This window comes from Mauremys mutica, chromosome 2 (assembly GCF_020497125.1).
Source record: "Mauremys mutica isolate MM-2020 ecotype Southern chromosome 2, ASM2049712v1, whole genome shotgun sequence".
Classification (NCBI taxonomy): domain Eukaryota; kingdom Metazoa; phylum Chordata; order Testudines; family Geoemydidae; genus Mauremys; species Mauremys mutica.
The window spans coordinates 21784547-21856635 of NC_059073.1; the positions used below are offsets into that span (position 1 = coordinate 21784547).

Here is a 72089-nt window from a genome sequence, read left to right on the forward strand (position 1 = left end):
AAAATCCACATGAGGATTCCTTTTGTTTTTCATTTCACTGAACCTGAAGGCATAATTGACTCAAATGTACGACTTTTTGTGAGAACCACATGGTTAAACACATCATAGGGAAAATGAAAATGACTGGCTTTGTGATGGTCTTTGCTGCTGCCATTCATCTACTTACGTCTTTGGTATACCACTGGATTTCATTTGTCTGTCATGCTCTTGCCAGGAATTGTCTTACAGGCCATTCAGAAATCAACCTCTCCCTGCCTTTTAGAAACCTTTGACTCAGTTCCCCATCCATGTTGATACATGTTGCCAAAAATGTACATGGAATGTAAACTGTGGTGATCTTGGAACATTTGTGGTTTGAATGTCTCTATTAATCATTTGGCCTCTAAGGCCTAGGCCAAAATTCTCAAATCCAGTTAGCTAAAGTTGGGCTCCTAAAGCCAGATATAGTGCTAAATAATAGCTAAAGCTAAATAAAAGGCCTCATTTGCAAAGGTGCTGAGCTCCTGCTGCTCTCATTGACTTCAGTTGGCTTTGTTGGCATTTCAACACCTCTGAAAATCAGGGTAACTATTTAGGTGCCTAAATCTGGATTTAGGAGCCTAATTTTGGGTCCCAATTTAAATTTTTTTGGCCTTAATGAATTTTAAATTGGAGAGGAAAAAGAGAGAGAGACAGAAAGAGAGAGAGCTGTCAAAAATAAATATTTTGCAGCTTGCCCTATTCTTTCAGTGACTAGCATTTAATATCTTTGATGATGACTTGCTGAAAGTTTGTCATGTTACCTGAGTCCTATGTTATCCCATATACACAAGGTGCACAAATTGTATTTCTCTGCATGGCGGAATACACTTTGAATTTATATCCTCTTTCTTTCTTTCTGAACTCACTAGCATCTGAAGCCGGTGACATCTGTACAAATTAGCACCTGGCCTCTCTTCTTAACTAAGAGGAAATGCACCAGGTGTTCATTTAGTAAATCAATTTCCATGATAAAGTCAAGGATATTAAAAAGAGAAAGAGATTACAGAGAACTGGTCTCTCACAGGAGCAGACAGAATGGCAGCAAGCCATTGTTCCAAAGACGGCATCAGCACTGAGAATCAGATGACTAAGCTCCTGATAATGAATGAAATATTTTTACTAAGCTGAAGAAATTCTGGCACCAACCATAGGAGCTCAGAATACAAAAAGGGAGCAGTCTGAAGGGCGTGTCTGAAGGACACCAACACATAACCTTCTCCTTACAGGAAAGTCCAGTGCCCAGAAGGGAAGAGACTGGTGATGGTGGGGGAATGCAATCTTAGGTTAATATGGACTCAATGAGAGCAAATGAGAGTAGACACTTTCTGCTTGACCAATGTAATAAAACTAACTGTTAATTTGTTAGACTCTCTGCTGGGTGGCGAAAGTCTATTCTAAAGGCCTGAAGATGGAAATGGAGATTAAAGGTTAGTCAAGTCTGCTGAAGCATCCACCAAAAGCATTGTCTTTTCAGGTATTCTCCCACCTTGACTTGCAGAACAAACCAAAGGAGACAAAGAAAAATCAATAGGAAATGCACACCAAGAATGGGGGGAAGGATGCAAGTTCCACGTTCAAGTTTTCTCCAAACTCCATCACTTTTATGTTTAGTTGGGCAGATGTCCACTAGGGCTACCTCCTTGCTTTCACTGTGATCACAGGACATGCAATAAGAAGATGCCAACCAACCCAAAAGAGCTCATTGCCTGGAGCATGGGGGACAAGAGGAGTTCTTGGGCCTGGACTACACTCCGAGTTTATCTCAAATTTAGCAGCATTAAACTGAACTAACCCTGCACCCGTCCACACAACGAAGCCCTTTATTTCGATATAAAGGGCTCTTAATATCGATATCTGTACTCCACCCCGATGAAGGGAGTAGTGCTGAAATTGGTATTGCCTTTTCGAAATAGGGTTAGTGTGTCCGCAATTCGATGGTATTGGCCTCTGGGAGCTATCCCACAGTGCACCGTTGTGATCGCTCTGGACAGCAATCAAAACTCAGATGCACTGGCCAGGTAGACAGGAAAAGCCCCGCGAACTTTTGAATTTCATTTCCTGTTTGTCCAGCGTGGATCTGATCTCTGTATGGGGAGATGAATCTGTTCTATCAGAACTCTGTTCCAATAGACGAAATGCCAAAACATTTGAAAAAATCTCCAAGGCTATGATGGACAGAGGCCACAACAGGGACTCGACACAGTGCTGAAACTTAAGGAGCTGAGACAAGCGTACCAGAAAGCCAAAGAATAAAATGGATGCTCACAGAGGGAGGGTCGACTGACAACTGTAGCTCTCCCACAGTTTCCGCACTCTCCGAAAACCATTTGAATTCAGGCATTGGGAGCTCAGCCAAGAAGGGTAAAAAACATTGTCGTGGGTGGTTCAGGGTTTAAGTTGTCGCCCCCCTGCCCCTCCCTCCGTGAAAGCAAAGGGAAAAAAATCCTCTCTCACCTTTTTTCAGTGTCACTGTATGTCTACTGGATGCTGCTGGCAGACGCGATGCTGCAGCTCTACACAGCAGCATCCCCTTCCTTTCCCTTCCCTTGCGGATGGCAGACGGTACAGTAGGACTGATAGCCGTCATCGTCATCCTGTGAGTGCTCCTGGCTGGCCTCGGTGAGGTTGGGCGGGGGCGCCTGGGCAAAAATGGAAATGACTCCAGGTCATTCTCTTCTTTAAGCTTTGTCTAATGGAAATTCACTCCTGCCTGGAATATCATGGCAGCTGGAGGCTGCCCTCCCCTCCCCCCTTTGATCTCTGCTTGCAGAGGCAATAAAGTCAGTGTTGTTTCTTATTCATGAATTCTTTATTACTTCATCACACAAATGGGGGGATAACTGCCATGATAGCCCAGGAGGGGTGGGGGAGGACGGAAGCAATGGGTGGCGTTGTTGCAGCGGCACCCCCTAGAATGGCATGCAGCTCATCATTTCTGCGAGATGTCTGGGGCTTTGACCCAGAGCGGCCATTTGCCTCTCTGGTTCTTTAGTAGGCTTGCCTGATATTCTAGGCAGAACTGACTCTCCATTAGACAAAACTTAAAGAAGAGAATGACCTGGGGAGTCATTTCCATTTTTGTCCATGCCCCCACAACCAACCTCACCAAGGCCAGCCAGGAGCACCCATGACAGCAGCAAACAGTACAGTATGACTGGTAAGACATCATTACCAACTTGCAAAGCAGCAGACGGTACAGTAGGGCTGGTAACTGTCTTTGCTAACTTGCAAAGACAAGGGGATGCTGCTGTGTAGTGCTGCAGTACCATGTCTGTTAGCAACATCCAGTAGACATATGGTGACAGTGAAAAAAGGCTGAACGAGCTCCATGGTTGCCATGCTATGATGTCTGCCTGGGCAATCCAGGAAAAAGGGCGCAAAATGATTGTCTGCCGTTGCTTTCACAGAGGGAGGATTGACTGACGACATTTACCCATAACCATCCATGACAAATTTTTGGCCCCATCAGGCATTGAGATCTCAACCCAGAATTCCAATGGGCGGGGGAGACTGCAGGAACTATGGGATAGCTACCCACAGTGCAATGCTCTGGAAGTCGACACTAGCCTCGGTACATGGACGCATACTGCCGAATGAATGTGCTTAGTGTGGCCGCGTGCACTCGACTTTATACAATCTGTTTCCAAATATCGGTTTCTGTAAAATCGGAATAATCCCATAGTGTAGACTTACCCTTGGACTGAATTCATGTCTGCTATAACACCAATGAACCCATGCCATGCAACCACACTGGAAGCCTGGGACAGTACAGCTGTTCAATTTCACAAAAAGGGGATGTTGACAAGTATGTGGAAATTCGAACACCTCTGATTAGGAAGCAGTTATTATTGCAAATATTCTGACTCTAGCGGGAAAACTTTAGCAAAGAGGAAGAGCTTGAAACATGACCTGAAGGGCACTAAACTGTAACTAAGGCTTTGTCTACACTACAAAGTTGTGTTGACAAAAGTTATGCCGCTTTAATTAAACTGTTGTTGCATGGCCACACTATTTTCCTTGCGTCAGCAGAGCGCATTGGCACTAGCAGCTCTTGCATCGACACAGAGAGCAGTGCACTGTGGCTAGCTATTCTACTGTGCAACTGGCTGCAGGGTGCTTTGGGAAGGGTTTGCAATGCTTCATAGGGTAGGTACACCACATCACATTCTCAATCAGGTTTCATGGTCATCACTAGATTGCTATCTGCTTTTCAACTGAAGTGTGGGAGAATGGAGGGAGAGTGTGTGACAGGGACGGTGGAGGAGAGAAAGAAAGAGTATGTGTTGGGGAAGTGTGTGTGTTGTGGGAGACCGAGTGTGTCGTCATGCTGTCTCTCTAAGCTCAGATAGCAGCCTGACCAACCAATCCTGAGGCAGCCCCCGGCTCTTCACAGCACAACAGTCTCTCCTCCCATACCTCTCACAGCAACAGCCTGCTCTGCCTGCCTGCCAATTTCACATGAATTGCTCTGTGATTCCATCCGGCGTTCCTGCATGGCCTCCTCAGCTACTGGGGGCAGCATCCTCAGAAGCTCTGTTTGCTTTCCACGCCAAGTTCAAAACAGGGAGCAGAGCAGTCACGGTCGGCATTGTGGGATACTGGGGGAGGCCAGTTCTGGTGATATAACGAACGGCGACATCTGCACTAATGTTTTGTCACTTTAACTTTGCTGCAAAAAGCTTTACACCTCTTGTCAAGATAGTTTTATTTTGTCAGCAAAACAGCAGAGTTTTGCCGCCCAAAGTAGCTTTGTAATGTGTGCACCTCCACTGTTTTGTCGGCAAATGCTGCCTTTTGCTAACAAAACTATGTAAGGTAGACAAGACCTTGGTCTCGTCTCTTCTGGAAGTTGGTTCCACAGCCAGATCTCCTTGATCAAGAATATCTTATCTCCTGTTCTTACATGCTTTTCCCTGGGTTGCGCAATTTACAATGCTAACTTCAGATGGTTGTTTTCTGAATCACGTACTGAGGTGAATAACCTGAAAAGAAAAGCAGGTGCAGAAAGTTGTTTTTGTTTTCAGTAGAACAATCCACGTGGCTAGATTAGGAATCAATCCAGAATCCTGAAGGTGACATAAAAATTAGGAACAAGTGTATCCAAATGATTACATTAAAAAGGGACCTGCATTCTTCTCACAGACCAAACTAGAATCACACTGAACACACTTATATAGGATCTGAGTCCAGCTTTGATCTTGCACTGATCAGCTTTGATCTCTATTAACTTTAGTTTATGTCAGTGTAAACAAGATCAGAATCAGACCCCCAGATGTCAAACTGGTGCCAATTTCCTATTACACCAGTTCTCCCTATCCTGAAGAGCTTTATAAACAGGAAACTCAATGTAAAGTCAGAATTCTCACATTAAATTCCAGAGCCGAAGTCCAAGGCTGCTGTGGAGAAACGGCATCTATAAAACCTTCATTAATTCTTCCATGAAGCTTTGAAGAGCCGCTGTGCAACTATTAGCTGATCTTATTTAACAAACAGTGATGCAGGTGCCGCGTGTTTGTGACTGAGCAGGTGATGATTTTCTCTCTGCTGCCACCAGTCAAGGACTTCCAGCTTTCAGGCTCCACTGACTTTAGGCCCAAGAGGTCAGCGTGTAGGTGTTCTGAGGCCCAGGCTGTAGTAGGGGAAAGGGTAACATTATCTTCATTGATTTCTAGTTCCAAGAGCTATTTTTCGTTCACACTTTGAAAAGGAAAGACTATCAGATTGTCTCGCAGCCAGGTAATGGTGTGGTTTGTTTGATCACATTGTATTTTGTGTCCAGAGAGGCCAACATGATTGTTGTGTTTAACTACAGGAATAGGAAACTAGTCAGGTTTTATTTCCCTCTCTGAGGCCCAGAGCCAAAGCCCATTAACAGGAGCATTTCCAATTACTTCAATGGGCTTTGGATCAGGCCCTTAGGGACAAATTGTGTCCACAGATAATGGGAGTTGTACACATGCGCCTTCTATGTAAAAATAAGTCCAATGAGGGAGTCTAAACACCCCAAAGTTCAGGTACAGTTGGATTTAGGGGTTTGGCTTGTCCAATGATAAGAGAGAGAGGCCACTAGCAAATTTGGATCTGGATCCCAGTTTGGATTTTGAGATGATACCTAAAACGTTCACATAAATGATGTGCCAAAGAAGCGACTTTTGACCTCAGCACTAGTGTGACCTGATCTTGAGCACAGACTTCAAAGTCTGTTGGCCACTCAGACTATAAACAGCCAGCTGAGCTAACTGCTCTTCTCAGAAGCCCCTCACAACTCTTAAATCCATTTCTGTGATGTTTCTGGTCTAATTGGGTTCTTACACTACACTGTCAGATTTCAGCTCTGATCCTCTGTTCTGTTAAGGGCCACAGGACTGAAGCAAGGGCAGAGCTTCAGGGACCTGGCAGCCTCTTCTTCCTCCAGCATTCTTGGTTGAACATAAGGTGACCAGACAGCAAGTGAGAAAAATCAGATGGGGGTGGGAGGTAATAGGAGCCTATAGAAGAAAAAGACCCCAAAATCAGAACTGTCCCTATAAAATCGGGACATCTGGTCACCCTAGTTGAACATGACACTACTTCAGATCACACATACTTCAGGATCATTGAGTTTTGGATCACTAAGGCCTGGTCTACACTACGGGGGGAGGGTCGAACTAAGGTACCCGTCCAGACGCAGTGGGGTCGAACTCCGCGGCTCCAAGGTCGACTCCGCCACCGCCATTCGCGGTGGTGGAGTTCCGGAGTCGACCGGCGCGCGTGGGGAGTTCGAACTATCGCATCTTGATTAGACGCGATAGTTCGAACTCCGAAAAGTCGAACTCACCGCGTCGACCTGCGCGGTAAGTATGGACCTACCCTAAAGCTACTCTGTTTAGTAGCCAAAATGGTAAAGCCGAACAGAGATAGTAGGGAAGTAATTAGTAGCAGTAAATGACCGTATATTTGCAAATGGCTGTGACGACATTCTCTCTCGTACTCCTCCCCACCCACCGCCAACAAAAAAGCTGAGGGACAAATTCTCTAAATGAACATCTCATTAACATAAATAGGGTTGCTCAAGGTGTAAATCAGAACAGAATTGGGCTTTAAGAGCCTTATGCTGCACACACTGCCTATATGGAATTCCCATTGACTTAATTGGGAGCTGTGGGTACTCAGATACTCTGAAAAGCAGGCCACTGTTGCATGAACCTAAATATGGATATTGGCAACTATGTTAAGTGCCTTAATTTCTCAGTCTCTGCTTCCTCATCTGTAAAATGGGGATTAAAAATACCTTCCTGAAATACCTCAGCGGGGGCGGGGGAGATGCATAACTGGTTAATGTTTGTGTAACATTTACAAGAAGTTAAATTAATTATCATGATTCAGATCCCATACCTGGAATAATTTAAAGCAGCAAGAGATTCACAGTGACTTCCCATATGTATGCTGCGATCCCTAAGGAACTGGGATGAGTGAACTTGATTTTGTGTCATATTGAGTACTCAGACTTCATGGTTTGGAATCCTTGATTCAGATGCTTTTGATTTTGTGTTCTGTTTAGGAGCAACTGTAACAGGAGCAGAAAGCCTTATTTGAGGAGAGCTCAGAGGAAAATGCTTACCTTTCAATAGAAATTTTCCAACCAGCTTTAGTGACGAGCATCTTAAAAGAACTGAGATAGAGTAGACAGAGAGAAGCATTCTGATAAATACAATCCATCTACTGCCCAAAAGCCATCCACTTGTCACCAGTCTTTCTTATATGGGGGTTTCTATCTCCAGTGCACTGTACAACCTTCACTTTCAATAGAAAGACATTTGTTTAGCTGAATTAGCTTTGCTAGTATGTCATTTAAATCCTTTGCCCCCTTTGCAGCACTTAAAACATTGTAAAACATTAAATAATAAGGGAATAATTAATTATGCAAAAGCAGTTGAAAAACTTTCAGCTACGGAGGGGAAATTTTAAAAAACAGTTCTAGGGGCAGATCCTCTGCTAGTGTAAAATCATCACAGTGCAACCCACTGGTCAGTGTGTATTATGTCCCCTGCCTCTGTGCCTGGTCTGCAAAGGCGAGGTGTCTATTACAACTCCAGCAAGGGAGCTCTAGCTCAAACTGTAGCAGCTCCTGCTTTTAGCTCCGGAGGTCCCTAGTGCAGTCCCTGATGCATTGGCCAAGATGGCAGCCATTACAAAAGCTGTGTTGACTTTAATTTACACCAGTTACACATCTGCCCTCCACAGAACTCACTCAGTCCAACATGAAGTCTACAGGGCTGTGGATTATCATCCCCTGCCAAAGCTAGCTCCAGAGCATGGAACGATCAGAATGATCTCCATATAAAGGAAGCCTAGGATACACATTCACACAGGGGAGCTGTTTGGAAAGAGACCAGTCACATTTTCCAAATGCCATGTAAACCATCCCCCAGCCTTGCAAAACATATTTAGTGAAAGGGGCACCAGCTAAACTAATCTCACACGCCCCTGGGCGGCACAGGTAGATAAGATAAGGACATTGTTTTTTATTGTCACTGGCTCTCTGAAGCAGTGACAACCTATCAGAACTTGCTTGTCCTCTTGTTAAACATGAGATAAATGTGCGGAGAAAGAAAACCCAGCACATCGCTATTATTAACTTTGGTAGGAGCAAAAACACCCCCATCCCAAAATTAGAAAAATATACTTGCATTTTGCCCTGCTGTCTGCTGCTTGACAGCTGATTCCAAAGATTGTGATCATTACAACCGGGGAAGAAATAATAAGTCTAGAAAGGGAGGGAGATATAGAAGTTATCCTCCGGGCACAACTATCAATGGAGCATCGGTGGGGGAAGGGATGTGTGCCCCTCAAATTTTTCTAATCTGCATCAAGACCAACCATCATGCGTCTGACAAAGTGGGTATTCACCCACGAAAGCTCATGCTCCAATACTTCTGTCAGTCTATAAGGTGCCACAGGACTCTTTGTCGCTTTTCATCTAGTTAGACTAAACCTCTGGTGGTGTACTTTTTAAATAGGAAGAGTACTTCTTCAGTTCAGCCATCAGACCAATAGGCTACCTTTTCCCATTTTGCCTTTACTGAATAAAATAATTCCAAGATGCAAGGATCTGCCATATTCAGGGCAGAGACCATCTGCTACTGTGTGTTTGTACAGTGCAGCATTCCTGGGTGGTCCTCAGGCACTGCTGTAAAAAACATGACAAACAATCATTGCATTTACTCATAAAACCAGGAATGTGGCTGAGGCTGTGGCTGCTACTTCCCGTGCTCAGAAGATCACAGCTTATCGGTGGGAAAAGGCAATGGAACGAAAAGGGAAAGAATAAGAAGCAAGGGAAAACAGAGGAGCAAAAAAAGAATACAAAGTCAGACTGATGTGAGAAGGAACCAGGGATGTAGGCAGACACGTGTGTTTCAAAGCTAGGGTGAATTATGGAGCAGGGTGGTATGTGTCACCTTCCCACCAGTAAATTCTTTAAATGGCAGCTTGCAAGAACTTACATGACCAACCTCTGTGTGGCAGGGAGCTTTAGCCAACACTGTCCTTGGACTACCGGAGTGGGATAATATTGATACTGGGATGCCCGGCTCTAGATTAGACAGTGTAACAAAGCAGCTTATCTTCTGACCACCAAGTGTGGCTGCTGCCTCAGTTTCCCCCTTGCTAGCAAATTCCCTCAGCTAAAAGCAAAAACTCTTCCCCTTCTAGGGTGTGCCTTCACTGCAGAGTCACTCCGGCTGACTGCCACCCAGGTTAGCCCAGCCCTGGTGCGAGCAGATACACTGCAAATATTCTGGTGCTGCACTCCCCTCTGTGTGTCACTAAGACTTCTGGGGGCCTGACCCATGGTCCTTTGTGCTGCAATAAGATGAGCTGCTCTAGTATTCTTTCCCAGTGAATTGTGGGGAAACCTGTCTGTGTTTCTGGCACACAGTGAGAAGGCATTGGAGGACTATCAGCACTCGAGCGATATAGCCCGTGCCCTCACTGAAAAGTGCATGGGTTACCAGCATGAGTGAAATTGGAACCTAGATTTTAGCTCCTACCCCCAGCCATGCTAGCTAACCTGGCCTGAAAGCACCACTAAACTTGTATGAAGTTTTCATGTGTGGACAGAAGTGGAGTTAGGGACAACCCTTGTGTCAGAGCCTGAGCTAACTCTACAGTGAAGACATACCCTAACACAGTCCAGTGCAGCCAAACAAATTCTGCCTTTAGTATTCCCTGGGTCACACGTGCCCTGAGGGTGTCTGCATGAACTCTCACTTTGATGCGGTAAGGTGAAGTTGAGCTTCAGCCAACTCTGTGGAAAGCACATGTCTCCAGTTCAGGTCTGAAGCCAACTGGGCTTCTTTGCCCAAAACCACTTCTTTCAATTATTCTCAAAGCGCTGTGTCACCTCAAAAAGTCAAACAACTTCCCAGTATTACCAACCTCAAATGGTCAAAAATCATGAGTCAGACCCTCCCAAAACCCATGAGATATTTTTAAAAGGTTTAAATCATGTTTTCCTTGGTTCGTCTTCTGCTTTTCAAACTCCCCCCGACCCATCCCAAACATGTGTGACTACAATGTTGCCAACTCTTGCAAATGTATTGGAAATAATGAGATTTTGGCACCTGCTGCCAGAGCTCTCTCTCGGGGACCCAGCCAAAATCAGATTAAGGCCCTATTGTTCTAGGCATCAGGGCCAGCCTTAGGGAAAATGGCCCTCTTTTTGGTGCCCTTTAAGTACTGCTTCCCATACAGCGGGCCGCTCAGCATGCAGAGCAGCAGCAGGTGGAGAAGCGGTGGCGCTGCCGGTGTCGTGCTGCTGGGAGGGTGAAGAGGGGACCTGTGTGAGTGCCTGGCTCCCACCCACAGCCCTCTTTATCCCCTTCCCCTGCTTCCTGCGTGGGCACAGCCTTTCTGCAGACTCTTGACCATGACACACACACCCCAACCACTGCGCCCTGGGCAGTCACCCATGTCACCAACTGTAAGGCCATCCCTGCTAGGCACTGAACAAATGCACAGTAAGAGACTGTCCCTGCCCTGAAGAGGCTACTGGAAAGCCCACTGGTGAGCTTGTGACATGGGATTCAAAACTGGGGCTCCCCAAACTCCTCTGCTATAGGGCTACCAAACATCCATTAGATGGGAATCCCAGCTGAGCTGGGCAGAATGCCAAGTGGTGACCTACAGGTCAGAGGCTCTAGGATACATTAGCTACATTCTGATCCATCCAGTCCCGCCTGTGCACTTACGTTACACCTTGGAGAATGAGGCTTGCTTTCTGGTAAGACAAGTTTATTAACTCTAGTTCTGACCTATCCAGAGCTTACACAGATCCCCCACAGGCAAATTCTCCAACATATTTCACTCTAATCTTAACGGGGACAGCTCCCATTAGCCAAAATGCAACAGCAAAACAAATATTAGCATCACATCCACTTCTAAATTCAACATTTTGTACTATAGAATCATTCCCACAATTACTCCAGGGTCCTTACACTGTGAGCTCAATCCTTGAGGGGACCATTTAGGGATCTGGAGCAAAAATCTGTCTGGGGATTGGTCCTGCTTTGAGCAGGGGGTTGGACTAGATGACCTCCTGAGGTCCCTTCCAACCCTGATATTCTATGATTCTATATATTTCTTTACCCTCACAAGGTCCATCTTTGGGCCCACAACCTTCAGAGCCACAATACAGATAGCTTTCATTTCATCTATGAAAGTAACTGGAGGGGGGGGGAAAGAAAGCAAGCAGTTATTCTCAACTTGGCCAGTCCATAAAGAGAAACAACACACACATTGAAAGTACATTACACTAGTATTTGTGAGACAGCAGTGAAATGCTGGACACCAGTATTCTCGATTTCTCTTCTGGACTCTGGGGACAGACCAGTCTAGTGACTACAGACAGCATAGCCAGACTAACACTTTCTCTGTTTATGTCTTCTGTGGAGAATAAACTCTGGATAAGAAAGCATGAGGCTGTATCATAGGTCCTGATTCTCAAAGGTATTTAGGCCCCTAACTTCTAAGCATTCGAGGCTTAAATACTTTTGAGTATTTGAGCCCAATCTCATAGCACAGATGCAGTAGCAGATTTATAAACACCTATCGTGGCTTAGATGCTAAAGGGTGACAGAGCTACATTATGTTAGGGGTTTATAAATCTGCTACTTAAAGCTTGCCATCAAGACCAAAATGCTAGTGTACCAAGCTTGTGTCCTCAGCACTCTCATGTATGGTGGGGAAACATGGACAACTTATGCTCATCAGGAGAAAAGGTTGAACGATTTCCACCTACGTTGTTTACACCACATACTCAACACCAAATGTCAAGATAAAATCACCAATATAGAGGTTCTTCAAAGGGAAAATTTACCAACTGTGACAGCCCTGCTCAAGCCAAGATGACTGCACTGGCTGGGCAATCTGAGTAGGTTGGAAGATGGATGCATACTCAAGGATATGCTATATGCGGAGCTATAAGCGGGAACAAGAACAGGGCATCCCAAGCTTCACTATAAAGACATGGCGAACCGCAGCCACTGGGCGCTTTGGGCATCCGTGCCTGAGGCCGGTCAATGTAAACAAATTGTCTTGCGGCCTGCCAGCAGATTACTTTGACAGGCCACAGGTTGTCCACCACTGACCCTGACCAGTTGGAAATTTTGGCAAGTGATCGTAACAAGTGGTGCCATCGTCTCCATCAGGGTTCAAACTCCATGACAGGAGCCGGTTCCTACAGCTTGAGGAGAAAAGAGCCCAGAGGAAGCAAGCAGCTTCCAAGCAAGTTACAGACATTTGCAATAACTGCAAAAGATCATGCAAATCTCGGATTAGCCTATTCAGTCACATGAGACATTGCAAACCATCTACATCACAGGACGCAATTCCCACTGTCTTTTGCAGATGAAAGGATACCAACACACTGCATTTGTGCTAAGAGATTGGGCCCAGATACTCAAATTTGCATGCAATTTGGCACACTCCTTCTGCAAGGTTGTACAGCAAAGATGAGCAGTGGCTTTGTGATATTAGAGACCTAGGTTTTATTCCGGTTCTTCTTCCTGAAGCATTACCCTGGCCAAGCCCTCAGTTATCTGTGAATGAGAATTTCCCACCAAGGCAGCAGCATGAGATCTTGATTCATAGTAAGGCTTGTGACATATTAACAGTAACCAGTGAAAGAGCTGGAACTAGAACTCTCTGTGTCTAGCCTGTACATCACTGCAACTTCCCCAAAGCTGCAGGGAACTGCACCGGAGTATCACTCCCACATTACGCTTCCCCAAAATCAGGTGAAGGCTGGTGTTTTACCTGAAGCAGGCATCCAAAATCCCATTAACTCATGAGACATTCACAAGAGTTGACAACATTGGCATCACCTCCCAAGTTTCTTCTTGAGCCTCCCAGCTCTTTCAACAGCCACGGCCCAGCTTCCTGCGCACACTCGGCCTAGAGAGACTCACCCCTTGCTGCTCCAGCAGCTGGAGAGATCCACAGCTTGTTCCATCTCTCCTCTCTCTATATTTCAGAAGGGGAGTTTATACACAGCTTGCCCTCTTCATAGCAGTCCTCGCCTGCCTCTAACTCCCTTGGTCCCTCTGTACTACAAGTTCCAGAATTCCCTTGTTCTGGGGAGAACTGGGAGAGCTGTGCAAACACCGCGGTGGCCTGCCTTACAGGACACGCACCGTATGACAGGAAGCTACAAATAGATGAATGAAGTTTTTTTCAGGTTATCTTTACCTTAATGCACACTGACAACTGTTGGAGATTTAGACTCAGGCCTGTTCTACATTACAGAGTTAGATCGACGCAAGGCAGCTTACATCGACCTAACTACGGAATTGTCTACATTTACATTTCGTTCCTGCTGATGTAACTGCCCTGCTATGCCAACTTAATAACTCCACCTCTCCGAGTGGCATAGAGTCAAGGTCCATGTAGTGTCAGTGTAGACACTGCGTTGTTTACATCAACTGTCCCACAATGCCCCACCCTGATGGCACAATCAATACAAGTGCTCCTGGTGAGGACATGCATGCCAACATAAAGAGCAAAATGCATGCACAAGAGATGCAATTACTGCAGCAGCTGTATGCCGACGCAAATTAGGTCAACTTAATTTTGTAGCGTAGACATGGCCTCATCTAATGAAACAAACAGGAGTTTTGCTGGGGATGGAAGTTGGAGGTTAGTTTGAACACACACACACACCAGTACGAACACCGGCATAGCCTTCCTGGGGAGCTCTAGAAAGACACAAACACGACAGCAGGGTCCAAATGTAATGGAGAAAGTGGAGAAGAGGAGAAGGTGCCAAAGAAAGAAGCTACGTTTGCTAGAAAAATTGCTGTTATCTCTCATCTTGACCAGGGAAACCACCTCCTCTTTGGCCTTGCAGACATACAGCATGCCCTTCTTATACCCAGGCAGAATTTTGCGGCTAAAATCATTCTTTTGGCCCATCATTCCCCTCCACTAGCTCTCCCTTCTCCATCACACACAAGGAACTCAGACGGACGAATGCTAACGTGAATATCACTCTGTCTTCACTTTTTCCCTCCCCATGTTTAACTTTTTCTTGCCTTCACTCCCACAGCTATGCCCTCCATTGCTGCTCCTGACACAGCCTAGTGCCTGAATCATCCCCGAGCTTATAAAATCCAGGCTGGAGGAATGCTAGCTGCTATATTGTGTAATGCTGACAAATGCCTGCTCTGTAAACCTACTTACACATCCAGCAGTACGAGTCACTAAGGTAATTTGATCCAAGCCTCATCAGCGACAGTATTGTACCATCCCCTACTGTATCCTTCTCCCTCCCCACCGCTCCAAAGTGCACGGAGCATAGGGACATCTGCCAGCCAAATACAATAATATTCAGAAATGTGCATTACTAGGATCACATCCTTTAGCCTATATGCTCTGGTCCTAAGCTTTTCTTGTTTATCCTTTTACATTTCTTCAGCTTCTTCTCCCATTCCCACCCTCCACCCGTTTTTGCTATTTCCATCTTTGAGGGATGTCAGGCATCCTCAATTTCCCTCCCCCACTTCATGGCCACCCTCCCATTCCCATTTTTTCTCCTCTATCACATTGAGTTTGAGAAAATCTCCAGACACTGTCTAGGAGCTGTTCTAACTTATTTGACTAGGGGACCAGTGCCAGCTAAGAATTGGCAGGACTCCACCACACCACCTTCCTCCTTGACCCTGCCATCACTGCTGGAGGGTGTATGTGCGGGGTGGGGGGGAGCGCAGGAGGAAGGAGCTGTTTGCATAAGATCCAGGTCTGTCCATTTGACATCATCTTCCCCACCAAGGGAAATTCTCAGCTTGGGTCCTGCATCCAGATGACAGGGGATTGGTCCAGGGGAGAGAGTTTGCCCTTGATATTTACACTTTATTTTCCTTCATCTGAAATAAAAGTCAGCTATGCTAATAACGATATATTAAGTTGTGTACAAGGAAACCATTACATTCTCCCATCTCCCCTCCACCCTTCCCCTTCTCCTTATGTTATCTCTAGGGCCCTACCAAATTCACGGCCATGAAAAACGTGTCATGGACCGAGAAATCTGGTCTTTTGTGTGTTTTTACCCTGTACTGTACAGATTTCACAGGGGAGACCGGAGTTTCTCAAATTGGGGGTCCTGACCCAAAAGGGAGTTGCAGGGAGTCACAAGGTTATTTTAGGGGGGATTGTGGTATTGCCCCCTTTACTTCTGCGCTGCCGTCAGAGCTGGGTGGCCAGAGAGTGGTGGCTCTTGGCTGGGTGCCCAGCTCTGAAGGCAATGCCCCACCAGCAACAGCGCAGAAGTAAGGGCAGCAGTACCACAACCCCACCCACAATAACCTTGAGACCCCCTGTAGCAGGGTGCTGGTGCTGCCCAGTCAGCTCCAATCAGGGGAAACAGATTGGGGCTGATGGAAAAGCCAGTCCTCAGGCTATAAAGGCTGGGAGGAAGGCAGGGGGCAGCCAGCGAGAAGTCAGGCAGGGAGGGAACTGGAGGCCTCCTAGCTGAAGGCTGACTGCCTGTAAAGGAGGTGACTAATCCTGTAAAGCTTGTATATAGATGGACACTGGTGGTGGGACAACCTTAAGTGAATAAAGACACGGGTGTTGCACAACCCTGAAGCCTCTCTGAGCCTTATTGGGGGCAACAAACCGGCTCCAGGAAGAGGGGCGGGTCGTGGACCTTGGTACCCCCCCCACACACACACACCTCCTTTTTGGGTCATGACCCCTACAATTACAACACAGTGAAAATTTCAGATTTAAATAGCTGAAATCATGAAATTTACTATTTTAAAAATCTCTGACTGTGAATTTGGTTCTCTCTCCTGTTCTCCTCCTCCTCCTTTGTCTTTGTGGTAGTGATCCCACATTAGCAATATTACCCAGATACTCTTCCTTCTGCTTCCCACCCACCCCCTTTCGATTCCCTGGATCCCCATCTTGAGATCGGTGCCCAAGTATGTCTCTGACAGCGCTATTATCAGCCAACACTCTTGTCTCTGTTGGTTGATTCGGTTTTGTCGTGGCAAGTTTTTCCATAGCTGAGGCTATTGAGCCATGAAGCCTGTTTGCCAAGTGCAGAGATCGTTCTTTCCCTGAACTTACTGTCAATAAAATATGGTCGCATCAGACGCGTTAGCACAATTGTATTCATGAGCAAGGAAATTGAAATTTTACCTTTCAAAGAGAAATGAAGCTTTGCTCTGAGATAAAAGGGCAGCGGGTTGAAGAATGTAAACAAAGTTTGCATTTTCTCATAGCTAAAGAAAAAAATTATGCCAAAACTATTTCAAACAGAGGCCCTATATAAGGAAGTCTGCAAAACCACTTCCCATTTCATAGGACAGGATATACCAAAGTAATGATACAGCTTGGCACGAATAACAAAGATAACTTCCACTCTATTTAAATACTACAAGAACATTTAAAGACATCTTGGGTATAAATCCCATTTTGATTACATTCTTCAGCCTTACTTTAATGTTCATCTTTTTCTGGGCAGGAGGGGCGGAGGGCAGGATAGTCATAACTTGTGGCTTGTGAAGATTATAAGCATGTAGTAGGCAGGACTGGAAATTTAACTCTGGCATTTCTTCCCCAAATGGGTATGGTGCAGGGACCCTGCATGTAATCCTCTTCCCGTTGTTTTACTAGGAACCTTTTACAACTTATGGCTGACCTGGAAGATGAAAGGTAATTTAAGCTCTAATTTTCTCAATAAGGGGTGAGCAAAGAAAACAAAATTATATTAAAACAAAGAGACCAAAGCCACTGAATCAATCTCTGCCAGACTCATCACCCTGGGGCAGTGGTTTCCAAACTGGGGTTCCTAAACCACGGGGGGTTCGTGAAATGTTACAGGGGGTTCTCAGGGAAAAAAATCCCTAATGGCAAACACAGCACAGGGCCAGCAGCCCAGAGGCCCTGGACTTCCAAGAGCTAAGCAGATCATAGCAAGCATCCCTATCACACTGAGGAGATTTAATCTTCAAGACTCCTTATAAGAAATGGAAAGGGAGGTGGATATTTTTTGCTGTTCTGGGCACCAGAGCAGTGTGATTTTGAGGAGGAATTTCAGCATTTTGGGAGAAAGAATGGAATATTTCTCTAGTGAGTGTTTTGTATTTCTTAAGGACAGCTGTTGGAAACTGCTCAGAGGTTTGGAATGTTAGCAGGGAGATGGAGCGGTGGGCAGTGGGAAGGGAAAATGGCCCAAAGTGCATGATAAATTGTAGTCCTGAGATACATTTTATTTATCACATGGCTCTGCAAAGCATCACAGGGATGTCATCACCACATAAGTGGTGTATATGGTGGCTGCATCCCCTGTACATCCTCCTGTACTGGGATTAATCATACTCCTAGAATGAATGACCTCTGTGGGTATCTATGTCAAGTGAAAGAGAGGAAGAATTGAGAGAGATACTGAAGGAAAGAGAACCCATTATACCCCCAATCCCTAGTTCCTTTGTGTTCTCATTTCAGTAGCCTGATCCTCACACTCCCTATTCATGCAGATACCTACGCTCTGGACAGAGTAGTTGATGACAGTTGGGGAGGCCATGTGCCTTCCCCAATCATACTGTCATTTCCCCAGACCACAGGACCATCTAGTGCTCAGTGTTGGTGAGCTGACATTTCAATTGCTTTGGGCTTTTAAAAATATATTCCATTACTCTTTCTTTGTGCATATTCATACTTCTGCTGCAGAAGCCATAAGAGAAGGCTGGACAGAGTACGATCCTCACATTCTTCAGAGATAATTCTACTTCATGAGCAGCACATGCAATACACTCCCTGGTCATCCTTTTTGTACAATCCAGTACACAGATAGGAACACGGGACATAAAACTGGAAGGGACCATCCCAGTTCCCTGTCATACAGTCCCATCAATGCAATCCCAATGAATGCAATACAGCCCCTCCCCCCCCCGATTACACACACACACTTTTCACCTACCAAGTTCCAGAAAATGAATGACAGGAAATATATCACCATGTTCTGTCTATTGCTGAGGCTCAGAGTGTTAAGCATAGATCAGTAATGCCCATATCTAGAAGGTTCATTCTAGAATAACATAGAGGAAGCTCTGGGTCCATCAGCACCATGGGAAAAGATGAGATCTGGCATTCTTCTAATGCTCATTTGCTGCTTCCTTCTTCCCACCAGGCCACCTTTGTGTCCCTTCCTCCAAATGCATGCTGGAGCTTAGGACCCAAAGTCACCTTCAAAGTCAGCGGAACGTAGACTCCTAATTGCCTAACTCACTTGTGAAAATGGGTCTTAGGTATTTTTGAAAATTTGACCCCAAACTAATATGCACAAAAATATAGAAATAATTGTAAACTATTTTGCATTTCCTAAAATATTTTATATATATCAGTAAGGCACTGGCTGCAGCAGCAGCCAGTACCGAGGTGCATTGTGTTAGCCGTCTCTCCCTTAGGCAGGTTCTATGACCACCCAGTATGCAGGGATAGCAAGGCTGCTTCCCCCAGGTGTATGCTTCACCAACGACCTGGCCAGCTTCAGCAGTGCCAGACTTGCATGGTCTAGATGAGATTTTCAGAACTGCAAACTGTGGGATTATGACAAACTATGCCCAAGGGGAGGAAGAGTCCCCCAAAACTCTTCACTAACCTTGCGTAGTGCTGGGCCCAATCAGCCCATAAATTAACTAAGGAAAGGGGGCTTGCTCTGAGGGGAATGTTTTCAGGACGTATTTAACAAGTGGACCGGGAGGTCACTGTAGGGCATCAGAGCTGTGTTTGTCATTATGTTTTTCACTAAACAAGCTTAAAATAGTATGGGTTTCATATACGTAATAACTCTGTCAATTAATGGAGAAAACTAAGAAGGTTACCAGTGCACTGATACCTTACAATGTGAGGGATCTTATTGCGCTTGAGCAATAGCATCACAGCTCCTTATGATGCCAGACAGTTAATGGAACAACTGCCAAAGCTAAGTCCTGTCTTTCCTAGGCAAGGACATACCTGCTCTGTGTAGAAACAGGCAGGCTGGGGGAGTCTGAAAAGTGAAAGGAAGAGAGACTGAAGATCAAAACAAGCTTGTTTTGTTCTCACCACTGGGTGTGTCCTCATTCCGAGTGAGGAAGTAATGTGGTCTAACATCCTGATCAGCTGAGAAGTCTCATTTCTCAGCATTGCTACAACAGAAGTGCGATTTTCATATCCCCTTCTCCTTCACATCAAACGCTGCCACCGTTTCACCTGGGACCATCGGTCTCAGCCCAGAGCTGGGCAGCCTAATTAAGTGATGTTCAAAGGCTTGTTCCCAATTAAACCAAAAAACCAATCAGTTGTGAAGAGGCCGCTCCAGAGTTTTCAAGGTTTGCCCTTCACCTGCCCCGCTCCACCCCCGAACCCATAAACACTGCATAATGACATACTTGAACCCAAATCCAGAGCTTTTGGGGTGGAAGAGGTGGGACAGGTACAAAGGTACATCTGGGAAACAAGTCAGGGAGGCAGATTGTTATTAGGGGTAAAAACATGGCCTGTTTGGGCAGGGGTGGCTCTAGGAATTTCGCCGCCCCAAGCACGGCGGCACGCCGCAGGGGGTGCTCTGGCGGTCGCCGGGCCCGCGGCTCCGGTGGAGCATCCGCAGGGATGCCTGCGGGAGGTCCACCGGAGCCGCCTGCCACCCTCCCGGCGACAGGCAGAGCGCCCCCCCGCGGCATGCCGCCCCAAGCACGCGCTTGGCGCGCTGGGATCTGGAGCCGGCCCTGTGTTTGGGACAGGTGCACTTTTAACAGGGAGGAGGGGGAAGTAAGTGTGCTGGGGAATGGCTTCCTTTGCCTTGCCTAAGAAAGAGGCTAGCAAGGTCATCAATTTTTTGAGGACGAGTTGAAGTGCCCAGCTGTTACACCCAGCAGTTCTCTAAGTGTGTAGACATCACTGCAGCTGGGAGGGTGCTTCCCAGCACGGGTAGACAGACATGTGCTAGCTCTGCTGGAGCTAGCGAGCCAGAATTAACAGCGTGGCTGTGATGGCACAGGCAGCGGCTTGGCTAGCTGCCCAAGCACAAGCTCACTCAGTCCCTTGGGCATAGTCTTGGGTGGCTAACCCGAGCCACTACCGCAGCCACACACACTGCTATTTTTAGCACACTAGCTTGAGCAGAGCTAGCGGCTATCTGTCTATCAGTGCTGAGTGACACACTCCCAGCTACTGTGTAGCCATACCCTAAGGAGCTAAGTGGCCACAATCCAACAATGTAAGGGCATTGGCCAGGCCTCTGTTCCCCAGCCCTGTGCACCAGCAGCCATGCTGCCATTTTATGAAGTAGCAGGAAGGGGTGCTGCAGCACATTGTCTCCCTGCCCTGAGCCATCCTGCCCCATGCACACGGAGCTTCACTGCATCCACCCCCGTTTCCCACTTTTAAAACCAGAAGTGATTTTGCCCTAGCAATATCAAATTGGGATTAAGAGACTTTCAGGTTAAGGAGTGAAGGGAAATGCATGAAGTGGCATTGGCCAGAGACCTCTGATACACCTCTACCCCGATATAACGCAACCCGATATAACACGAATTTGGATATAACACGGTAAAGCAGCGCTCCAGGGGGGTGGGGCTGCACACTCCAGCGGATCAAAGCAAGTTCGATATAACGTGGTTTCACCTTTAACACGGTAAGATTTTTTGGCTCCTGAGGACAGCGTTATATTGAGGTAGAGGTGTATATACCATTGCACTAGGCTGCTGCCAGACCTCTGTTACCCTCAGTGGACTACCTTCTGTGGTAGCAAATTTCACCCACACCCTTGTTCCTGGGCTCACCTGAGCAAAACTATTTGTTTTAATTCCTTATGGGAAATGTCTTCATAATCTTCAAAAGAACAAGCACTCTGGCTGCATGCTTAACTGCAGGCATGTCGATATCCCCTGTATCAGAGGGAACTGCCTGTTTGTAACTTGAATGAAAGAAAGAAATTAGCCACTTGGAACTGATAGGAGAATCTGTCCTTCCCGACTGAGCTGGGCACATGGTGCTGTGATTGTGACCTTTGTTGTGTCGTATAAAGGAAGGACCTAGTATTTGAACCAGGCCCTGTGGTGAGAGAGCGAGATCAGCTTAAATTAGGTTTTCCACAGGAACCTTTTGATGTACCTGCACATGTGGTAACAAAGGATTTCATTATTGGTTATGCTGTTGTCTCTATGACTATGGTCTGCCTGAGTGCATGTGTGTGCTGGCTGTAAGCCAGTGGAGCGTATATTTTCTCTTCATGGATAGAACACTGGACTAGGACTCAGTAGACTTGGGCTCTATTCCTGATTCTGCCATTGGTATGGTGCAGGGATCAGCAACGTTTGGCACACGGCCCATCAGGGTAGGCCCCCTGGCAGGCTGGGCCAGTTTGTTTACTTACCGCATCTGCAGGTTCGGCCGATCGCGGCTCCCACTGGCTGCAGTTCGCCGTCCCAGGCCAATGGGGGCTGCGGGAAGTGGCACGGGCGAGGGATGTGCTGGCTGTGGCTTCCCGCAACCCCCATTGTCCTGGAGCGGTGAACCGCAGCCAGTGGGAGCCGCGATCAGCCAAACCTACGGATGCAGCAGGTAAACAAACCAGCCCGGCCCGCCATGGGGCTTACCCTGGCAGGCCGCATGCCAAACGTTGCCGATCCCTGGGTCTGGTAGGTGACCTTGGCCAAGTCACTACGTCACTCTGTGCCTCTGTAAAATGGGGAGAATAAAACCATTATGAAGTACTTTGAGATCTACTGATGAAAAGTGCTATCCAAGAGCTAGGTATTATTAAATCTTCTTCCTTGCTTCTTAGTTGCTAGATGTATGGGGCATATTTTTTTTACCTCTGTCCACAGCTTCAGAGACCTTTGTTTGACTCCCTTTTCTAAGGACTTCTCTACACAGTTATTCCAGAATAGGCAGTCCTGATTAACTCCCCGTGTGGATGCCCTTATTCTGGAGTAATTGTGACCTGTTCCAAATGAGCTTAATCCAGAATAAGAATAAGATACTGTTATTTCTCCATTCTTAGGGCTTTTCTATACAGGGAAATTAGTGCAGGTTAGGGTAGGGTGTGAATCTAGGGGTATGTCTACACTTACCATTTAAAACACAAAAAGTCTCTTTTTTGCCCTAAAACCGCAGGAGTGTCTGCACTTGTTAATGACTTTTTGTGGTGAAACTTCCTTCACGAGAGGCGTACAGCTCTTACCGCTGTTCTTTTTGCACTGCTGTGAAAGTGAAGACACGCTCCACAAGTGTAAACACCCTTTGGCCTCTGAAGGGTATCCCACAGTTCCAAAAGCGACCACTCTGGCCAGCATCTCCGCTGCTCTGACGCAGGACGTCCGCCCCTCCCCCTGTAAGCCCCGGGAAGTTTGCAGCTCCCTTTCCCTTGGTTTGGAGATGTGGCGGGGAAAGCAGCCAGACAGCAGGAGGTTCTTAAAAAAATGCCACAGAAGAAACGAGGAAGTAACGGGGCTCCCGAGACAAGAAGCAGGGCAGCATGGGGCACTGAGCAGGGACCCAGAATGCCTTCCGCTCACCCCCCACTTCCCACAAGATCTATTGAGAGAGCTGCACTGTGGGATAGCTGCCCTACAGCGCTGCTCTCATCGGCGATGGAAGTGCTGGTAGTGCAAACACTCTCTGACACCTGAGGAACTGAGTGAGTACATAAACCAGTGCTTTACTTTCACCGGTTCTCTATCTCTATCACCAGTGAAACTTACAGCGCAAAAACTCTGTATGTGTAGACATACCCTCGAGAACAATAGCTATTCCTAATCAACCCCCCGAGTGGATGTTCTTATTCCAGAATAAGGCTTGGTCTACACTACACAGCTTTTAGCGACATGGCTGCGTAGCCGCTGTTTGTCGGCTCTCCTGCTGACAAAATACTTCCACCCCACAACGACCGGCATTTACGTTGTCGGCAGGGCAGTGCTCCTGCCAACAAAGTGCTGTTCAAACTGGCACTTGTCTTTCGGGGGGAGAGGCCGGGGTTAACATCTCTGAAAGACAAAAATGTTGTCATTCAATTGCCAGTGTAGACATAGCCGAAGTCACAGCATTGAGATAGAAGCGGGGGTTCTCAGACTTCATTGCACCGCGACCCCCTTGTGACAACAAAAATTACTGCATGACCCCAGGAAGGGGACAGAAGCTCGAGCCCCACTGCCCTGGGCCAGGGGGCCAAGGCCGAAGCCCTGCTGTCCTGGGGCGGGGGGGGGTGAAGCCAAAGCTTGAGGGCTTCAGCCCTTGGGGGCGGGGGAGGGGTTGTAACCTGAGCGCCGCTGCCCAGGGCTGAAGTCGAACCCCTGAACCCCATTGCCCAGGGCTTCGGCTTCAGCCCTGGGCAGTGGGTCTTGGACTTTGGATTCAGCCCCAGACCCCAGCAAGTCTAATGCCAGCCCTGGCAACCCCATTAAAAGAGGGTTGCAACCCACTTTGGAGTCTCATCCCACAGTTTGAAAACCACTGGAATATACGATACCATATGTTCTATGGTCCGCTGCTGGACAGCGGCAGCCGGAAGTGGGATTCCTAAAAGTGGCAACCTAACATCAGGAAGCTAAATGTACTGCAGCAGGGGCGGTTGCCAAACAGCACCCTCCGAAGCTTGGCAAATCGAAATGTAGATCAGGCGGTAACAGAGTATGAATGGCTTTAGGCTGACTCACTACTCTGAGCATTTGGTAAGTGTCCCCACATGGGGCAAATTAGGGAGATGGTTATACGGAATGATTAACCAGTTAACAAAGTAGCTCAGCTCATCGGCTGAGGACAGCGAAGAGGGAGACAGGAAGAGGAAAAGGGATAGACTGGAAAGAAGGACCAGAGAAGCCCAGCATCTCAGGGAGGTGAGTTCTCTCACCCTGTGCTTGGGGACAATGTAAGAACCCTGAGCTGTGGGGAACTTGTTCTGTTATATTCACACTGTAAACAGAGCACTTGGTGTTGAATTCGCCATGAGTTCTCTGCAAGAAATGTTTGAGGAGAGGAATTCAGAGTGAGGGAAACCTGCCCTGTAACACAGAGGTGTAGAGGTTCCCCTACAGCACCTCCTCAGCCCGCTTACCAGGCTCTGCTTACTGTTGTCTTTTTCACAGTCCTCTTCAAAGATTTAACTACCAGTGATATCATAATGACCAAACAAAGGAAAAGTGCAGATGACAATAATAGGTTAATCAGGCTACTAAAAAAATAAAATCACTTAGTTTGCGCAGGTGCTCTCTCTTCAAACAGGATGTGGGGTTAGCTCCTATCACCAGCAGAGAAGGTTCGCTGTTTGGATGTCACCAAGACTGTAACCTTCTTAGCGACCCAGCTCTTTAATTTGTGTGGTTTCCTGAAGAACTCTGTTCTGTGACTTCTCAGAATAGCATACATGTTACAAGACAGGTTTCTTGATGAATATGAAATCGTTCTGTTTACACCAGACAAATGATCGTGGCTCAAACTCATCAAAGCAGAGTCCTTTCTTTGCTGCTTCCAGCAATATCTAATTCATTTTTTAGATACCAGTGCTTGATCTGTGGGGAAGAGTCCGCCCCTGCTCCCAGCTACCTTCTCCCTCATTTTCACAACTGTAATTTCCTTTTCTGCACTGTTAATTGGGTATACAGCTTAACTCCATATAACCTGCTATTTCATACACACATGCCCCAAATTCAGACACTGGTGTACACAGCAAAGGGCATCAGGACTCATACAAAATAATGAAGGCGGCCTTTATGTTCACATTTAACTGATGTAGACTGAGGCTGAAGGAATTGGGCATTGAATGGTACAGGGTTTGTGTCCTTCTCATTACTAGTCTATGTTGATTACAGTATTTAGCACTTGTTCAGTAACTTCTGGCATAAGTGTGTAAACCACCGAGGGCTTGATGGGCTCCAGTGACTATTGAATGAGGCCAAACACACCAGCTCTGAGCTCTCTACTTGTCTGTCCATAGACTGGGCTCCATGGGGGCAGAGACTGTCCTGTCTTGAGCATCTGAAGCATCATAGCTGTGACCAGAAACAAATAAATCCATAATAATATATAGACAATGTAAATTTTATGAAGAATTGATTAACAAGTGGCTGCTTGGATTTGTGTTCTCAAACTTGAAGTGATAATAGAATTAAAGATGAAAGCTCATTGCTTCCCAGGGTATTCTTTTCCTTGCTTACCGGTTCATTTTGCTTATTAGGCATATTCACTAGTGTTCTTTACCCAGAAGATATAACTTAGATGCTCCATGCCTCAAACGTTTATAGAGATGAAGAGTCTGGCCAACTCCCTATTTGTAGAGGCCGAACATGACTGTTTCATTGCATGTGCAAATATTGCTAACACACATGCCATCCCACTTACACGGTATGTTAAATTATTTCGTTTTTATGTTAGCTAAGAGGCTGATTCTGGAAGGTGCCAGTTGCCTCCAATGAAGTGCAGAATAACTTCAACTCCCATTAAACTCACAGGAGGCACTCAAAACTTGATGATACTGCAAGGTGTTAAGAATGTAGCTGCTTATCCATCAGAGATCTACTGCGGACAATGGGAGCTGTGGGGCGTTGGGGGCTGCCTGTGGGCAGGGGCAGAGCACGGAGACCCTCTGGCCCCTCTCTTGCCTAGGAGCTGCTGCCAGAGGGATGTGCTGGTCGCTTTTGGGAGCTGCCTGAGGTAAGCGCCGCCTGGCCAGAGCCCACAACCCACACCCCAACCCCCTGCCCCAGCCCAAATCCTGCACCCCACACCCAAACTCCCTCCCAGAGCCCACACCCTGCACCCCCTCTTGTACCCAAATTCCCTCTCAGAGCCCAGAAGCTGCACCCCACACCCAAACTCCCACCCAGAGCCTGCACCCAAACTCCTGCCCAGAGCCTGCACCCCCACCTGCATCCTCTCCCACACCCCAACCCCCTGCCCCAACCTGGTGAAAGTGAGTGAGGGTGGGGGAAAGCAAGCAATGGCAGGGGGGTGGAGTGAGTGTGCACAGGGCCTTGGCGAAGGGGCAGGGCAGGGGCTGAGCAGGGAGGCTTGGGGGTCCCTGAAAAAAGTTACATCAAAATGGGGGTCCTCTGGTTTGAGAAACAGCTGATCTACTCTAATCCTGTATGCCCACAGTGTAATAGTTCTGAGAATAATCAACTAGCACAATAAACACCTTACATAGCAGAGGGAGCTGGGAGTCTCTCATGTCTTAACAGTTTCATATCTTCCACGTATTAGCTAAAAATGGTGCTGAAAGGCAAGCAATTTTCTGCTGAACCAGTCAAAAGGGTGAGGAACCCTGTTGCTCCGCAGCCATCTGTGCAGGAACAATTTATGTATCATTTCTGCCCATCACAGCTCTATATTATTACTGAATAATAATATCTGTAAGATGTAAGCATCTCCACCAGATGGACCAGATAACAGCACTGGTCGTGCTGTTTGCCTTGAGGCAAAAATTACTAATTACTCTGTACCATATTAATACATTGACACAACATTTTTCATCCCAATGCACTTTACAAGTTATGAACCAGTTGTAGGACCTGGTGTGCTACATCCCAGTCTAACGCCAATGCTGTACAGCACAACCAAAATCTTGCGGGGGCAGAAGTAGCCATCAGCAGCAACTGAGAAGGTTTTTAGAGCAGCCAAACCCCATGCCTTGCTCAGAGGCAGAGTCTGTGACTGCATTCCTCCTCACCAGTGGTTCTCCAAGACAGAGTGGTATTGCCAAAAAATACCACAGGACCCTTACCAACCACAAGTGGATTGGAGTTAGATCTTGGTCTTATGTCTCACCAAAAATATGGCATCTCCAACAATATAGTGCCTTTCTGCACCACACGGCAACATCAGTTCTGAGGAAGAGTGCCATGTACTAAACCATCAGCATCCCTTCCAGCACGACCTTGACCTTCCATTCCTAATTCCCATCCAGAACTGACCCAAGCCCACCTTTATTTAGCTTATCTAATGGGACCAACGTCCCAGGTGGTGACTCTGAACGGTGTACCAGTCCTTGAATACAACCGTCTCAGTCATGGGTGAAGCATGTTAGGGCCTGATCCAAAGGCCACTGAAGTCAATGGAAAGACTCCCATTGATTTCAGTGGGATTTGGATTGGGCCCTTAGTGAAGAACCCCCTTTCAGATTCTACATTTTTATTCATTCTTATTGGCAAATGCCACTTCTTAATAAATGGCAGCAGCTGTCATCACTTGATTGTTTAAATAGCTCTTGTATTAACAACTCTTTTTTCCCAATGTGCTGAAGTAATTAATGTATAAATAAACCAAGTCTTTTAAAGCTGGAGACATATGCTATGGAATGTTTGCAAACACAATATCTTCCATGAAATGCAGGGCACATCTATTTCTTCATCTTCTCAGGCAGCATGTCACTAAGACAGGTAATTAGCAAGTTTCCGAAATCTCCAGTTGTGCTCCATATGGCAAAACTGAAGAGCTATCAAAGTCATCAGTGTCACCCTCCTAACTAGTGACATTGTAAAGGTTTGCATGCACACAATCTAAGAGGTGAATGAGATCCACAGCAGGTGTAAATTGGCACAGTGCAGTTGACAGCGATGGACCTGCGTTAATTTACAACAGCTAAGGATCCAACTCTTCATTTTTATTCTCCCACTCACACCAGATTCACATTGGTGTAACTCCGCTTACTTCAGTGGACTTACTCTTGATTAGTACCATTGTAGCTAAGAGGAGAATTGGTCTCAGAGACATACTGGACAAACGCAGGTCTCGGTTATATTACTGTAGTCAATTTCTGAAACTCGATCCATTACAAGACTCCTTGTTGTACTTCTGCATAATAAAATAATAATTAATTCTAATACATAGTACTCAGATGGTCAGATTCTGGTCCTCACTGGTGGCACAAGGGGTACAGAAGGTGTCTGTAACCTTCTCTCACTAGCCAGAGTTCTAATAATTGTGCTTCTTGGTCCTCATACAAAACCCACTGAAGTCAATGGAAAAACAGTCATTGACTTCATTGGGCTCTGGACCAAGTCTCTTGAGGACAAGGAACAATACAGAAGAGTAAAGAAATGTCAAAGATGGGACTGGGCTGAGAGCTGCTCCAGAGTGTACTTTCCCTAGCAAACCCAGTTGCCTCACCACCCTACAGGCACAATGCCTCCAACATCTCTGTCTCTTCGGTGTTTTACCTGTGACTCCCGCCCATCCCCATAGCACAACCTTGCCTCTAAATGCCACAGTAGAACCTATAACACCTTGTGGTTTCGAAAGCATTAGACCAGCCTTTGCTGATTTATAAGCCACAGTCATGCTACACAATTGACAGTGATTTAAAGAGAATTACAGTCTGCAGGTGAAGGCATCCAGAATCCTAATGGGTATGTCTACTCTGCAGCTGGAAGTCAGCCTCCCAGCCCCAGTGCCTGTAGACAGACTCTCACTAGCTCACCTCAAGCTAGCATGCTAAAAAGAGCAGCGTGGATGCTGCGGCACCAGCAGAGACTCGGGCTAGCTACCCAAGCTCAGACCCAGGGGATCAGGTGAGCTTGAGAGCCCAAGTTGTCACCTGAGCAGCAATGTACACACTGTTTATCCTTAGTGCGCTAACTTGAGCTGAGCTAGCACAAATCTGTCTACAGACACTAGGAAGCTCACTTCCAGGTGCAGTGCAGGCATACCCAATGAGCCCACATAACAATGAGAAACATTGGGCCTTCTTCCCCAGTGCCTTATACCTTATTCAGTCATTTGCATCAGTGTAATATGTAGATCCCCACTCTGCCCTGGTCGTGTTTTCCACCCAGTTTGCACAGGAGTGAGTGACAGAATGAGCCAGGTGCATGGCACTACAAAGTAGATCCTTTTGGAATTGCACAAATAGTCCCTTGCAATAGAGCTGTGCGCACTGGTGCATTCTTTGACCTGTGGCGATAGATATACCACCCAGGATGTACAAAGCAGCAATACATTTGTCTTCTCAACTTGTCTCTTTCAAAGTAATAGCCTAAAAGGAGAGCTTTTGTAAAAATGGGAATTGCAAACAAAGAGTCACAATTAGTGCTTCTTTTTGCATTAGAGAGCTTAAAGAATGAAAATCATTCAGACTATGGTTGTGTATTTTATGTACGTGCATATCTGCTGAAAAGCATCCAAAATGAGGTTTGCAATTTTTACAGATGTTACACTGTCTGCTCACAATTAGACCTGCCATATCCCTGATCAATGTATCTGGATCCAAAAGAAAGACAAAATGGTGACTTAGTTTCCATTCCACAGCACTTATGCATCTCTGACTCACTGACATGATAATCTGAAAGGTCTCCCAAGTGCAAATAAAAATGAAGTTCTACAAACTGATTAACTAGGTTTAACTAGAATTAACCCACATTAACAATCCTCAAGAGTCTCAAGCCAAGAGTTCTCAGGCTAAGCATGTTAAGATACTGGTTTCCCCCATGTGCTGGATGGACACAAGGATTTGTGGTCCATACTACAGTTCTGTCTGACTGGAAGGTTAATCTACTGTACATCCTGTGCAGATACTCTTCTTTCAACACTAATTCTGTGTGCTGTAGATGAAATATAAAATGTTATGTTCTACAAGTGGCTGCTTACAAAGGTTAATAGAAGTGGGTAGATTTGAGCTCCATTCAAGCACCTCGTATCAGCTCCTGGGAAGGATATACGTGTCTTGATTACCTTGTTATGGGCTTGCTACAAAGCCCATTGAAGTCAATGGAATGACACCTATTGAGTTCCATGGATTTTGGATCAGGCCTTATGTTCTTAACCCCAACCACGAGGATGTGACAGACAGTGTCAGACATGTCAGCTTGCTGATATTATAAATTCATTTCAGGAAAAGAACATTATCACAGCATGGCCAGCCAGCTGGTGAAATGAGAGTCACATGAATGTCAGGTGTATGTAGCGTCCCCTCTCCACCCGGTTACCTCCTTTAGCATCAATCTTCTTATGGGTTTTGATGGACAGGCCTGGGTTCTTCAGAATCCCGCCATCCACTCAGCAGGGTGGAACTTCTTTTTCTTTCCATATGAATTTATTTGATGGTGCCTCCACCAGCCTTCTTCCTTCCTGCCAGAGTCAGTAGGGCAGCTTGGGAGGAAAATTCTAATCACAGGGTAACCCTCACTTATTGCTGGAGGCTTCCGAGAAATAACACAAACACACCCAGTAATTATATTAAACTGGAGATAAATACAACATAGGGTAAAACACTGTTCTCAAGGTCACCGGTGGGTTTGTGTGCTGAGACAGTTGGCAAACCTAAACACCCTTCCCTCACCCCTTTCCTGCCCCTTCTCTGAGACTCCGCCCCACTAACGCCATTCTCCCTCCCTCCGTCACTCGCTCTCCCCCACCCTCACTCACTTTCTCCAGGCTGGGGCAGGCGGTTGGGGTGCAGGAGGGGGTGTGGGTCTGGGAGAGAGTTTCGGTGCAGGAGGGGGCAAAGGTGTGGGAGGGGGTGAGGGATGCAGGCTCTGGCTGGGCAGCACTTACCTCAGGCGGCTCCTGGGCAGTGGTGCAGCGAGGCTAAAGCAGGCTCCCTGCCCGCCCTAGCCTCGTGCCACTCCCAGAAGCAGCGGCATGTCCCGAGGAGGGCAGGGGTCTCAGTGTGCTGCCCACGCCCTGAGCGCCGACTCTGCAGCTCCCACTGGCTGCTGTACCACCAAACTTATAGCGCCTAAAATTTCATGGTTTGGTTTCAGTAGCCTCCAGAAGATCAAGCCCAATTCCAGGAGACTCCCAGCGAAACCGGGAGGGTTGGCAACCCTAGTCACCAGTGCCCATGCTGATAATACTCATGAATTTCCCCAGTTACTGCTTATTCTCTTGTGAGTTAGATACACTTTGGCTCTGAGCAGGTCTGTGTGCCTGCTTTGCTCATCCACCCTTAGTGCCATGGCCTCTATGGCACTTGATCTGGAACATGAAGTATGAACAGCTACAAAACTTGGGAGGGTTTGGATTTAGATCTGACCCCTGAGCTCAACTTCAGCTGTTACCAGTGTGCATATAGAGAGTCCCACCATTTTCCAGAAATCTCTCCGATCTGGCCATGTGTAATGAGGTACCTGGATAACAGGCCTGATTTTTCAATGTGCTTAGTATTCACAGCTCCCACTGACTTCAATTGGACCTACAGATGGAGGTGAGGGGCAGGAGAATAAAATAAGACCACTTCTATTTAAGTGCCTAAATATTAGATGCTTAATGTCAGCTCCCCAAGTCTGAAAATTTTGGCTTTAATCTCTGTGGGTCTCATTTTCTCCATCAATCAACTGGGAATAATAGCAGATAATTCACAGGAGAGTTGCAGCCTCACTTACCCAGCATGTTGAGATCCGTGGAAGAAAGATGTTACATAAGGTCAAAGAATAAATGGTTACATTCTTTGTCTTCTTACCTCTCAGTCAGGACGCTTCAACATTAAGCATCGCTCCTAAAAGGGATAGAGCGGGAATCTCTGTACAGCTCTAAGTAAAATCACAGTTGATCTCTACTAACAGACTAATGGAAAAGAAATCCAAAAGAACATATTTCCTGTGTTATCAGTGGCTGAGAAAGGATTTGTGTATGCTTTCCCACTCAGCCTCCAAACCCTATTGTTGTTGGAACGTGTAGCCCTGGTATATAGCAGAATGATCTTTTTAGCTCCTTAACTATCAAACACTGGTAGCTGAAGTCCTCACAGGCAATACCCATATAGTGCATCTCAACTGCTTTTTGAAGATTCTAGTAGACACACTTATAGTCATCTTAGGGTATGTCTTCTTCACTGCAGAGTTAGCCTAGGCGATTGCTACATGTTAGCCTAGTCTGGGTATGGCAGCCACAAAGCCCTACCCAAGTTACTGGTAGTGTGCTTCCCTGGCTGTGTGACTAGGACTTGAAGGGGGCATATCCCATGGCTCTTTGTGCAGCACCAGGCTGAGCCAATCTATGGTTCTTTCCCAGTGACTCGTGGGAGAATATGCCATTCCTTCTGGGCACATGGCGAGAATTGTGGGATGGCACTGAAGGACTATCACCGTTCAAGGGATTTAGCCTGCAAGGGGGGCAGGTTACTAGCCTGAGAGAAAGCAGAACCTGCACTCCTCTCTCACCCACACCCCCAGGCTATCTGGGTTGAAAGCACTACTAAACTCAGATGAGAGGTTTGTGTGTGTGGACAAGGGGAGGAGGGGAAACACCCAGGTAAAAGCTGCCCAGGCTAACTCTGCAGTGAAGACTATTCTTAGATAAGATGCCAAGCTCACACAGAAAAATGCTACAGCTATGTGTGTAATTACTCTTGGAGAAAACTTCAGGACAATAATTTTTTTACTCATAGATGGCTGAGAGCTTTGAAGTGTTGTGTACTTCATAAAACTGTGATTTTGGGTATGTCGACATGGCAAAAACAAAAAAACCCACTTGCAGCAGCAAGTCTCAGAGCCCACATTATGGCGCTAAAAGTAGCTATGTAGATGTTCTGGCTCAGGAGCCCAAGAAGTGTGGTGGGAATCAGAGCCCAAGCCAGAACATCTACATGTCTATTTTTAGCACCGCAGCATGAGCCCAAGTTTGTAGACCCAGGCTCTGAGATGTGCAGTCACGGGCTTGGGGGTGGGGGGGCGTTGGCTGTGTTAACATACCCTTAGGTCCCAATTCAGCACACCCTTACCCACACAGGATGTTCTTAGTATGCAAGTGACCCATTGCTTCCTACATTGAACTTATGTCTACACTGCATACTAAGCCCAGGCTCTGACTCAGGTTTAAGTCCAAGCTTCCCTTCAGTCCACACACAAATCAGTCTGACTCGGGTCAGCAAGCACTCAAGACCTCGGTCATAGGATCCTGCTAGAGGGTAGGTCAGAGCTAGAGTCCTTCTGCGACTCGGGTCCAAGCCCTGTCATTTTGCAGTGTGGACACAGGTCAAGCCACAGACCCAAGTCAGAAGGTCTGCATAGTGCAGTATGGACACGTAAGCGCAGCTGAAAGACACGGGTCCAGCAATTGTAAACCTGAGTTTACAATGCAGTGTGGATGCTCAAGCACAGGCTTGGAAACAGCAAGTCCACAAGCCCAGGTCCCACAGACCAGGGCTTAGCGTGCAATGCAGACATACCCAGAAACTCAAAGTCAGCTGTGTTCAAGAAGCCCAATGGGTGGTGAATCTTCAGACCAACTTCAGTAATTAATTGCCTTATGTGGGGGTGCTAAAGTGGCTCAGCTCTTTGTCACCTGATGGAATGATCTAGTAAGGAACCATGTTCCCCGCTATGCAGTGCGCATTGCCCAAAGCAAATGAAAACTATCCCCCGCCTCCTGCAATATTTACAAGGCCATTTCCTGACAACTTCTCTCAGGGTCTACATGGCCACTGTTCATAGCGTAAAGACTGAGTAAGCACATCAAAATGTGTCGCATATACATCGCCATGGTCGTAAGCGTGCTATTCCAGCCCATAATAGTGCAATTGTTGTTGTACCCTCACCCTCTTTGTAAATTATCCCCTAGGCTGAGTTTCCCCTGGATAAAGGCTTCCAGAACTTAATTCCGTCTTTTTTTTTATAAGCTCACAAATGTTTAAAAGAGAAGTCACATATTTTATGATCACTAAAAGTGTCATTACCCTTTGAGGTCTATAGCTGAGACAGCAAATTTCTGGTCATCTATTTATTTTACAAGTTTCAGCTTTCCAATGATTCCCCTTCTCCTCCACTTTAGTGTTAACATTTTTTTCTACCTGCTAAAATCAATAGCTGCAGTCTCGGTGAAGCAGCCGCAGAGAGAAAGAATATGCTAGAGGTCACATTGGACTAGGTAGCACAGACAGGGCCTGAGTCTATGAGCCAGATTCTCAGCTGGTGTAAATCAGCATAGCTCCACTGGCTGAGTAACTGCTATTATATCTTTTTCATGTGGCTAAGCTTGCATCCAAGCAGAGATGCCCTAAATACCCTGGCCCATATCTGGAGATATTTTTCACAACATCAGAAGGTGTCTGCATTACTGTCAAATTCTGAAATGTTTCATTGAATTGCATCCGCCTAGATTGCCCAATTGCTTCAATTACATATGGTATTCTTCATTTCTCATCCCTACACTGCTGTGTAGACTTCTTGGCTCTGCTGTGTTCTACCCCAAACTTGGCTGCATTTTAGCAATGGGTAAGGAGCACATGTGTAGGACTAGGAAGAGCTCCACAGCTTGCAAACAGCATTATTTAAATTGATCTAGAGTGGATACCCATAAGTAGCTAATATCTGGCAATAATTACTATACAGTTTCCACAGTTGTTTTAGTCTCTAAGCACAGGGGGATGTGAGGTATTTCAGATGCCACTATGGAAAATGTTGGTTTTTTAAATGGTGAGTAGAATTATTTGTATTGTGGTAGCACGCCCTGTTCATGGACCAGAACCCCATCATGCTAGGCACTGTGCTAACAGAACAAAGAGACGAATCTATTCTATATAGTTCTTATATCATGCTCACCACAGTAGTGTCTGAGAGCTTTCCACTGAGCAATGTGATTAGATCTGTTCATGGTCCCTTCCCTAAAGAGCTTATCCAAGTATGAGACAAGAGACAAGTAGATAACAGACAGGCAGGGGAGCACAAGAATTTCAAGAGTGACTAATGATTTTGGATGCCCAACTTGAGACACTTTAAAGGAGGGTGGTTTTCCAAGTGTGGGTACTCTGCCCTTAAAGAAAATCAGGCTCCTTGAAAGTGTCACATGTTTAGCACCAAAAAATCACTTTAAAAAACTTGGCAACTACACACAATAGTTTCACGAACACAATACAATCTCTTTAAGAGTTTCCCAGACCCCTTCACTATAGGACCACAATATATTCTAGTTTTCCTTCCAATTGCTCACAGACATTTCCAACCAGTATCACAACACTGTTTTTCCAGTGCTGCTCTCCAGGAGGTACACGGAACTGGAGTCATCCTTGTGCAGTGCTCTGCAAACACCTGATTTTAGACTGAGCTGCCCTCTCTTAGAGGAAAAGCCAGATCTCCTCCTCCTGTGGTGCAAGTGGGGTGGTGCTGCCATGTGGCAGTGCAGGACACACCGAGAACATATTCAGATTTAACACCTCCTGCATGTCGGGGAGGGCAGGATGAGCCAGGGTAGGCTGAGGCCGTACTCAGTGAATCCATGAGGTTGCAGGTCCAACAGCTATTCCTTTGTGACTGCTGGTGAGGAAAAGAGATGGACAACAGCTGTTACGGCTACTGCATCCCACAACCTCCTGTAGTGGCTCCAGTGAGTATTTCAAACCCACAGTCTAACAGGATCTGACTCTGATCCAAAGCCCACTGAAGTCTATGGAAAGGCAGCTATCCAATTAACTTCAATGGGCCCTGGATAGGGCTCTTAGAGGAGTTCAAGAGTTGCTTCTGAAAGTAACCACTTCTCTCCCTTGGACATGGGACAAGTTGAGCTACTGGGAATTGCTTTTCCTGGTTGTCTCCAGGGGAGGAATGGCCATTAACTGTATGGTTCATAGGAGGCAGATAAGTTTAAAAGATCTGCTCTCATATTTTCAGAATGAAATATTGCCACTATTACAACTCAAATAGCTAAGACAACCTAGCTTCTATTTTAAAACAGGCTGCGAACAGCAGTTCTGCTGTGCACCGCATTAAGCTCATTGCATTTTCTACTAAGTAGCTTTCTCTTGGGGCTCATTGGTACTTCCTTGGCTCCATGCATCAGTGACTGATGTTTAAGAATATCTGGCACTGTCTGTAGTTCTTTAGCTGAAGGGGCAGTTGCACTTGGCTCAGACTATCATGTCAGCCTCAGTTCCCTTCACCTCTGGAGCTGAACTTGTGTTATAAAAATACCATAGTAGCAGCTACCATCAGGCAAATCTTCACCTTCTGTGTCAATCAGATCATTCTGCAGGCTGCCTCTGCATTTTTATTTCCAGTGCAGGTTGGGGAAAGGAAATAACTAGCTCAGCTGTTTTTGTCTGTAGGCATTTACGCTGGTAAGACTCAGCTGTACAAATCTGCCAAGTGTAAGAATCTCAGTATTTTTACTCCCATGATAAAACCTTCCACTCTGACTTTGTTTCAGTGGTTTGTTATATTTAAAACCTTTCTTTGCATCTGGGGAACTGCTTGATATCAACTGCCAAAGAAATGGGAAATCAATACAAAAAATTCCAAGTTTACAGGATTAGCTTTAACCCAAACCTGAATCTACAAATCAGGATGGATAGATGAAGATTTGAATGCGTGGGAGGGGTTCTCCATTGGGAGATCAACATTGAAGAGTAAAATGCAGCTGTCCCCAACAGGCTGTGTTGCTAAGAGCTGGCATTTCCACTCTTCAAGAGGGAGGGAAGTGTTGACGCGTCCCCTTATAGTAGCCTTTGCTGATTAATCAATGCAATGACATTGAAGCTGGCTCCAGCGGGAAATAATTGCTGTCCCTCTCAGACACAATATAGAAATAAGATGCCATGACAACAGTTTTGAAAGGCGGGTGAGAGAATCCAGATCAAAGATCAACATCTGATAGGTAAAACACTCACTCAAAGAAGGGTTCGAGCAGCGAGGTTCCCCTAGGAAAAGACAGAGAATGAGATAAAAGGGAGGAAACACCTTTTTACGAAAGATCAGATCTGGAAAGGAGGAAATGTTTAAACTACAGCTGGGCTCAAATCAGAGTTTGGACCTGATTTTGAATTTCTCCAAAGTTTTGAGGGGGTGGGGGACGTAAGAGGATAAGATACTCATGAGAGGAAGGGTGGTTATGGGGTTAAGGCTCTGTCCTGGAACTCAGAAGCCCTGGGTCCAAGCCCTGGCTCTGCTAGCCACTTTCTGTGTGTGACCTCGCACAAATCACGTAGAGCTTGTCTACATGGTATCAGCAAACCGCACTAGAGGGCCGTGATTTGCAGAGTGCTCTAACTGCTTTGGGTAGACCCTGCTGGTGTGCTCTAAAGGCTACTTCGGTTGCATTAACATAGTCCTGTTTCAAACCCAACACATAGTATGGACCTCCCCTTCTTTGCCCTCCCCAGTACTCAGGATGGGCTATAAAGCTCATTGTGGGCTAATTTATATGCTTAAACACCATGCTGGAAGTTGTGCTCAACAGAGCAGGTGAAAATAGTGTGTGGCAGGTTGCAGGGGGGTGGGGTGCAAGGGGGGTGTCGCCTACCCATAGATGGAAAGTAGGCAGGGATGTGGGGACACAGCCAAGGTTTGTCTTGCACTGATAAGTGAGAATGTCCCGAGTTTCTAAGAAAAAAGAAACCAGCACTGCTCTTAAGGGAAATATACTGTCAGCCTTAACTACCTTAATTATGTTTCTTGTCTGGGAATAAATACAGGGGTTTGAACAGTATGCAAAGCTATCAACATGCCAGAAGCAACTGCAGTCCCTAACAAACAGTTTCCCCTGACTCATATTTCCAGCAGGCAAATGAAAGCAGACCAAAGCAAATCACTGTGATCATGAAAATATATGGCACAGAGATCAGGGAACTGAACGGCACAGTTTACATGGGAAAGTGAATCTGATTTCCATCAGCATAATGAGAATTGGTTCTCATGCTGTACTAATAATGCAGACATTAGCCAGAAAGATAAATATGCTCATACCTGGGGATAAATTCAATTGTTTTACATTGCCACTGTCCTTATGTCACCCAGAAATTTGACTTTTTATCTGCCTGTTTGGGACCAGGACTAGAATGGACCATTGAGCTACTCTAGATCAGCTGTACCTCTCAGGACCCCATGGACAGAAGGCAAAACAAAGGTATCTTCTGAGAAAGAACCAATGTTAAGGCCCCTACTATGCATCACTTGGTAAAATCTGAAGGAAGGGAGCCAAAGGACTCAGGAAATAGTGGAAGCATCCTCTGGATGAGTTTTCATCCAGATACCCCCACAGTGGTATCTGTGAAGGGGAGAGAAGGGGAGTCAGGGGAATCCAGGTGTGGCCGCTAATAGACAGGATCACCTGGGCACCATAGATAAAGAAAGCTCACACCCCACGCAAATGGCTGAGAGTCTAATATAGACAGGGCTATTTCCCCTTTTCTATATAAGGATTGGATCCGAAAGGTAGTATGGTCCAGTGGTTAGTTCACTGCACAGGGCCTGAGCAGAATGGTTCAGTTCCTGGGGCCGCGTGACCTTAGATGAGTCCCTTCACCTCTCTGTTTCCCATCCTACCTTTTGTCTTGTCTATTTAGACTCTAAGCTCTTTGTGGCAGGGGTTTCTGTCACTGTTTGTATACACAGTGCCTAGCACAAAGGAGCTCTGGACTCAGCTGGGGCCTCTCGGGATACCCCTACACAGCACTTTGGAGCAAGTCTCCTAGCTCAGGTCAACAGACTTGGCCTAGTGGGGCTCACGCGTGCACTCTAAAAACAGCTCTCTCGACAGTGCTTTGAAGTTGGAGCTGGAGCTCTGGCTCTGAAGCCCATCGCTCTCCTTAGACTTCAGAGCCTGAGCTGCAACTTCAAATCGCCGTCTTCAGAACAGCTGGGCTGGGAGGCTCATTCCTGCTCAGTCCAAAATGCTGTGTAGCTCTACCCTAAGTGCCACTGTCATACAAAAGACACACAGACCAAGTGACTTGCCCAAGGTCTCAGAGGAAATCCATGGCAGAGCTGGGAACTGAACCCATCTCTCCCACATCCTAGGGTAAGTCCCAAATCACCAGCTCATCCTGTCAGAGACACCAGCTAGCTCCCTCACCTCTAGCTTTGAATAGTGCACTCCTCGCCACAGTAAACCTGATGCATCTCACATGTCAATTTAAGCCAACTCCTGAGTTGATTCGGTTTTCACTCAGTTTCCTATGTGACTTAAGAGCCCAAATTCCATTTTCAAAAGAGATTTAGCCACTTAGGAGTTTGTGAGACTTAGGTGCTCATAAAATTTACCCTTAGTTTTTATTGGAGATTTGAGTAAAAACCTCAGGATTTAGCCCGTTTGATAGCTGGGATTCCTTGTTAATTGTTGGGGGGTTGGTTCATTTTCTCCATGAAAGATTGCATCTTTTAGATCAAGATATGCTGATTGATCTCAGGAAAGTTTGTTAGGTGTGAGGAGCAGCAGCAGTTGTGGAGATAAAAATTCCTAAACCTTTGAGCAATTGATCCAGAGTGGAATGAACAAAATGGCATTTCTCCAGCCTTTTAATATATATTTACGCACTTAACTCAGTCTTTTGGGATATTGGAATGTCTGTGCTGAAGTTCGCCTGAAGTTTAGAGCACTAAAATACCATTTCAGGCATAGAAGCACTTGTTTTTTTAAAGAATCTGTGAACATACGTAACTCTTTCTTGTTCAGCATTCAAATAGTTGAAAAGTTTATATACATCTCAGTCCTGCAAGGAACCACGTGCTCTCTACCCCTATTGAAGAGTACTCTCCACCTGGCACAACTGAGTCTACACTGCAGTGGATTAGGGATAATACTACTTAGCTTTCTCTGCATTTGCATCACCAGCTGAGGTCAAGGGGAGATGTGAGTAAGCCAGGGACCTGTATCTTTAGAGAGCTAGACAAATCTTGGGAGAGACTATCATTCAGATCAACCCCAATATGGCTGCCACAGACCCAGATGTAAGGCCAGGCCTCAGTTTCCCCTTTTTGTCATATAAACCAGTCTAAATGAAGGCTTTGCCTCTATTGATCCCTTGTTCAGGGGAGACTTTATTGATCAACAACCACTAAATCTACATAAAGACATAGTCCAAAGCTTCTGTTTTTTCCTTACCAGGGTCTCCTGCCTCTTCCTACCCGTCAATTGTTAGCAGCCCCTCTTGCCTCTCAGACTCAGCTGCTCTGGTCCACATCCACATTGAGGTTCAGTCTGTGGTTCAATTATGCCTCTTCAGAAAGCTAACTCCTCAGTTCTCTCTTCTCTCGGGGATCTCTTTCTCTTTACCGCCTTCCTAGTCCCTTCCACAAAGCTAGATTCAGACAATTGGACTCTCTGCTCTAGGGGCAGATTCCAGCCCCCCTTTGGGAATTTAGTGCTTAGACTAACCTTCCTTCAGGGCTTAGGCCCACCACAGAGGCCTTCCCCCACAAGCAGTTTCCTCCAGCCCGCATCAACCACCGAGCTTACCTAGAGAGAGCTCCCTTTCCCTAGGGCAACTCCCTCTTTATAGTATCCTAGCAGTCTCCTAATTAAACTGCTTCAATTCTTATTAGTTAAAGGATGTCCAAAGGGCCATCAGGGGCCAGTTAGGCCTGAATTCTCTGAAGGGCCATTGGCCCCATGACAATGACCCTTACATCGCCCTGCTCACAAACCCTGGTACAGGGCCGTGGCAGTGGCAGTAGGGGCCATCCCTGCAGTGAAAGCTGGCATGGAGATTCTGGGCAGCTCTGGACTGTGAAGCCGCCCATAGGCAGCCTCAGGAGACTGCAGTAAGTTAGAGCAGCACCTGGTTGCTCTAATTTCTGCCTGAGATTGTTTCAGTCCCTGGAACACCCCAGAATATAGTGGACAGAGAAGTAGTTTAAGGCTATCGTTGCTTACACATTCTGTGCTACACCTTCAGAAGCTGCAGCACAGAATCTCAAGCATTAATTAATCGATCACCACAACAGGAGGTCAGCAAGCATTATTGGCCACCTTTTACCAATGGGTAAAGCAAGGCACTGATGCTACGTGACCATGCAAGAATCAGAAGTAGTACTCACCACTGCCTGGCTGTTAGTCTTGTATTTAAGCGAACAGGCCAACATCTGCCTGTAGCATCAAGGATTTATCCACATGGCTCTGATTGTCATGTTCAAGGTAAAGATGTGCTGCAAAAGGAAAAATGATTACCTTAACACTGGAAATCTGATTAGTGCAAGATGAGCCATGCTGACTCCATATTTGCTCGCGATGATCTTATTTAAACTCATTAGGCCTCCCTGCATTGTTCAGTGGGCTGATCATTCCAGACAGGAGACATGCAAAGAGCCCCAATCAATATGTTTGTTTTGATAGTGGATGTACCTATAATTTTGCCATTGTATTGGACTCATATGCTAATGTCTAGGTTCGGTTTCAGATTTTCTTTAGCTTCACAGAGGTCAGCAGAAATGGGGGCTCCTAGCTCAAATAGTAAAAGGTGGGGAAAGATTTCTATTATCCGGTGGATGCACCAAATATTATATGGTAAATTACAGTCTATCCAATTGCACCATTAATAGTTAACTGAGCCCGTGTACCTAAAAGGTTGCAGCCGCATTGTTTACCCGCATCTGTTCAAGCAGCACAATAACATCTGAATTCTGAATGGGAAAATGTTGACCTCTTTCAGTGGTGACGCTGTGTCACGCTGCAGCTCTTTTCCAGTTGAACTAATGTTCTGGGTGCTGGCATGGAGAGCACGTGCCTGCGGGTGAAATTTTCCAAGCCACGAGCCATTTCTTAGCATGCTTTCCCTCTCTCTCCCCAATCAAAATGTAATCCTTCCATTGAATGCAGAAACCCTTACAGCTATCATGCTTTTCATTACGTCTCTGTGATATTAGAGTCATTGAGTTTAAGGCCAGAAGGGACTACCAGCTAGATCATCTAGTCTGACCTTCTGTGTCTCACAGGCCACCAACATCATCCAGCACCTACACACTAAATCCAACAACTGAAATTAGACCAAAGTATTACAGCCCAGTATTGTCTAGGAACTGTGCAATCCGCCTGCTAGCACCTGTCAAGTTGTTTTATTTGCTTTGGAGTTTTGTTTAGGGTGAGATTTGGGTTTTTACTACTGATCAATATGGCAGAGAAAGGAAGAGCAAAGCTTTACAGTTGGTAAATGTAAAAAGTAATCCTGACCAATGAATTGGCAGAAAAGACCTGAATTAATGAGTGAGCTAGACAAGGGCATGATGAGAGCCAGGAGTCAGGGAAACATGGAGACATTCTGCAAATCTAATGAACACAAATAACAGTTTAGCATTGCTAAACTGTCTTCTGTGTGACCTAAAGGATAGTTACACAAAGCCTTTGGTTAATAGGCAGGCATATAAACACACGTCTTCCTCATCATTCATTATGTTGGCAGGTTGAAATAGTCCAGCGGTCTCATGATCAGTGACTGATGTCAATGGATGTCTCATACATACAGTTCTCTATCATTTGTTTCTTATTTAACGTACATAGGTGTGAGCCTATGTAAAAAGCTCCAGAATAAGGTTATCATACATCAAGCAGATTCAGGAAGAATGCAGACAGATCCCTATTTGTTAGGATTTACTACACTACACACTTTTGTCAACAAAACAGTGGAGGTGTACACACTACAATGCTCCTCCCGCCATCAAAACTCTCCTGCTTTGCCGACAAAATAAGACCACCTCGATGAGAGGCTTAGAGCTTTTTGCAGCAAAGTTAGATCGATAAAGCGTGAGTGCACACACTTCGTTTGTTACGTTGCTGTAACTGGCCTCCAGGAGGTATCCCACAAGGCCCACCGTGACCGCTCTGCTCACTGTTTTGAATTCTGCTGCCCTGCATCCAGCTACACAGGCATGAAGCCCCTCCCCTTTCAAAGCCCCGGGAAGTTTTGAAACTGCTCAGCATGGACAGCTTACATAGCTACTGCCCAACTGAGTATGCCGGCTCCCTCCAGCAAATGCACTCCTGCCTGTACTACAGGGGAGGGGTGGATCTCCTTGCTCTGTGGGAGAACTCAGAGGGAATCACAGAAGCCAAACATTAACATGGAATCCTGCTCTCCACAGCAGTAGGACCACAGCGGCAGGCGGGCAGGTCAGACTGCTGCTGGGCAGGGTGGCGGCAGGGAAGAAAGAGATTCCTGCTATGCTGTGCTGTGCTGTGCAGAGCCAGGGAGGGAACTGGTGTACCGCTCTCCACTGTGAGGGGGCAGAGGAACAGGGGGACACCTGCAGTCTGTGCACCAGCTAGGGTGACCAGATGTCCCGATTTTATAGGGACAGTCCAGATTTTTGGGTCTTTTTCTTATATAGGCTCCTATTACCCCCCACCCCCTGTCCCGATTTTTCATATTTGCTGTCTGGTCACACTAGCACCAGCTCAGGCCAGGTTGCTTTCAGCTGCTATCTGAACTTAAAGAGACAGTGTGCCTACACACTCACTCTCCCCCAACACACACACACTCTCTCTCTCTCACACACACACACTCTTCTGTGGGCTTCTTGTGTTAGCATTCGGCAATGTCAGTTTGGTCATATCACTGAGTGCTGCTTTAAAAAGTGATTTAAAATATGTTGCTTTTAGGGCACACACAGCAATCATTACAAGGTTCATAGCACGGTGCTGACAAGCAATGCCAGGCTTAGCACATTACAGTAACACACATCACTGTGGCTCAGTGTTAATATGCTACTTCAAGGCATCCCCCAGCCGAATAGCCCCACATGGGTCTCCTCTTATAGCCTTGTGTTCATAACACACAGCACAATACTGAACAGCAGTGCAGGATCCATGCTTTATGACAGAGATGGCTGGGTTGCAGGTTACCAGGACAGTTGAAAAGCAGCTGACAATCTAATAGGATACCCATGTGGATAGCTACCCACAGTGCACTACTCTCTGTGTCGATGCAAGAGCTGCTGGTGTGGATGTGATCCGCCAACATAAGGAACACAGTGTGGTCATGCAACAGCTGTTTAATTATGGCAGTGGCTGTACGTCAGCGTAACTTGCGTAGACAAAACTCTTGAGTGTCAACAAGGCCCTCGTAGATAAAAGGCCATATCCAGAGACAATGCAAATGGTGGTGTACGTTACATGTTGTTAAACTGGGGTGAGTAAGTGTGAATGTACCTTAAAGACTGAAAGGGGCAGAAGGGTTGGGGGTTAGGAGTTATACTAGGCAAAGCTACTAACCAGAGCGGGTAAGATAAAGCAGGAGACCAATAGAGTTTGGGAGTTGGGGGATGTTTCTCTTACAGTTGTTTACACCTTCTTTTGCTCTCCTAGTAACATTTATTGCTAAATCTCCACTGCCCTTTCTTTTCCTGGTCCCCATTAAAATAAATGATTAAACTCTCATTGACTTCAGCGGCAATAGGAGATGACCCATTCTCCCTGAGTGCAGCCCATTTGACTGCCTAAGCATTGACATTCCATCCAGCATCATGATTTACAGCATAATTAGTCCGCTCCTGAACTTCGTCCAATACTAAGTGAAAGTCAAATGGTTCAGACATTTGGTTTGAGAAAAGCTACAAAATTTTGGATATATATTCAGAGTTTCAGAATGGAATAAATCTCCAGAAGCCATTAGATGAATCTAGAGTCTTATCACCTTTAGGAAACAGGACAAGCCTTTCTATTGGATCAAGCTTTTCCACCATAAACAAACAACATTCTGAATATTATTCTTTTTACTCACTCGCTCCCACAAAAAAAGACACCAAATCACATTTCTTACCCCCCAGTAGGGGAGAAAGACCAGGAACTAAAAGAAATCCAGTGGCCAATCTATTTCATGTAGAAGGTTGTCAGATGCGACAGTGATGGCCAGCAATGCAAAACCACTACAGAGGTAGATACCAGTGGTCTGTATTTCAGCTGCTGGCCTAGATCTGAAAGACTCCATATATCAAACTGCCAATCCCTTGAGTCATCCTTTGACATATTAAACTGTCATTTTGAAAATTAATTCATTTTTCATCTTATCTTTTTTAACACAGCTGAAGTGATGTTGCAATTCTGGAATCTTCAGTCTGCTTTGCAGTCACAACTAAGATATGCTGGAGACAATAACTCATTAAGCATCTCCTATAAAAATTCAGTTCTGGAGAAGATATGGGAGATATTCTCTCTAGAAGATGGTAGACTAACACAATACTGTCTTAGCACAGTACAGAGAAAGACATATGCACCAGCACAACGGCTACAGCCCTCATTTTTAGTCATCCCAGGACAGTGATGGGCACTTCCGTAAACAAATAGATTAGGTAGATAATCTGGCAAAGGAACAAAACAGAGGCTCTACAGATTTTAGTCCCAAATGCACCAATATTCAGTGAAAGTATTTCCAGTTGAAAACGGTATGCCTGACGCGGAGCAAGGATGGTTTTGCAACTGAAGTGCTGGCCTGGACACCTGAGATCAGTTCAGACTCAGTCACAGGCTGCCTTTATAGCAAATCACGTAATCCCTCCGTGCCTCAGATCATCATCATCTCCTTTTTCCAATAGCATAATTGTGTAGGGTCAAGGATATGAGCAGATTCCAGCCATGTCTGCTTTGAGCCACCATTTGAGCCTGTTAGGGGTTGTGTGGATGGTTTTATATACTGTATTACACCACTGTCTCTTTGCTGTCCACAGCCTCTCTCCCCATGCACTCTTGCATAGAGAACAATTGTTCGCAGTCAATATGGGGCCATTCTAGTGACATTGTCAAATATTGTAGTTTATGCCTTTTATCCTTCATATTGGACCCCCAAAATCACCCAACTATTTCCATATTGCATTTTTGGAGACCCCTAGTAAGACAAAATTGGGGGGGGGGGGGAAACATGGGATGCACTTAAAAAACTATGAACATGTTAAAACTTTTCTACACTCAGAAGCACTCTACACAGTACTTGTGTTGGGGGTCTGACTGTGACAGTGGCAGACCAGGTGCCAGCTCATGCCAAGGTCCCCATGACTCAGTTGAATACTGACAATACATAGCTGGAATCAGTCTGGCTCACCCATGTTTTAATACTATTTAAATGGGTAGATAGAATTATAAGAATGTGTTTAGACTTTATGGAATGCTTGTAACTTATAACATTTGTATCCCATATTATAATACAGGGATTGGCAACCTTTGGCCCGTGGCCTGCCAGGGTAAGCACCCTGGCGGGCTGGGCCGGTTTGTTTACCTGCTCCGTCTGAAGGTTCGGCCGATTGCGGCTCCCATTGGCCACGGTTCGCCAAGCCAGGCCAACTGGCTGCGGGAAGTGCCGCGGGCCGAGGGATGTGCTGGCCACTGCTTCCCGCCTCCCCCATTGGCCTGAAGTGGTGAACCGCAGCCAGTGGGAGCCACGATTGGCCGAACTTTTGGACGCAGCAGGTAAACAAACCGGCCCAGCCCGCCCCAGGGTGTGCTTACTCTGGTGGGCCGCAGGCCAAAGGTTGCTGTTCCCTGTAATAATATTTGGGTGTTTGTATTGTAAGCTTCTGTAACTGTGTAGGTCACCAGACAGGAGAGAGACATTAACTAATGTGAAATGCTGGTCTCCAAAAGAAGGTAGTACATCCTACCCAACAGGGAAGACCCATCAGCACCAGATGAACTATCGTGGAATGTTAGAGGACAAAATACTTTGTTGATTACTCTCCCCCTCCATGAAGACGAGTCATGCAAATGAAGTCCTCCCATCAGCTGAGTTTGCAGCTCAGAGTGCAAGTGAGGAAGGGAATAAAAGACCCCTAACAAGAAGGAACTGTATCTCTGTGATGCTTGTACTCTGAAGCCTGGTCTACACTACGTGTTTAAACCGGTTTAAGGAGCGTAAAACCGATTTAACGCCACACCCGTCCACACTAAGAGGCCCTTTATATCGATATAAAGGGCTCTTTAAACCAGTTTCTGTACTCCTCCCTAACGAGAGGAGTAGCGCTAGTATCGGTATTACCATATCGGATTAGGGTTAGTGTGGCCACAGATCGACGGTATTGGCCTCCGGGTGGTATCCCACAGTGCACCACTGACCGCTCTGGACAGCAATCTGAACTCGGATGCAGTGGCCAGGTAGACAGGAAAAGCCCCGCGAACTTTTGAATATTTCCTGTTTGCCCAGCGTGGAGCTCCGATCAGCACGTGTGGCGATGCAGTTAAAAATCAAAATAAAGAAAGAGCTCCAGCATAGACCATGCGGATGTGATTGCTGTAAGGGCAGGCAAATCTGTTCTATCAGCGCTCCGTTACAGAAGACGAAATTCAAAATCATTTTTAAAAAATCTCCAGACAGACGCCATAGCAGGGACTCAGCGCACTGCTGCGTGACAAGCGTAACGGAAAGCCAAAGAATCAAATGGACGCTCATGGACTGGAGGACTCAAGCTATCCCACAGTTCCTGCAGTCTCCGAAAAGCATTTGCATTCTTGGCTGAGCTCCAAATGCTTCTAGGGTCAAACACATTGTCCGCGGTGGGTCAGGGCATAGCTCGGCAATTTACGCACCCCCCCCACCGACCCCCAGAAGTGAAAGGGAAAACAATCCTGTCTTGACTCTTTTACATGTCACCCTATCTTTACTGAATGCTGCAGATAGACACGATGCTGCAGCACTCAACTCCCACATCCTTGCTCCCCCCCCCCCTGCCATGGGTGGCTGATGGTGCAGTAAGACTGACATCCACTGTCATCATCAGCCTATTGGCACATGGGGCAGTGCAAAAGGACTGGTAACCATGCCGACTAGCATCCATGAGGTCAATCAAGGGCGCCTGGCCCTAATTTTTCCTGGTAGATGGTGCAGTATGGCTGGTAACCGTCTTCATCATAGCAACAGGGGGCTGAGCTCCATCAGCCCCCACCCTTCATGTGTAAAGAAAAGATTCAATTGCCCCTGGACTAGCAGGGGGATGCTGGGCTCCTCTCCTCCACACTGCTTAATGTCCTGTCTGGACTATCATAGCAGCTGGAGGCTGCCTTCCACTCATTTCTCACTAACAAGTCACTGTGTCTTATTCCTGCATTCTTTATTACTTCATCACACAAGTGGGGGGACAATGCTACGGTAGCCCAGGAAGACTGGGGGAAGAACGGAATCAACAGGTGGGGTTGTTGCAGGAGCACCCCCTGTGAATAGCATACAGCTCATAATTTCTGCGGAATCTGACACAGAGCAGCTGTGCTCTCTGGTTCTCTAGTACACTTGCCCATATTCTAGGCAGGACTGATTCTATTTTTAGATACCAAAAAGGAGGGATTGACTCAGGGAGTCATTCCCAATTTTGGCTTTTGCGCCCCTGGCTAAGAGCAGCCAGGGGCACTTATGACAGCAGCAAATGGTGCAGTGCAAAAGGACTGGTAACCATGCCCATCTTATTACCAATTTATGGTATGGTAGATGGTACAGTATGGCTGGTAACCATCTCTGCTGTCATGCAAAAGCAAAAGCATGCTGCTGTGTAGCGCTGCTGAATCGCCTCTGTGAGCGGCATCTAGTACACATACGGTGACAGTCACAAAAGGCAAAACAGGCTCCATGATTGCCATACTATGGCATCTGCCAGGGCAATCCAGGGAAAAAAGGCACGAAATGCTTGTCTGCCGTTGCTTTCCCAGAGGAAGGAGTGACTGACGACATTTACCCAGAACCACCCGCGACAATGATTTTTGCCCCATCAGGCACTGGGATCTCAACCCGGAAATTCCAAGGGGCGGGGGAGGCTGCGGGAACTATGGGATAGCTATGGAATAGCTACCCACAGTGCAACGCTCCAGAAATCGACGCTAGCCTCGGACCGTGGACGCACACCACCGATTTAATGTGTTTAGTGTGGCCACGCGCACTCGATTTTATACAATCTGTTTTGCTAAACCGGTTTATGTAAATTCGGAATAATCCCGTAGTGTAGACGTACCCTGAGGGGCAAGGTTTCTAGGCATAAGCATGGGATCCTCAGTGGCTTAGCCTGGATATAGAGCTTGCTTATTGTAGAAACTTCTATTAACCTTTGACGCTTAAGATTGTAACTCATTTGTGTGCATGTTTACCTACTTCAACCTTGTAAATAACTGTCTGGTTTCCTTTTACAATTAACAAATCTGTACATAGTTTATTATAGGATTGGCTAGAATTGTCTTTGGTGAGAGATCTAAGGTGCAATTGACTTGGGGTAAGTAACTGGTTCTTTAGCACTAGGAATAACCTAAATATTGCTGTGATTCATGGTGGAAGGGGGGACCCTCTACCACAAAGGGATGCTCATCTGGGTGGCAAAGCAGATCGGAATACCCCAGGGAACTGCCTATGACTCCATGTTAAGGCTGTTATAGAGCCTGAGGAGTTTACACTTGACAATTGGCTGGTGAAATCCAAGTATAGAACTCACAACCAATTTGGGGTTTGCGTCCTGGTTCATAATAGTCTGCCCTGAAGTTGGTACTCACACTCGTGGACCATTGCAGGGCAGCTTGATGCTGACCCCATGATCAAACACATTTTTTAAAAGCTACACATTATACAAGTGTTGAGGTCTAAGTGACCCCATGTTTAGACAATGAAAATAGATAGCAACAGCAAAAGCACAAACACAACAAAGTGGCAGTAAATGACCCGCTACTTTGAACAAATGCCACAAGCAGGTGACATATGTTGTGAACATACAAAGGTTTTACATGTCACACATTTGTATGTGTATTTCTGTCTCATTCTCTGGAACAGTTTCGTAGGCTCTGGATCAGTATCCAGCACACTAGATGCTGCTTCCCGAGAAGCTTGAGGCAAGGTTGCAATGATCCTTTCTTGCACCAGTGGTTTCACCATTTCTATATCCAGGTCCATGAGAAATATCCATCTCTTACTTACTGATTTATTATGCCATGTGCGATTCAACAAAATCCAAACAATATATGCATTCAGACCTGCAATGGGCACATGCAATGCAACAGTGAGGCCAGGTCTACACTGTAAAATCACACTGGTATAACTCCATCACTGAGGGGTGTGAAAAATCCACTCCTCTGAGAGACACAGTTATACCGACCTAACGCCCAATGTAGACAGCACTATGTCAACAGCAGGGCTTCTCCTGCCGACATAGCTACTGCCTCTTCAGAGGTGGATTAACTATGCCTATGGGGAAACTCTCCCATCTGCGTAGTAACAGCTTCACTGCAGCATTTTAAGTGTAGACCTACCCTGAGTCTTTGCCCCAGCAATTCTTTGCCTCAGCAACAGAGTCTTTGCCCCCGCAACAGAATCTGTCAAGTGTGGGCTTGCCAGAAAATGTATCTGACAATTCTGGCTTCCCCAGAAACCCTTGCTATCAAGTGTAAGCTTCCCAGAAGATCAGTTTGACAGTGTTATCTTCAAATAAATTCAATTTGTTGGACAATTGTGATGATACACGTGGTAAATGTTATCTGGGGTCTTACAGACCCCCAAGAGCCTTTTGGTGCATTTTCTGAAAAACAAAAACCACTGAAACTATGATGATAAAAACAATGTGGAAAGAGTCATATTATCATAACTGTTGCATCAAAATAAAGACAACCGGATGCTGAAATACCTGCATAATTATTTGGGAGTCTAACTGACCCCAATACCTTTTTGAGTGTCTTTTTCTCCACATTAAATCCACAAGTCTGCAGACTAAAGCAATGATAACAGGCTGTCCTCATCATGGGTTGAGAATACTTAAAGAAAGAAGAGGTAGCGGTTTGCCTATCGTGTTTGGTGTCCAAGAGACCCCAAAGACTTTGGCAGCGTAGTACTTTCTTTTTCCCCATTGACTAACATTGAGGGGGTCTAATTGACTCCGTTACCTTTTCAGTGACTTTTTTTTTTCATACCCAAAAAGCTCAACAGGTAGAATGATAAAACCGATGTGGAAAGATTGACCTCATCCTAGTCTGAGACTATTTATGTACGAAGAGGCACGGAAATTTGTATTTACATTGTTGTGCGCTTAGGGTACGTCCATACTACCCGCCCGGGTCAGCGGGTAGCGATCGACAACTCGGTGTTCGATATATCGCGTCTCATCTAGACGCGATATATCGAACTCCGAACGCGCTCCCGTTGACTCCGGAACTCCACCACCGCGAACGGCGGTGGCGGAGTCGACGGGGGAGCCGCGGACTTCGATCCTGCGCCGTCGGGACGGGTAAGTAGTTCGAACTAAGGTAGTTCGAGTTCAGCTACACTATTCGCGTAGCTGAACTTGCGTACCTTAGTTCGAAACCCCCCCCGCAGTGTAGACCAGGCCTTAGAGTCAGATAGACCCCAAAACGACTATTAACAACTGCAGTCACGCACTGCGCTTTCAGCCTTCTATGGATGTTCTCATTTCTTAGGCTGTCTAGTTTTGTCACGCCGGGGACACAGTGCAGGCGTCTCGTTTCAAACATTTACAGCTTTTGCTTTAGACGCTTTGTCAGTACCCATATTTTGCAAAATATGAGCACAATGAGCGGCTTTGTGCTTCAGACCCCCTTCTCTAAAATGGGGGTAACCAAATTTCCTTTGTCTTCCTTGATTCCTAGAGCCCAAACTCTCTGGGGAAAGGACTACAGCACTATGCATAGGTTCTAGCACGGTGATAATAATCTGTGAGAATATGTGATTTAACTTCTCAGCACACAGAAAGAGGAAGATGACCTCCGTTCACAGACTTTCATCTTTGTTTCATCAGTCGAACAGGAAAACTAGGCTAATTTGTAGGGAAAAAAAGAGAAGTTACTATTAATACTTAGATATACCATACTTTAGAACAAAATTAAACAAAAGCCACAGTTGACAAGAGAAGTATTGTCTATATTAATCCACGCCCTTGTGATCTACATATGTTTTAAAAATCTACAAACTCAGAGATGCATTTCTTAAAAGCTTGCAGGGTTTCCAATAGATGGCTTTTTATTTATGGATTACTGTAGGCCAGATTTTCTAAAACGATCCTCCATTTCTCTGCCCCAAAATTGCTAGTGTTAAAATACTACTGTCATTGTATGCTTAAGGGCCAGATTCTCTGGTTTGGCTGAGCTGCTCTCATCACACGAACAGGCAAAATTGCCTTAAACCACTTTTATCTCCTCCTTGATCCTGGAGCCAGCCAGATACCAGTCCGGTTTCTTGCATAAATTAGATCAACCTCAGGGATTCTCTAACTTCTGCCTGACTGCCCACAGCCACAAAGGGCCATTCTGGCACCTGCATATTGCTGAAGCATCAGGATAACCTCCAGCCATGACAGTTAGAACTTTCCCCCTACACCTCGGGCTGAAAACAGGGTGGTGTAGGTGCTGAGATACTGGCCCTGTGCCACCCAGGGATTTCATTTATAAAAGGAGAATCCTTACAGGGCTGGATCTACCAGATTTATGTCCCCTTTGCATTGGATGCCTGGGGCAGAGGGGCTGAAGCATGACTGAGGATCTATCTCCTTGGTGCCTAAAAATATAGGATGAAATCCTGGCCCAATCGAAGCGAATGAGAATTTTTGCCATTGACTTCAATGGGGCCAGGATTTCACCCAGAGTATGTTACAATCAAGTAGCTGATTTGTGGTACAATCTACTGCTTACATGTCCAAGGGACCTGAATGTTGCTAACACTGCCGCTGTAAAATTGCACCCATAATTCTGCAGGTTTAAAAATTAGCATTTGGGTTAAAGCCAGGCTAAAAATGTAGCCTGTTATCTGTATAACATGTGTGTACAGATAGGAGATATAAATTCTGACTGGTTTGCAGAGCAGCAGCAGTAAAATATTGCCAGAGGAATAGAGCGAAGCTACTAAGCCAGTGATATAATCAGTTTCAGACATTATTTCATGACCAAGGTAACTTTTCTGTCCCTCTGGCAATATTTTACACAAATATTGCTAAAGAAAACTGTCCCTGTTTGTTTCATTGCATTTCTCTATTTTGGTATAAATCTTCATTGGAGAGCCTTATGAAAGGGAATGTCAGGTTTCTATCGGGCATTTTGTTTTATGGTGCACCTCGGCATGTGCTCTGATCTATCACCTGAATTTCTATGCAAAGGCAATTATACCTAGTCATGTGAGGATCTTCCAACCAAAGAAAATCAAGAAGAGTAGGAAGTTATTGCATGTTTGCCAATGCACATGCTCACAGAGTACAGCTGAATTACCTTGTGCTTCCCCATTTGTATCAACCTGTTGTCTTCTGTCTTATACTTGGATTGTAACCTCTTTGGGGGCTGGGACCATCTTTTTGTTCTGTGTTTCCACAGCATCTAGCACTGGTCCATGACTGGGATTCCTCTGTGCTACCACAAAACAATAAATACATATTACATATACAAAAACAACATTCAAACAACATTATTAAGGTTGCAAAGTCAAGCACTGAAACATTAAGAAATGCCAATATTAATGTTGTCTTAATTCAGCCCGGGGCGGCTCCAGGCCCCAGCACGCCAAGCGCGTGCTTGGGGTGGCATGCCGCAGGGGGCGCTCTGACGGTCGCTGGGAGGGCGGCAGGCAGGCCGCCTTCGGCGGCATGCCTGCGGAGGGTCCGCTGGTCCCGCGGCTTCGGTGGACCTCCCGCAGGCGTGCCTGCGGAGGATCCACCGGAGCCGCGGGACCAGAGGACCCTTCGCAGGCACGCCTGCGGGAGGTCCACCGGAGCCGCGGGACCGGCAACCGGCAGAGCACCCCCTGCAGCATGACGCCGTGCTTGGGGCGGCGAAATGTCTAGAGCCGCCCCTGATTCAGCCCCTTTGTGCATATGCTTTATAATGCAGTCTTTAATTACACTATATTATTTTTTCCACAGGACTCCTGCCACTTGAGGTAATGGAGAAGCTGACAGCAGCAGTAGTAGGTAGTCATCCTCTATGTGGGCCAGCACTAGAGGGGAATGGGACACTTTGCCAGTTACATAATTGCTAACAACCGAGGAACAATGAGTGTGACAGGGCAATTTCCTGCAATATCCTTGAAGAACACTAGTGAATTAAGTTTAATTATCTTTGGACTCCATTGTATTAAATGCAAAAGTTAGGTATTATTGTGGGCCTGGATGATCAAAGGACTATATTGAACAACATGGGAGACAAAAACGGCCTTTTGGGGATAATATGTGCAAAGTGGATTTCCTGGGGAATCTCCAGCAGGTGGTAAATGCAAATTCTCCATCCCCTGCTTATGCAAAAACCCTGCCAGAGCTCCTGCTAGAGCTCAGGGAGGGGTGATCTATGGTAAGCTTATAAACTGCACATAGGTTCTTTTATTGTTTTTATGTTTTTCTCTGTAATGCTTTCACCTTAAAAATAAATGTGCTTGCTTAGAAAGAGCTGTGTGGTAACTTATAACTGGGACAATGACACTGTTTATAGCTTCAGGGGGGAGGATTGGAGGGAGAGAGAGAGAGCGCAAAGCGCAGACGCAGGCCTATTTAGGCAGTCTGGCTTGCAGGGACTAACACAGTGTAAGGGAGGGAACTGTGCAGCCTGGAAGACCCCTGGTCACGAGGGGGAGAGATGCACACCTCTGTCCACGAAGGGTCACAGCTGGGAGCAAAAAGCCTAAGAATGGGTGCTCTTGCTGGACCATGAAGGAGGAATACGAGCACAGTTGACCTGAACTGTGAGATTCAGAAATCTTGGGTTCCACTCCAGGCTCTGGAAGGGAGTGTCCACAGATTCATCTGCCTGTTCCCACATCCTAAGCTAGACCCTTTCTGCCCTGTCCCCTCCAACATGTCCCTGTACTCTGTGTTCTCCTCTCTTGTCTCCTCACCTCAGTCCAGTCTCCACTCCTTGGGCTTCTCATCCCAGTCTGTTTCCTTGCCCAGCGAGTCCTGGTCTCATCCCTCCAGACTCCCTGTCCCAGTCTCCTGCAACTAATAGTCTCAGTTTCCTTACCCAGCAATGCCAAATTCTCCCCACTCCCCAGCTCTTTGTCCCTAGTCTCCTTGCCCAGCCAACCCCAAGTCCCTCAACCCCAGCTCCTCCTCTTATCTCTCTCCCCCATCCTGGGTTTCAATCACCTCTCTCACGCCCTGACCATGTTCCCCATCCCCTTTGCTCCCAGTTCCAATCTTCCTTCCTGGGGCCCCTCCTCCAATCTCCGTGTATCTCACCAGCCTCCTTGTCCCAGTCTCCTTGCCCAGTCTCAGTTCCCCCTCCGCATCTCACCTCCATGGCAGAGCTAGATCCTCTCCCCATCAGTTTGTCCTCCCCACCTACTTATTCCAAGTCTCCTTGCCCAGTCAGTGGCAATGCCTGGTCCCAACTCCCTGGTCCCATCACCCCCATCCTCCTAGTCCCAATCTACTACCACCCAAAGGTCCAGATTTTTACCACTCTGCATTTGAATCAGGCAGCTCCTCTTCCATTCTACCTTGGTCCAGCAGGGGTATGTGTTTTTGTCATTGGGAGCCCAGGAGACATGGGTTTCCTGCTTCCCAGGGGAACCCAGGAGTGAGAGGCACCTCACTATTACCTGCCCTTAGCCTAAAAAAGTCTTGTCTGTGGATCAGCTCTCTGAAACCTCTGGCAACACAAGCACTGCCTTCCAGGTCTCCCTCTCTCTGTACAGGTTGTGACAGGCCCACACCAACCCCCGAGTACTTGGAGCATTCCCTGCAGTATCCAACCCCTTATTTACTGAACTTCAGAATTACCAGGTGTGCTATTCCCACAGGAACAGTACACACCAGTTGTATGATTCATCTTAGGACCAGCATTTTGCTTAACATCACAAAACTGAGAGATATTCATAGTGAAGACAGGAAAAAGATTATTACCCAACTAGAAATTCGGGTGATAGTGAGAAAGGCTATTGGAAAGAAATGGTTACATACCAGATAAAATTATAACACGCTTGAGAGTAAATTTAACCAACAGATTAACCTCCTATCTAAATATGTTTATCTCACCCAAAGTCCTCTTCAACATTTTCAACCAAGGTTGACTGAGACCCCATTTTCATGAATGTAATAGCACTGTCCATTTATTTGCTAGGTGCAGGATAAAAGGGTGTCTTCTTTGCCTTGGAGAAATATCTCCAGAGTTCACTGTCTTTGCTCATAGACAGGATAACCCTCCCTCCCCCCACATGGCTTGTTTTTTCCTGTGTGCTCCTTAGGGTTACCACCTTTCTAATGGCTGGTAACCAGATCACAGAGGCCCTGCCCCCTGACCCAACTCTTCCCCTAAGGCCCGGTCCCTGCTCCCCCTCTTCCTCTCAAAGCCCCACCCTTGCTCCACCTCTTCCCTCAAGGCTCCGTCTCTGCCCCGCCTCTTCCCGCAAATCCCACCCCTTCTCCACCTTTCCCCCCAGTCCCCACCCCCTTCTCTGCCTCTCCTGCCCCAGGGCCCCGCACCTGCCCGTGCTGCAGCGAGCCTCACAAGCAGCCTGGCCCTGGAGGCGGTGGCAACCCTAAGGGCTTCTTTCCTGATGAGTTTACATCTCTTCATTAACATATGACTTGGTACGTAAGTGGGCATCCATTGTGTTAACTTACAAAGCTTAATTTGCCTCCTGACAGAGAGATAGGAGAACAAACATCTCTTGTCTGACATAAAACCTGAAGGCAGCGCCACAACAGCAGCGCAGAAGTAAGGGTGGCAGCGTGGCGCTAGTAAGTCTGCTGTGAGAAGTGATATTAGCAAACACACAAATATCACTTTTCACAGCAGACTTACTAGCATGAGGTTACCGTACATCAGGCTTTTCCCCGACATTGCCTCTTTTTGAGGCTCTGTCCTCTGTTATTTTCCAAACAACAGGAGATGTCCAGGATTTTTGCAGAGTAGACGCTGTAGCTCAGAAAGAGCCCCAATTACTTCTCTTCGTGATTGGTCCCTCCTCTGCATCTGCAGCTGATTGGTCCATTCTCCTGCAGGCACAACTGCTGGATCCTGTCCACTCGGGCCCCGGTCCCCAGCCCTAAGGAGAAGGTCTCACAGGGAGGCACTGACTGATGGCTGGCACTGCAGTCTGGGCTTGTGCCAGCCATCCTGCCATTGTGACAGGGAGAGACACTGCCCCCCCACCTCCAGTGAGTACCCCTGCTACAAATACCCCTTCCATTACCCCCAACTGTACCCCCCCAACTTCTCCTCCCCCCTTCAGATCCCATTCCACCACCCTCTGCAGTGTCCTCTTGTTGGAAACCTGAAGTATGGTAACCCTATACTAACAGCCCATTAACACCCTTCTGCACTGCTGCTAGCGGCAGGTGCTGCCTTCAGAGATGGGCACCCAGAGAATGGCAGCAGCTCGCCAGACACTCAGTTCTGATGGCAGTGCCACCATCAGCAGCAGAGCAGAACTGCAGAAGTAAGGGTAGCAATGCCATATACCATGCCACCCTTACTTCTGTACCATGTTTGACCTTTGCTCTGGCAGGGGTGGCTATGGGAGGGGGCTTAGGCAAATTTTGAGGTAGCTATAGCCCCCACAATCCCCCTCCCCCGTGCCACCCCTATCTGTGTATTGGACTGTTCAATTATAAATTACTTTTTTTTTTATTAACTGATCTCAGTGTTCTGATTGGTCTGCAGTTTAATGCAGTTCTTCAGCTGCTGGACACTTAAGCCCTCTAATGTCTCAGTTTCACATTTTCAGTCTCAAGACAACAAACCTGCATGTGTGATGCTAAAATCCCCAGAATCCAATTTCCTTAAACTGGTAAAAATACAAATATATATTTTGTTTAGGAACAATGATGGCTGCATTATACCCTTACAATACTTTTTGGAGTAAATCCACTACATTGCCATGGAAAGATGTGTATAATTTTCTAAAATGTTAGCTTTAAATTATATATTTTATAGCACTTGCTCTCTGTTTTGTGCGTGTACTCACGACCCCCACATAATAATCTCATGATCCCCTGAGGGGTCGCAAGCCCCAGTTTGAGAACCCCTGCTCTAGTACATGTAAATGATCAGTCTGACTGGTTCACGCTGGGTTGTGCTGTGCTTATTTCCACAAGCAGGCAGAAAGGCTCGTCTTAAAACTGTCACAGGCTTTTTACTGGTAACGAAACAAAAGGCAGACTTGTTCAAAATAGCCATTCTGTGATATTTTGTTGTTTCTTCACGATGCTCTGCAAGCAAGAAACAGGAGCAGTACAAGGTACGCAAGTTAGAGGACACAAATCATATGCCCTTCAAGCTTATCTCCACGTACTTGGATCAATATTATTCTGCTTCACACTCTTTGTAGTTTTGGTGATAAAAAGTAACAACCTGTATTTATATTACAGAGTGATATACATGTTGCTCACATAACTTTTGACACAGTTGGACCACCACGTACTTAAATATACCACAATACCTGCCTGCTGCTAACAGTGCTGATAAATTAATAAGTGCTCTTCAAACAGCCAAAGCAACATAGAATTGTTTATGGCTTTTCATGAACCTTTGGAGCTGTATTTGATGCATGTGTTCTAAAGCTGTTCTCATACACATTTATACAGATTTGGCTCTCCAGTGAATTTAGTTAGTTTCTGTGGAATGAGCTGGCTATGAATGCTAAATTTGGTCACAACCCAAAGGACCCCATTCCAGTCCAAGCCTATTTAGGAAAGGAACAGCAATTTGTTTTCAATGACTTCACTCATGCTTATTGCAATGTTTCCAGTAAGCTCAGGCAGTGTTCATTTCATGAGATCCTAGCGTGTCATTCTAAATGCCTCTCCTACTGAGATTTCACATCACTCATTGAAACAAGCAACTGGTGTCTTGCTACTTTTGTTGCCCGTTACCTCCCATGTGATAATGCTGAATCACTGTAAAAGGAGAGAATCTGATGACTTACCAAAAGACAATATGGCATCATGATCAGTGCAGCTAAAAGTGAATGTAAATTCCTAATTACTGGCTGCCAGAAGCAAAGCACTGACAAATAGTTTTGGTGACTGTGTTTATACAGCAGTGGATTCTCATGTTAGTCATGTCCTTCCGATCAAATGTCTTGGATAGTATTCTTAGTCAGTGTCCACAAGGGAATAAAAGCAGGCACTTAAACTCATTTGAACACTTGCCATCCTCAGAGGTTAAGCACTCACAGTCACTCCCCTCCTAAATTACTACAAAGAAACATTAGAGAATTAGAGTATTAAAAACAGTAAGGACCAATGCAAAATGGGCAAAACAACCAAACCTAATCAATCAGCTATGAGATCAGATCCTGTCCCCATTAAAGTCAATGGCAAAAGTCCCTTGGGCTCCAGAGGGAGTAGAATCAGACAACTGGTACTCATGGAAAAATCTCAAGGTCCTGGACTCTGTTTTTCATCCAGTCCTTATTCATGCAAACTTCTGTTGGGACTGAGTAAAAAATTAGTCAGGACCTAAGCATGCAGGCCACGGCTACAAGCTTAGCCTGAGCATGGCTAATTGGGACTAATACTTACCGTGTCCACTTTACATTATGTACAGCTGAGTAATTAACCTCAACTTTCACTACATCACCATAGTATTCCCATTTCCTCAGAGATTTTTGACCTGTCTGTAGCACTAAACTCATTCCTAGCCTAACCAGCTTCATTCACAGACTCAGCTAACTAACAGCAATGGGAAAACTCTATGAAATAAGAGCAGGCTTAGAGTGAAGTCAGTGGGAGTTTTGCCATCCCAGTTCCCTTGTATTGACCCACCCAATACATGGAACAGCAGTGCAGCTATTCTGCAACTGCTACTCTAGCCCATAAACATTGCTCCCTGCTTATGCCCTATGCAAGGGCTTTGGCTAATGGACATACATAGTCCACAGACCCATTGGCTGGGCCCTGGCCCCTCCACCTCAGGCCTAATTCACCCCTTCATGGGCCTTCGGCTAGAGCTGCCATGGAGCAGTGCATGTCCTTCTCCATCACCTGTCCCTACCCTCTCCCTCCAACCCACTTGAGTGCCAGTTATGCTGCATGTTGGACCTTTAAGTATTTCACCTCTCTGATAGGCGGGAGCAACATTTTCCAAAGGCCATAAAGCCAGACATTACAGCATCATCAGTATTGAAAATCCAAGCTCACGGTTTCACTTCTTTCACTCTTCTGGTTCAAAAAGAGGAATAAACACATACTGCAGCATGTGACTCTACAAAACAATGTCACCACAGACACTGTGCTTCAGAGACCTAGATAAACCGTAAAATTAGAGAGAGTCCCCACTCTGCTTTCACCCTTCTACTCTCCCCTTCTCTGATCCTCTGATGAGGAAGATTTGTGGGAGTCAGTCAGTCACATCAGCTGAAAATATAGATTGTATTGTAAAAGTCAGAGTCCACATGGAAAATGTTTCCCCCCAAAAGCTCTGTTTTGTGTTCCTCACAGGAAAGTGCTGTGGAGAATATAATGACAATTGGCCCCATCCAAAAGTGACAGAAGTTACATTCCCTTAACACTTTTGTTTTTTTACAGGTTTTTTTGAGAAATTAGGACTTGCTCCATTGTCCATGAAAGTCAGTGGCAAGACTTTAGGGACTTCAATGAGAGATGGATTTGGCCCTTGGGCCTAGACTCATCATGGCACTTAAACACGCGCCTAACTTGAAGCTCGTGAGTTAGTCTCGTTGACCTTAATAAGTGCAGGTGAAGTAAAAATAGCTGACTTGAATTAAAATTAAATTGAATTAAAGAGAAATTCACTCAGCATACTGGAAGGATAAAGAAGTGTCAGGTACATAAGCAAAAGAGGATAGATGTTAATACAATAGGTAAGGTGATGATGTGCACCACACTACAAACTCACTGATCTGTAAGTGTATGAAAGGGTGTCTAAATTAGTGCAACTCACACATTGAGGAGACTATTTTAACTTCAGCATCTTGTAATCTTTAGCTCCCTTACTTACCACTCCTTGTCTCTTCTGACCCCCTGGCATGTGAGTAGACAGCAGTTTAGGGCTTGTCTATCCAACAAGTTATTGCATGGCAAGCCAAGGTGTGAATCTACACACCAGCTTGCTGCACAGTAACATCCCATGTATTCTGCTACTCTCCTTTCTTCCTGTTGTCAGGATTCTGAACTCGACAATCTCATGGTCACTGCTGCCCAGGTTGCCACCCACTTCTACTTCCCCATCAATTCTTCCCTGTGTGTGAGCAGCAGGTCAAGAGGACCATGGCCCCTAGTTGGTTCCTCCAGAACTTGCACCAGAAAGTTGCCCCCAACACTCTCCAAAAACTTCCTGGATTGTCTGTGCACTGCTGTATTGCTCTCCCAGCAGATGTTAGGATGATTGAAGTCCTCCCATGAGAACCAGGGCCTGTGATCTGGAAACTTCTCTTAGTTGTCTGAAGAAAGCTTCATCTACCTGTAACCCCTCTGCCAGGCTGAAACGATAGCAGCAAGGGCCAGGTTCAATACCTAGGGGTCCCTTCCCCACAACGTAATGCAGACCAGCTCGAGCCCCCACCCAGTGACCTGGGAAAATCTTACACACACCCCTGGGCGCCTCAAGGAGGCAATACTTCCCCTCTCGCAAGCACAGACTCTTGGTGTAGCAGAAAAGGTTTAATTACATAAGATAAACAACAACAAGCATGAAATTTGGAAAATACCTCTACTGGAGTTCATAGGTCAAACCGTGAGCAAAGACCCACCCCAGCAACTTGGGCCGTGTCCTTCTCTCTGGGCCCTTGAGTCCAGCAACCCCCCTAAATCACCCACAGTCCCAAAAGTCCCACAATTCAAAAGTCTCTGTCCCGGGTCAGGCAGCCCAGAGTTCAAGAGTCTCTTTGCAGAGGTCCCCCTCCCCAGCCTAGGTAGAAAGGGGCACCTTACGTGGTTCGGGGCCAGCTGCCCTGCCTCTTCGTGGGGTTCTGCTTCCCTTAGTCGTCCCCGCAAACAGCTCAGCTCCGCTTACTCTGTGGGCTGCTCCGCTCTGCCAGCTGCTCTGGTCCACCAGCTGTCCTGTGATCCGCTCCAGCCGTCCTCACGAGCTGCTCAGCTCCACTCACCCAGTGGCTGCACAAACTGCTCCACTCTGCTCTGCCAGTATTGCTTCAGGCTCCCCCACTCATCAGCACAGTGCTCTCAGCTCAGCAAGTCCAGCTCTTCAGTGATTTCAGCTCCACTCATTAGCACAGTGCTCTCAGCTCAGTAAGTCCAGCTCAGCAAGTCCAGCTCTTCAGTGATTTCAGCTCATAGTAGGGGAGCCCCAGTGAATTCAGCTCAGTAACCTGCATCTAGATTCTTAAGGGAATCAAAAGTTAACTCTGACATTCCACAGTGGAGAGAGGCACAGGTGGAACTGGTGCTTCTGGCTCACACAAGGAGCCTGCACCACCAAGTACAGATACTGGCCCCCAGCCTCTCTCCTCTCAATGGGTTTTGGAACCCATGTGCCCCATCTAGCAAGCGCTATCCAGCTGACAATGAAACCCCCCATCACAAGACAATTTTGTAGTTCCCCATTTACCCAATCAGGGTGACAACATTTCATTCCTCCTGCCCCAATAACAACGAAATTGGGGGCTCCCACAGCTGTGAAAGTAACCATCCCATGCTGCTTTGCGGTATGCTAAGTGGGGTGGGAGTGCCCATGCAAATAACCGAAATACCAATGCAACACTTTCCGCACTCCCCATAATTTACCACCAGATGTCAGGGTGGGGCTCATCCTGACTCTGCTTACATACCTCATCCTCCTGGTCTGGTGGTCTATAGCAGATGCCCACCATGACATCACTCTTGTTGCTCTTGCCTTTAAACTTAACCCAAAGACTCTCAACAGGCTTTTCTCCAGTTTCATACTGGAGCTCTGAGCAATCACAGCGCTCTCTTAAATACAGTGCAACTCTTCCACCTTTTGTCCCCCATCTGTGCTTCCTGAACACTTTATACCCATCCATACACAGTGCTCCAGTCATGTGAGTTACCCCACCAAGTCTCTGTTATTCCAATCACACCATAGTTCCTTGACCCTGCCAGGACTTCCAATTCTTCCTGCTTGTTTCCCAGGCTTCTTGCATTCATGTACAGGCACCTAAGATAACTAGTTGATTGCCCTACTTTCTCAGTATGAATCAGGAGGCCTCCACTGTTGCATCCTCTTCTTTGTGTTTCCAACCAGTATCTCACTTCCCCACTTACCTCAGGGCTTAGGTCTCCATCCCCTGGCGAACCTAGTTTAAAGCCCTCCTCACTAGATTAGCAAACCTACCTATGAAGATGATCTTCCCTCTCTTCGATTGGTGGATCCCATCTTTTCCTAGTAATCCTTCTTCCTGGAACAACATCCCATGGTCGAAGAATCCAAAACCCTCTCTTTGCAACCACCTGCATAACCACGCATTTACCTCCACAATTCGATGGTCCCTACCTGGGCCTTTTCCTTCAACAGGGAGGATAGATGACAAGAGGAGAGGAGTTTGGTCCATGGAGGATGGCTTACACAAGTGTAAGCCAGAAGAACACACTCAAGTCAAGGGAGTGGCACCAATGCAAAACAGGTGTAAGTGAAAGGAGAATCAGGCTTAGTATTTCTAAGGCCTTGTCTACATAGGGAAGTTTTCTTTGGTGTAACCCAGGGATCGGCAACCTTTGGCACACGGCCCATCAGGGAAATCTGCTGGCAGCTTGGGACGGTTTGCTTACCTGCAGCACCCGCAGGTTTGGCTGATCGCAGCTCCCACTGGCCGCAGTTCATCGTTCCAGGCCAATGGGGACTGCGGGAAGCAGCAGCCAGCACATCCCTCGGCCCACGCTGCTTCCCGCAGCCCCCATTGGCCTGGAACGATGAACCATGGCCAGTGGGAGCTGCAGTCTGCTGAACCTGCAGACACTGCAGGTAAACAAACTGTCCCGGCCTGCCAGCAGATTTCCTTAATGGGCCACGTGCCAAAGATTGCCGATCCCTGGTGTTACCTAAAGTGTGAATTTAAACTGATATAATTAATCCTCCCTCAGTATGGGGGGAATGGAGTAGGTGAACTCAAAGTCCCTTCCAGCCCTGGGGGGTGGGGGGAGGAAATTATACTGCTATAACTAAACTTTCCCTTCTTGTCTTGAGAATCAGTAGCACTCCATAGCTCGCCTGGCATGGGTCAGCATTTCTACTCTGAACACTTATATTTCAGGGATTTATGTCTCAGCCATAAAAATCATTCTAGATGTGAAATTCAGTAGTCTCCTTCTGGGGCAAAATCAAGCTTTTTAACACAATTTTTTCCAAAGAATTCATTTTGCAGAGTTGGTGTGTGTGAGGGGGGTAGATGCAGGGACTAAAAGGAATGAAGAGCTGGAAGTCTCCCAGAGGAAGATGCAATTTGATGATTTTCTATATAAATGTAACATTTCTTTGTCTTTTTATAACTGGAATTTAGCAGGCCATTAGTCCTTTAGTGTATTATCTCTATCGGTGGTGGGTATTGTGTGTGTAGGTGCACGCGTGAAAAAAGCATTAAAGTGATATGGAGAAAATTGACGGCTGCACAGTCACCACTTCTCATCAAGATTTTTACTGCACCCTTGGTATTATGGATCCATAATATGCAAATGTGCAGCATCGTTAATATGCATTCTCTACATTCACCCCCCCCAACAGGGAATGTTATGGGAATGCAAATTAAAAGCCATACACTCAGCTGAATCTCAATGGGCCATTGTAGGCAGGATCCCTTATCTGAAGGAGCAAGAGCCTCTATCTTGGGTGCTTCACCTTCCCCTCTTCTCTTTAGTCCTTCTTGCTTTACTGTCACCATGTTTGAAAGAGTCAAATCCCTTCAGAAACATCCCAGTAACATTCAGCTTTTCATTGCTGCCCTCGATGGCCGCAGCTGGCACAAGGAAGAGCAGGGATGCTGGCAGATGTGTTCTCTGCAGTAGGATTCCTGCTAGCGTAAGCCATGAGTCCTCATGGTACAACACGCTACACAGTTCCATTTGCTGCACGGTGAAGTGGTCACCTATCCTGCAGCCGGGGGGGTGAATGGCAGCTCATGTAGACCCACCCATGCTAGCTGTACTCTGGTTCGTGCGCTAAAAACAGAGGGGAGGATGCCGCAGCACAGGCTTCAGCGCCGGCTGCACAAGGGAGTATGTATTCATGGGGAGAAGGGGGGTGAGGCAGGCTTGTGCAGCTGGCATTGAAGCCTGCTCAGTAAGCTGCTGGAGGTGGCTCCATGGACCAAACTCCTCTCTTCTTGGCACCTGCCCCCATTGCGAAGAAACTTATTTGCCCGTTGTAAAGATGGAAAGTGCTATGTAAATACTAACGGCCCTTTGTGAGACGTCTAGCTAGGCTTGATCCAGCTTGATCAACGATAGCCGTGAAAGGCGCAGCAGGTCAGGTGGCTGCACAGGCTAGCGCTAGCCCCACCCACCCAAGACCCTGGGTCCACGTTTGAGTGGCCACCGCTCACACTGCTGCGGTTTCACTGCTCTCGTTACTGGAGCTAGCTTTGATCTAGCTAGCTCGGGTATGTCTACACTTGCTGCACTCACACCTCCCGATTGCTGGGTAGACATACCCTGAGTGGGAGTAAAGTGTCCCCAGACCTTACGCTGGCTAGTATTCGGTTCTGATGGTAGTTTAGGGAGAAGCTAGTTGGAGCGGGCTGGGAGAGGGAAGAATTGGGCACCTCCCTCTTCTGCTGAACTATGCCCGCTTGGGGACAGTATGGCACATTACCCTGGCATACCTCTTATCTCACTTTGGTGCACTGCCATTGGCCTTATTCTGTCAGGCTGCTGAGGCAAGGTTAAGAGGCTCTACGCACCCATCTCTATACCACCAAACCCCTAGTGCCCCTGACAGAGTTGGGATTTGACTTCACCCAGAAAACCAGATTAAGCTAGAGTGAGCAGATGTCCCGATAAATTCAGGACTGTCTTGATATTTAACCCTTTGTCCCGTGTCCCAAGCAATGTACGATCGGGACGTCATTTGTCCCGATATTTGGGTAAGGAGGCGAGCGGGAGGGAGGTACTGACCCCGTGGGTGCTCTGAGGCTGGAGCACCCAAGGGGAAAAATTGCAGCCAAGCTCCCCCCTCCTTGCCTCCTTCTCCCCACCCTCAGCGTGCCGTATCCCCGCTCCTCCCCCCTCCCAGCGCTTCATGCCACCTAACCGCAGTTTGGCAGCACTTAGCGCTTTCCAGGAGGGAGGGGGAGGAGCGGGGACACAGCGTGCGCAGGGGAGGAGGCGGAGAAGAGGCAGGGCAGGGGACTTGGGGGAAGGGGGTGGAATGGAGGCGGGGTGAGGGCGGATGCTTGGGCGGGAAGACGCGGGGAGGTGGGCAAGCATCCACCTGACAGAGGGGAAGTCGGCGCCATAGGGATGAGTGGCGGGCAGGGGGGTGAAGAGGCGAGCGGTGGGTGGGAGACTGAGGAGAGACGCAGCAAGCCAGTGGGGGATGAGGAAGGGCGTGGGGGGGGGCGAGCGGGGAGGGGGCGGGACCTGGGGCATTGTGGGGGCAGAGCCTGCGAGGAGCAGGGGTGGACTGTCCCAATATTTTAGTGTGGAGATCTGGTCACCCTAGATTAAGTCATACCAGCGTTCACAGCCAGTAAATGGGCGCCCAACATTCAACAACCTTAGATGTTGCCAGTGCTGGGGTGCAACACAGAGGCTTAAAGCAAAGTTAAAGCTTTAAATCCAAATTTCCAGGCTTTTGCAGATTTAAGAACAGATCTTTGCCTTGGTTTGAATTTAGTATTTGGTGACTTACTCCAGGGTTATTTCCCTTTACTTGGTAAATAAAATGTGAACATTCCAGAGGCTAATCCTTTCAGAATACAGTGGGGTGCGGGGGAAGATAAAGAAATAGGAGGCACTCTGCTGTGCTAATTATGCTTCCTAATATGGCATGAGGCTATTTGTCACTTGGGCTGCTTATTCACAGTGCTGCATATTCCAGCTGTTTCAGCAGGTCCAGCTAATCTTATGGGAAATTAAGCTGCAATAAGATTCTGCAGACATTCAGGTCTAGACTGTGATATTGATCATGGCACAGACAAACTGAAGGAACAAGGGTGAAGTGTCCTCTTTGTATACAAGTGCAGTTATTCAATATAAAAGGACCTTTTACAGATGCAAATCTTCTATGTAGAACATAACATGGCTATTTGTAAAATATGTGAAAAGCACTAGTTAGATCCTTTTCCAAAATAGCTGGGATGGTTCCCCACTCCCCCGACACACACACCCCTCCTGCTTCATCCTCACTTCACCTTCTCCAGTCCATTTTCCCCAAGAACCCAGGTTACACAGAGGATCAGACTAGAAGATCACAATGGTCCCTACTGGCCTTAAATCTCCAACTTACAGAAGTTTTTACAGGCTGGATTTGATGTCAGGTGTGGCAATACATGCTACTCATTTACAGGCATTCCCAAGTGAGAATCCCAGAACCAAGCACCTTGTCCCCATAAAGTAAAGAAAAAGTACCAGAAAAGTAGACCCAGCTGGAGATGAAATGTGAACTGTTGATGGCAATCTAGTGGTTTCTGTGTTCCACCTTAGCAGAATGGTGGTACATAATGTGAACTGGTCTCTGTCTTTATAGAATCTAATTTTGATCGTGCTCCTGGAGGATTGTAAAAGGCTTTATATAATTAAGATACAAATATAAAATCATCTACCAGCTATTTATGCTCAACTAGTATTTAGGATTCACAGTATACAGGTAACAACTGCAACCTTAACTATCAAGTGAATCAACAACATAAGCCACCATCAGAGAACACAACATTAAATAAAGAATACTTTGGGGACCCCTGAAAAGGAAGAAGGGAAAATGCTTTTAATGGGGGTAACGATAGGTCTTGTTTTAGCATCTCTTAGAAAAAAATAATGTTGCCAAAATGATATGTTGTTATTATTTGTATTATCAAAACACCTAGAATCCCTAGCCATAGACAAAACCCCTCTTCTACATATTGAGCAACACTCCTCAAAAGTGATTTCTCATATCCAACCCTTCGGTGAAGAATATTATCCACCATCAGTGACTACGATCTTTTATGTAAGACTAAAGACACTGAAGGACAGTTCCAAATGCTCCATCAATCTCCCTGGTAGAAGCAACACTCTGGTCAATTGTAACAAGGGCTGACAACAGGTTCGGCATGACCAAAATGGCCAGCTGAGTCCAACCTATAACCTGCAGGAGGTTATTCAGAACAAGAAGGCCTATGCCCAGTGGGAACCTTTCCCCCAAGTTCTCAGAGGAGTCCAAATACACCTGGAAATTAATAGCCACACCTTTCTCAATCACTTTCCCCAGAAGAGCAACAGTTTCTCAAGGAGGGGCAGATGTGCAAGGGGAGTTAGCATCCTCTTTTACTTAAGCAAAGGGTTGATAATGTATTGCAGCATCGCCAGCACGGCAATTGCACTAACCAACCAGGATGAGTGAGGATCAGATGGTGGATCTTAGGGATCAAGGAAACCATCAAAATCCCCATCAGAATGTCAGTGCATACCTTGATTACAGGCATTTAAAACTAAAAGGCATTTGCCAGAGAGATTCCTCTCCCCTCACCCCCCCCCTCCCCACTCCATAGATAGCTAGAAAACAAATCTGCACCAAAGGAAAGTGGCCCACAGCAATCATCAAAAAGCCCAGGGACACCAGCCTGGAGCTGCTTCATCCCATCTGTGAGTAATGAAATCAACTCAGCCCTGCATTTCTCTGCCAAAGGCAAGAACTTCCTTGCTTTAGTCCTAATACTCCTGCACATAATCCCTGCATGGAGGCTGATCAAATGCCAGGGGACTCCTCAGCCATCATCTCTCCAGTACAGAAGCCAGCTGCTTCAGCCCCTGCACTCAGATACCACAGAGATGCAATTGGTTTATGAACAAAAAACAAACAGAACACATCACTGTTAAACTATAGCACAAGGAAACAACTAGTGTATAGCAAAAATCCAGGAAGTCATCTCCTGATGGCAGCTGATAGTAACAGCTAGTGAGCAGCTCAACATCTGGAAGAAGGAAATCAGGTATGACTCAGTATTAAGTAATGACAGAAGAGCAGATACAGTTGAGATAAAACAAAGCAGGCAGTGACAATCCTTCAGTCTAGTCAGTTGAGCCATTGTCATTTTATCTAGCTAAAAATGAAAAGTGTAGAAGACTAGATTAATTAACTAGTGCAAAACTTTGCAAATAACTTGTACAGTATTTATATAAATGGTTTTCATCCAAGGATCTCAAAGTATGTTAAAAGCTTTAACTTACCCCAACAACCTCTGACATAGAGTTAGGATTATCCTCATTTTACAAATGGAGAAACTAAGGCACAGAGAAGTTAATTGATTTGCCTATGGTCATAAAGTAAATCTGTAGCAAAGCCCAGGAATGAACCCGGAAATCTTGATTTATAATCTCCTACTCTAACCACCATGCTCCTTTTCTTGTTGAATTCAATGGCTAATAGTATTCCTTGAGATAAAGTTAGCCAACTATAGGCATATCTTAAAAAAAAAAAAAAGTTTTAAGCTACTTATTTGCTTTTTCAGTGAAGTTAGTATTTTGATTGACATGAACAATTGCTCTGATAAAGTCTTAAAATAAGTGTGTTTTATCAGCTTCTTTTCTTTTGAAAGGAACAGAAAAGAGAACATCTATTTTCATAAGCTGACAGCCACTGTGACAGACACATCAAAATGTCTGAGTTCCCCTGTTGCCTTGAAGAAAGAACAGTTCTACCGATATTTGAGGTCTAACCAAAAATGAAGGTTAAAGTGCCTTCCAAACTTGATGTGTATATTCATTCTTTTTTCATAGTGCCCTCTTACCGAAAGACTGGGGCGATGAGTTTATAATACTTTTGTGAACGGAGTGGTGTCTCTCACTAGAAAATGTCCTTGTACTGAGTAGGAGCCAGGGAACACAGCTTCCATTTGAAGCCATGAGAAAGTGAGGACTTGCAAAATTGCTTTAAAGGAAGGAAGTTTTAGTGTGAGAGCATATGTGTGTGGGGGAGAGGGAATGGGGGGATCCTTTGTTATTTCAGCTGAAATCTAATTTGTTCAATAAACCCAAACTTTTACAAGTCTGTGTTCAGCCAACATGACATATGTCTGGCCTATACCAAGTTTGGCCAGTATAACTATGTTGGCTAGGAGCATGAAAAAAAATCACACTCCTTAGCTGACATAGTTATGCTGGCAAATCCTCAGTGGTGACACAAATATGCAAAGAGAAGAATGCTTCTTTTGGCTTAGCTAATGTCGTTTGGTGACGCAGTATTACTATGCTGACATAAGAACTCCTCTCGGAGTCTGTGGCATCTATGCTTAGGGGGGTATGCTGGTATAATTTTGCAGACATAGCCTCTGTCGGGTAGACATGGCCACAATGTGAGGCCAATTGTCCTGGGGATGATAAGTCAAAATGTCATCCCAGAAGAGCTCTGCTCTGCAGACGTTTATTTAGGATACCATCACAAGTGAACCTCTGCTTTGTTCTGGTACATGAGTTCCTGTGAAATTGGGATCTAGCTAGTGAATATGAGAGATCTTTAATTGGTGTGAGTAATATGGCCAATCCTAGTCATTAGCAGCATGTAGTATCCTATCCTCACACTATTCACAAACAAACTGCTTACCTGTCACTTTTCCAGCTAACCGGTGCTTCCTTTTCCACTCCCAGGAAGCTAAACCTCATCCTCAATATTTGAAAGACAGGTTCTAGTGAGCAAACTGTAACACAAATGCTGGTGAATTTGTACAATGCCATCATAAGATCGTCATCAGAACAATGGTCCATCTAGCCCAGTATCCTGTCTTCCAGCAGTGGCCAAAGCCAGGTGCTTCAGAGGGTATAAACAGAGCAGGCAATCATCAAGTGATCTATTCCCTGTTGTCCACTCCCAGCTTCTGGCAGTCATTAGCTAGGGACACCCAGATCACGAGGTTGCATCCCTGACCATCTTGACTAATGGGCATTGATGGACCTATCCTCCATGAACTTATCTAATTCTTTTTTGAATCCCGTTATAGTTTTGGTCTTCACAACATCCCCTGGCAATGAGTTCCACAGTTTGATTGCATATTATGTGAGGAAGTCCTTCCTTTTTTTTAAAACTTGCTGCCTATTAATTTCATTGGATGATCCCGGCTTCTTGTGTTATGTGAAGGAGTAAATTACACTTCCTTATTCACTTTCTCCACACCAGTCATGATTTTATAGACCTCTATCATATCCCCCGCACTTAGTCGTCTCTTTTCCAATCTGAAAAGTTGCAGTCTTTTTAATCTCTCTCATATGGAAGCTGTTACATATTCTTAATCATTTTGGTCACCCTTCCCTGTACTTTTTCCAATTCTAATACATCTTTTCTGAGATTTGGGCAACCAGAACAGCACACAGTATTCAAGTGAGTGTACCGGGTTTTATATAGTGGCATTATGATATTTTCTGTCTTATCTATCGCTTTCCTAATGAGTTCCTAACATTCTGTTCGCTTTTTTGATTGCTGCTGCATATTGAGCAGGTGTTTTCAGAGAACTATCCAAAATGACTCCAAGATCTCTTTCTTGCATGGCAACAGCTAATTTAAATCCCATCATTTTATATGTATAGTTGGGATTATGCTTTCCAATATTTATTACTTTGCACATATCAACATTCAATTTCATCTGCAATTTTGATGCCAAATCACCCAGTTTTGTGAGATCCTTTTGTAACTTCCCACTCAGCTTTCGACTTAACTATCTTGAGTAATTTTGTATAATCTGAAAACTCACTGTTTAACCCCTTTTCCAGATCATTTATGAATATATTGAACAGCACTGGCCCCAGTACAGATCCCTGGTGGACACCACTATTTACCTCTCTCCATTCTGAAAACTGACCATTTATCTCTATCCCTTATTTGCTGTCTTTTAACCAGTTACTGATCCATAAGAGGACCTTCCCTCTTAGCCCATGACTCCTTACTTTGCTTAAGAGCCTTTGGTGAAGGACTTT

The 72089-nt window shown here is 46.2% G+C and overlaps 1 long non-coding RNA gene across 1 annotated transcript; it reads right to left on the reverse strand.

The window, feature by feature from the left end:
- Nucleotides 1–25319: 25319 nt before the first annotated feature.
- On the reverse strand, nt 25320–40573 carry LOC123365075. The gene is made up of 3 exons (XR_006577414.1): nt 40291–40573; nt 31863–31975; nt 25320–25535 (listed from the first exon to the last, which is right to left on the reverse strand). It is a non-coding gene; the product is annotated as an uncharacterized LOC123365075 (long non-coding RNA).
- Between the last annotated feature and the right edge of the window lie 31516 nt (nt 40574–72089).